At 46.3% G+C, this 72089-nt stretch overlaps 1 protein-coding gene across 1 annotated transcript; it reads right to left on the minus strand.

Moving 5' to 3' along the window:
• Nucleotides 1-34328: 34328 nt before the first annotated feature.
• On the minus strand, nt 34329-54005 carry LOC137375761 (E3 ubiquitin/ISG15 ligase TRIM25-like). The gene is made up of 6 exons (XM_068043150.1): nt 53364-54005; nt 52541-52636; nt 46106-46336; nt 44104-44126; nt 43186-43319; nt 34329-37534 (listed from the first exon to the last, which is right to left on the minus strand). Exons 1-6 carry the CDS (start codon nt 53955-53957, stop codon nt 37014-37016), a joined length of 1599 nt encoding a protein of 532 aa, XP_067899251.1. The 5' UTR covers nt 53958-54005; the 3' UTR covers nt 34329-37013.
• Nucleotides 54006-72089: the final 18084 nt, after the last annotated feature.

The following is a 72089-nucleotide window of genomic DNA, read 5'->3' on the forward strand; positions in this document are numbered from 1 at the left end:
TAATGCCGGCATGCCTGTCACTACTGAGATAAATGCAGGCATGCCCTTCACTACTGAGGTTATGCAGGCATGCCTGTCACTACTGAGCTTAATGCAGGCATGCCTCTCACTACGGAATTTAATGCAGGCATGCCTGTCACTACAGAGGCTAATGCAGGCATGCCTGTCACGACTGAGGTTAATGCAGGAATACCTGTCACGACTGAGGTTATGCAGGCATGCCTGTCACTATGGAGGTTAATGCAGGCATGCCCTTCACTACTGAGGTTAATGCAGGCATGCCTGCCACTACTGAGGTTATGCAGGCATGCCGGTCACTACGGAGGTTAATGCAGGCATGCCTGTCACTACTGAGATTAATGCAGGCATGCCTGTCACTACTGAGGTTATGCAGGCATGCCTGTCAGTACTGAGATAAATGCAGGCATGCCTGTCACGACTGAGGTTATGCAGGCATGCCTGTCACTACGGAGGTTAATGCATGCATGCCTGTCACTACTGAGGTTATGCAGGCATGCCTGTCACTACTGGAGTTAATGCAGGCATGCCCTTCACTACTGAGGTTAATGCATGCATGCCTGTCACTACTGAGGTTATGCAGGCATGCCTGTCACTACTGGAGTTAATGCAGGTATGCCTGTCACTACGGAAGTTTACGCAGGCATGCCTGTCACTACTGAGGTTATGCAGGCATGCCTGTCACTACTGAGGTTATGCTGCCATGCCTGTCACGACTGAGATTAATGCAGGCATGCCTGTCACTACTGAGCTTAATGCAGGCTTGCTTGTCACAACGGAGGTTAAGCAGGCATGCTCTTCACTACTGAGGTTAATGCAGGCATGCCTGTCACTACGGAGGTTAAGCAGGCATGCCTGTCACTACTGAGATTAATGCAGGCATGCCCTTCACTACTGAGGTTATGCAGGCATGCCTGTCACTACTGAGATTAATGCAGGCATGCCCTTCAGTACTGAGGTTACGCAGGCATGCCCTTCACTACTGAGCTTAATGCAGGCATGCCTGTCACTACGGAGGCTAACGCAGGCATGCCTGTCACTACTGAGGTTAATGCAGGCATGCCTGTCACTACGGAGGCTAACGCAGGCATGCCTGTCACTACTGAGGTTAATGCAGGAATACCTGTCACTACTGAGGTTAATTCAGGCATGCCCTTCATTACTGAGGTTATGCAGGCATGCCCTTCACTACTGAGGTTAATGCAGGCATGCCAGTCACTACTGAGGTTAATGCAGGCATGCCCTTCACTGCTGAGGTTAATGCCGGCATGCCTGTCACTACTGAGATAAATGCAGGCATGCCCTTCACTACTGAGGTTATGCAGGCATGCCTGTCACTACTGAGCTTAATGCAGGCATGCCTCTCACTACAGAATTTAATGCAGGCATGCCTGTCACTACAGAGGCTAATGCAGGCATGCCTGTCACGACTGAGGTTAATGCAGGAATACCTGTCACGACTGAGGTTATGCAGGCATGCCTGTCACTATGGAGGTTAATGCAGGCATGCCCTTCACTACTGAGGTTAATGCAGGCATGCCTGCCACTACTGAGATTAATGCAGGCATGCCTGTCACTACTGAGGTTATGCAGGCATGCCTGTCAGTACTGAGATAAATGCAGGCATGCCTGTCACGACTGAGGTTATGCAGGCATGCCTGTCACTACGGAGGTTAATGCATGCATGCCTGTCACTACTGAGGTTATGCAGGCATGCCTGTCACTACTGGAGTTAATGCAGGCATGCCTGTCACTACTGAGGTTAATGCAGGCATGCCTGGCACTGCTGAGATTAATGCAGGCATGCCTGTCACTACTGAGGTTCATGCAGGCATGCCTGTCACTGCGGAGGTTAAGCAGGGATGCCTGTCACTACTGAGATTAATGCAGGCATGCCCTTCACTACTGAGGTTATGCAGGCATGCCTGTCACTACTGAGAGTAATGCAGGCATGCCCTTCACTACTGAGGTTAATGCATGCATGCCTGTCACTACTGAGGTTATGCAGGCATGCCTGTCACTACTGGAGTTAATGCAGGTATGCCTGTCACTACGGAAGTTTACGCAGGCATGCCTGTCACTACTGAGGTTATGCAGGCATGCCTGTCACTACTGAGGTTATGCAGGCATGCCCTTCACTACTGAGGTTAATGCAGGCATGCCCTTCATTACTGAGGTTATGCAGGCATGCCCTTCACTGCTGAGGTTAATGCCGGCATGCCTGTCACTACTGAGATAAATGCAGGCATGCCCTTCACTACTGAGGTTATGCAGGCATGCCTGTCACTACTGAGCTTAATGCAGGCATGCCTCTCACTACGGAATTTAATGCAGGCATGCCTGTCACTACAGAGGCTAATGCAGGCATGCCTGTCACGACTGAGGTTAATGCAGGAATACCTGTCACGACTGAGGTTATGCAGGCATGCCTGTCACTACGGAGGTTAATGCATGCATGCCTGTCACTACTGAGGTTATGCAGGCATGCCTGTCACTACTGGAGTTAATGCAGGCATGCCTGTCACTACTGAGGTTAATGCAGGCATGCCTGGCACTACTGAGATTAATGCAGGCATGCCTGTCACTACTGAGGTTCATGCAGGCATGCCTGTCACTGCGGAGGTTAAGCAGTGATGCCTGTCACTACTGAGATTAATGCAGGCATGCCCTTCACGACTGAGGTTATGCAGGCATGCCTGTCACTACTGAGAGTAATGCAGGCATGCCCTTCACTACTGAGGTTAATGCATGCATGCCTGTCACTACTGAGGTTATGCAGGCATGCCTGTCACTACTGGAGTTAATGCAGGTATGCCTGTCACTACGGAAGTTTACGCAGGCATGCCTGTCACTACTGAGGTTATGCAGGCATGCCTGTCACTACTGAGGTTATGCAGGCATGCCCTTCACTACTGAGGTTAATGCAGGCATGCCCTTCATTACTGAGGTTATGCAGGCATGCCCTTCACTGCTGAGGTTAATGCCGGCATGCCTGTCACTACTGAGATAAATGCAGGCATGCCCTTCACTACTGAGGTTATGCAGGCATGCCTGTCACTACTGAGCTTAATGCAGGCATGCCTCTCACTACAGAATTTAATGCAGGCATGCCTGTCACTACAGAGACTAATGCAGGCATGCCTGTCACGACTGAGGTTAATGCAGGAATACCTGTCACGACTGAGGTTATGCAGGCATGCCTGTCACTATGGAGGTTAATGCAGGCATGCCCTTCACTACTGAGGTTAATGCAGGCATGCCTGCCACTACTGAGGTTATGCAGGCATGCCGGTCACTACGGAGGTTAATGCAGGCATGCCTGTCACGACTGAGGTTATGCAGGCATGCCTGTCACTACTGAGATTAATGCAGGCATGCCTGTCACTACTGAGGTTATGCATGCATGCCTGTCAGTACTGAGATAAATGCAGGCATGCCTGTCACGACTGAGGTTATGCAGGCATGCCTGTCACTACGGAGGTTAATGCATGCATGCCTGTCACTACTGAGGTTATGCAGGCATGCCTGTCACTACTGGAGTTAATGCAGGCATGCCTGTCACTACTGAGGTTAATGCAGGCATGCCTGGCACTACTGAGATTAATGCAAGCATGCCTGTCACTACTGAGGTTCATGCAGGCATGCCTGTCACTGCGGAGGTTAAGCAGGGATGCCTGTCACTACTGAGATTAATGCAGGCATGCCCTTCACTACTGAGGTTATGCAGGCATGCCTGTCACTACTGAGAGTAATGCAGGCATGCCCTTCACTACTGAGGTTAATGCATGCATGCCTGTCACTACTGAGGTTATGCAGGCATGCCTGTCACTACTGGAGTTAATGCAGGTATGCCTGTCACTACGGAAGTTTACGCAGGCATGCCTGTCACTACTGAGGTTATGCAGGCATGCCTGTCACTACTGAGGTTATGCTGCCATGCCTGTCACTACTGAGATTAATGCAGGCATGCCTGTCACTACTGAGCTTAATGCAGGCTTGCTTGTCACAACGGAGGTTAAGCAGGCATGCCTGTCACTACTGAGATTAATTCAGGCAGGCCCTTCACTACGGAGGTTAAGCAGGCATGCCTGTCACTACTGAGGTTAATGCAGGCATGCCTGTCACTACTGAGGTTATGCAGGCATGCCTGTCACTACTGAGGTTAATGCAGGCATGCTTGTCACAACAGAGGTTAAGCAGGCATGCCTGTCACTACTGAGATTAATGCAGGCATGCCCTTCACTACGGAGGTTAAGCAGGCATGCCTGTCACTACTGAGGTTAATGCAGGCATGCCTGTCACTACGGAGGCTTACGTAGGCATGCATGTCACTACTGAGGTTAATGCAGGAATACCTGTCACTACTGAGGTTAATGCTGGCATGCCTGTCACGACTGAGGTTATGCAGGCATGCCTGTCACTACTGAGATTAATGCAGGCATGCCTGTCACTACTGAAGTTAATGCAGGCATGCCTGGCACTACTGAGATTAATGCAGGCATGCCTGTCACTACTGTGGTTAATGCAGGCATGCCTGTCACTACGGAGGTTAAGCAGGCATGCCTGTCACTACTGAGATTAATGCAGGCATGCCCTTCACTACTGAGGTTATGCAGGCATGCCTGTCACTACTGAGATTAATGCAGGCATGCCCTTCAGTACTGAGGTTACGCAGGCATGCCCTTCACTACTGAGGTTAATGCAGGCATGCCTGTCACTACGGAGGCTAACGCAGGCATGCCTGTCACTACTGAGGTTAATGCAGGCATGCCTGTCACTACGGAGGCTAACGCAGGCATGCCTGTCACTACTGAGGTTAATGCAGGAATACCTGTCACTACTGAGGTTAATGCTGGCATGCCTGTCACGACTGAGGTTATGCAGGCATGCCTGTCACTACGGAGGTTAATGCAGTAATGCCCTTCACTACTGAGGTTAATGCAGACATGCCTGTCACTACTGAGGTTAATGCAGGCATGCCTGTCACTACGGAGATTAATGTCACAACAATTATACAACTAAAGCAGTAAAATTATACAACGGAATTAGACAATCAATTGTAAAACTATAAATTGCAGCAAATTCACCAAAAGCAACTGTTTTTAGCATTAGCATCAGGCCCTTACAAAGAAAAGCATAAAGATACCACGGATCCTAAAAAGTAGAAAGGCAGTGAGCTCCTGACATGAGAGGGGGAATGACATCAGAAGCTGAGTCCAGCCCATCCCAACCCATAAGTGACACCTTCAGAGCCATACATCCACCCCTGCCCCCCAACCCAATCAGGATGTGACACCATGAAAAAAACCTCAAGAAAGAAGTGACAGATTTCCAAGCACATCCACAACAGTAAATAATGTTACCAAATCAGAATCATTACTGCACAGAAGGGGGCCATTCAGCCCAATGAGGCCTTCTGGCCATCTGTGGAATAATCGTCAGTCCCATTCCACCGCTCTATCCCTGTAGCCCTGTAAGTTTATTTCCCTCAAGTGCCCATCCTTTTGAAATCATCAATCATCTCCACTTCCAACACCCTTGTAAACAGGAAGTTCCAGGTCACTGAAAAAGTCTTCCTCACATCCCTTCTGCATCTCTTGCCCAAAACCTTAAATCTGTGCCCCCTAATCATTGTACCATCAGCTATGGGAACAGATTTTCTTTGTCTACCTTATATAAACCTGCCATAATCTTGTACACCTACATAAGAACATAAGAAATAGGAGCAGGAGTAGGCCATTCGGCCCCTCAAGCCTGCCCCGCCATTCAATAAGATTAGATTAGATTTAGTTTAGAGATGCAGCACTGAAACAGGCCCTTCGGCCCACCGAGTCTGTGCCGAACATCAACGACCCACTTATACTAATCCTACATTCCTACCAAACATCCCCACCTGTCCCTATATTTCCCTACCACCTACCTATACTAGTGACAATTTATAATGGCCAATTTACCTATCAACCAGCAAGTCTTTTGGCTTGTGGGAGGAAACCGGAGCACCCGGAGAAAACCCACGCAGACACAGGGAGAACTTGCAAACTCCACACAGGCAGTACCCGGAATCGAACCCGGGTCCCTGGAGCTGTGAGGCTGCGGTGCTAACCACTGCGCCACTGTGCCGCTCATGGCTGATCTGCCCCAGACTTCAACTCCTGTTTCTTGCCAGCTCCTCATAGCCCTCAACTCCCCGATATTTAGAAAATCTATCTACTTCCTCTTTAAATACTTTCAGTGATCTAGCCTCCACAACTCTCTGGGGTAGAGAATTCCAGACATTCACTACCCTCTGAGAGAAGAAATTCCTTCGCATCTCAGTTTTAAATGTGTGACCCCTTATTCTGTAACTATGTCCCCTAGTTCGAGATTCCCCCACTAATGGAAACATCTACCCTATCAAGCCCCATCAGAATCTTGTATGTTTCAATAAGATCACCCCTCATTCTTCTAAACTCTAATGAACAAAGGCCTATCCTGTTTAGCCATTCTTGATAAGTCAACCCCTTCATCCCAGGAATCAGCCGAGTGAATCTCTTTTGAACTGCCTCCAATGCCAGTCTATCCTTTCTTAAATACAGGGACCAAAACTGTACACAGTACTCCAGGTGTGGCTTCACCAACGCCCTGTACAGTTGTAACAAGACTTCCCTATTTTTAAACTCCAACCCCCTAACGATAAAGGTCAAAATTCCATTTGTCTTCTTACTTATTTGCTGTACCTGGATGCTACCTTTTTGTGTTTCATGCACAAGAACACCCAGATCCCTCTGTGCTGCACTTTTTTGAAGTCCCTCTCCATTTAAATAATAGTCTGCCTTTTGATTCTTCCTACCAAAGTGCATGACCTCACACTTTCCTACATTAAACTCCATCTGCCAAGTTTTTGCCCACTCACACAACCTATCTATATCCCCTTGCAGACTCCTTATGTTGTCATCACAACATACCCTACCACCTATTTTTGTATCATCAGCAAATTTGGATACATTACACTCTGCCCCCTCCTCCAAGTCATTAATATGGATAGTAAATAATTGAGGCCCTAGGACTGATCCTTGTGGCACTCCAACGTCTTTCCAACCTGAAAAAGACCCATTAATCCCGACTCTCTGTCTTCAATGAGTTAACCAATCCTCAATCAGGGCGGCACAGTGGCGCAGTGGTTAGCACCGCAGCCTCACAGCTCCAGCGACCCGGGTTCAATTCTGGGTACTGCCTGTGTGGAGTTTGCAAGTTCTCCCTGTGTCTGCGTGGGTTTCCTCCGAGTGCTCCGGTTTCCTCCCACAAGCCAAAAGACTTGCAGGTTGGTAGGTAAATTGGCCATTATAAATTGCCCCTAGTATAGGTAGGTGGTCGGGAAATATAGGTACAGGTGGGGATGTGGTAGGAATATGGGATTAGTGTAGGATTAGTATAAATGGGTGGTTGATGGTCGGCACAGACTCGGTGGGCCGAAGGGCCTGTTTCAGTGCTGTATCTCTAAACTAAACAATCCATGCTAATACATTACCCCCAATACCCTGAGCACCTTATGTGGCACCTTATCGAATGCCTTCTGGAAATCTAAATACACTACATCTACCAGTTCCCCTTTATCAACTCGAGCAAATTTGTCAAACATGATATCCCCCTTCACAAAACCATGTTGACTCTGTTTGATTGTGTTAAGCTTTTCTAAATGTCCTGCTATTTCTTCCTTAATAATGGACTCTAGCATGTTCCCAACAACTGATGTTAGGCTGACTGGCCTATAGTTTCCTGCTTTTTGTTTCCCTCCCTTCTTGAACAGGGGCATCACATTAGCGGTTTTCCAATCCGCTGGGACCCTCCCGGAATCCAGTGAGTTCTGGGGTATTTCGACCAATGCCTCCACTATCTCTGCAGCCACTTCTTTTAAAACCCTTGGATGCAGGCCATCAGGTCCTGGCGACTTGTCTGCCTTTAGTCCCATTAGTTTGTCAAATACTTTGTCCCTCGTGATAGAGACTGTTACAAGATCTATCCTCCCATTAGCTCCTTGCTTATCTGATATCTGTGGGATGTTTATTGTGTCCTCCACCATGAAGACCGATACAAAATATTGGTTTAAATTATCTGCCATTTCCCTGTTCCCTGTTATTAATTCTCCAGTCACATCCTCCAAGGGTCCCACACTCATTTTAGCTACTCTCTTTCTATTTATATACCCGTAGATGCTCTTGCTGTTTGTTTTTATATTTCTTGCTAATTTACTTCCATAATCAATCTTCTCCCTTTTTACTAGCTTTTTAGTGATCCGCTGCTAATTCCTAAAAAATTCCCAATCCTCTGGCCTACCACTAGTTTTTGCTGCTTTGTATGCATTAGGTTTTGATTGGATACTCTCCTTGACTGCCTTTGTTAACCACAGTGGTTCATCCTTCTCATCGAGTCTTTCTTTCTGACCGGGATAGATTTTTGCTGAGCATTATGAAATATCTGTTTCAATGTCTGCCACTGCTCATCCACTGACCTTCCCCTTAGTCTATTTTCCCAGCCCGCTTTAGACAACTCTTTCTTCAGACCTCTGTAATTGCCCCTGCTTAAATTGCGGACACTGGTTTGAGACCTGAGTTGCTCACCTTCAAACGGAATTTGAAATTCTACCATGTTGTGATCGCTACCCCCTAGACGATATCTATTAAGAATCCTACCTCATTACACATTACTCGATCTAAAATAGCCTGTTCCTGGGTAGGTTCTGCAACATATTGCTCTAAGTAACAATCCTTGATGCACTCTACAAATTTGTCTTCCATGTTACCTCTGCCAATCTGATTTGTCCAGTCAATATGCAGATTAAAATCACCCATTGCAATTGTAGCGCCCTTCTTAAATGCCTCCGTTATTTCCCGATTTATACTTTGTCCTACAGTGAGGCAACTCTTCGGGGGCCTATAGGTGACTCCCACCCGTGACTTCTTCACCTTGCTATTCCTTATTTCCACCCAAACTGATTCCACATCACAATCTATTGCACCTCTATCACTACTCACCACCGCACTGATACCTTCCTATATTAACAAAGCTACCCCACCTCCTTATCCTTTTTGCCTATTTTTCCAGAACGTCGATTACCCTTGAATATTGAGTTCCCAGTCTTGGTCACCCAGCAACCACGTCTCTGTAATAGCTATCAAGATATACTCATTAATTTCTATTTGTGCCATCAACTCGTCTATCTCCAGAGAGCTACTTTTTAAGGTACATCTTGCCTCTGTGGTGACCAACAATGGCCAGGATGTGGTTACTTCTTTGTTTCAGAAGAACCTATTCGATTCAAAAATGTTTCTTGATGGGTTCAGTATGACTGTAATTGACACCTCTGAGCTTGGGATGTATCCTTCTGTCCTTACCAGACAGTATACAGGGCCAGGTCATTTTGCAGCACACTGTCCACTTTTTAAAGGAAAATTCAATTTTTTATAACTCTTCAGTTTGGGTTCTGTATTCCAGTCACTGCACATCATGCTAGTGTGATAACCCTCTGAAGGAGCTTCATATCCTTTCTAAAGTGTAACCTGAATTGGATGCAATACTCTAGTTGTGCTTAACCAGAGCTTTATAAAGGTTCAGCATAACATCCCTGCTTTTGTACATATTACCTCAACTTATGAAGCCCAAGATTCCATATGCTTTGCTAACTACTCTCAGTATGTCCTGTCACCTTCAAAGATCTATGCACATGAACACCCAGGTCCCCCTGTCAATGGCAAAATTCTTTAGAATTGCCATTAAGTATATATTGCTTCTCCCCATCCCTTCAGCCAAAATGCATGATCACACACATCTCTGTGCATCTGCCACTGGCTGTGCATTCTGCTCGCTTATGTCCTTTTGCAGTTGATTGGTATCTTCTCACTGCCACACCTCCAAGTTTGGTATCATTGATAAATTTTGAACTTTATTCTGTACTCCAATATCCAAGTCATATATATATTGTTATGACCAAGGTGGGAGTAATGCACTGTTAATTCAGTCCCACTATTCCACAGGTCATAGCATATCAAATAAAATTTCCCACCCACCGGAAATTAGCGAAATTAAACAATGTATTTATTCCCCAGAAGAAAGCACACCAAACCAGGTTTCTTTAAACAACAACAAAATCATTTATGAATAAACCAATTTTAAATGATAGAGATAAATTTATATGTATGAACAGATTTTATAACTTCTTATTCTTCCTAACCCTCATGCACACACATACATTCAAAACCCTATGGTTAGCCAGATGAAAAGATTGGTTTAAGTGAGAACTGTTTGTTAGGAATAATAAAATAGCTGATTGTAACTTTTGGTAGATTGTTTCCAGATCGGTGAGGTGTCCCAGAGTTGAATAGTCAGATGCCACTCGAAGTTGCCAGGTGAAATCAATGAAGAGTCTGTGGTGGGTATCGTTCAAGGCATTTCATCTCCAGCAGGCGTCACACAGATTTTTCAGCAATAGGTTGTAGCAACAGCTCTATTTAAATTTTAAAGTAGCAGTCCAACAGTAGAAACTTTGAGATCTTAGGAGCTTCCAAAAAGAAACAATGCAACACGACTTGAGGTAGAGATTTTTTCAGAGACTGGAGACTACCTTCAGCAATGCAGGCTTCCTATCAGCAAAGGACTCTTTCTCGAGAGCAATAATTCTCCACAGAGTGTTGCAACTCCTCTTCCTGGGTCTTTTCCCTCTCTTCAGGCATAAACAGCAACAAGGGTTTTAGCTCCAATACCTTTGATTTGCAATTTCTTCAGTGAGTTGTTGTCTCACTTCCTCCTGGTCACCTGAAGGATGTATTTTGCTTGGTAGAATTGTCATTTATTTTCTTCCATTTAACAGCTCTGCAGGTGATTTCATGTCAGCCTTGGGAGGTGTGGATCGGAGTGACAATAAGAACATAAGAACTAGGAGCAATACGAAGAAATTCAGACCCTCGAGCCTGCTCCGCCATTCAATACGAACATGGCTGATCTCATCTCTGCTTCAACGCCACTTTCCTGCCCATTCTCCATAACCCTTCAACCCATTGCGAATTAAAAATCTGTCTATCACTCCTTACATTTACTCAATGTCCCAGCATCCACCGCACTCTGGGGTAGTGAATTCCACAGACTCACGCCCCTTCGAGAGAAATAATTTCTCCTCATCTCTGTTTTAAATCTGCTACCCCTTATCTTAAAACTATGACCTCTCGTATTAGATTGCCCCACCAGAGGAAACATCCTCTCGATGTCTACTTTGTCAATCCCCTTAATCATCTTATATACCTCAATTAGATCTCCTCTCATTTTTCTAAACTCTAGAGAGTAAAGGCCTAAATTGCTCAATCTCTCTTCATAAGACAAACCCCTAATCTCTGGAATCAATCTAGTGAACCTCCACTGAACTGCCTCCAATGCAACTACATCCCTCCTCAAGTAAGGGGACCAAAACTGTACGCAATACTCCAGGTGCGGTCTCACTAATGCCTTTTACAGTTGCAGCAACACTTCCCTACTTTTATACTCTATTCCTTTAGCAATAAATGCCAAAATTCCATTTGCCTTCCTTATTACCTGCTGCACCTGCATCCTAGTTTTCTGCAATTCATGCACAAGGACACCCAGATCCCTCTGCACTGAAGCACGCTGAAGTTTGTCTTCATTTAGATAATAATTTGCCTTTCTATTCTTACAACCAAAATAGATAACTTCACACTTATCCACGTTAAACTCCATCTGCCAGATTTTGGCCCATTCACCTAACCTATCCATTTGTAAATTTCTTATTTCTTTATTGCAACTTACTATCCCACCTATTTTAGTGTCATCTGCAAATTTTGCTATAGTACCTTCTATCCCTGCATCCAAGTCATTAATATAGATTGTAAATAGTTGGGGCCCGAGGACCAAACCCTGTGGCACCCCACTAGTTACATCCTGCCAACCAGAAAAGGACCCATTTATCCCGACTCTCTGTTTTCTGTTGGTTAGCCAATCCTCTATCCAAGATAATGAATTGTCCCTAACCCTATGTGATCTTACCTTGTGTATTAACCTTTTGTGCGGCACCTTATCAAATGCCTTCTGGAAGTCCAGATATACTACATCTACAGGATCCCCATTATCCACTTTACTTGTTACATCTTCGAAGACCTCTAGCAAATTAGTCAAACACGATTTACACTTCATAAAACCATGCTGACTCTGATGGATTACATTTTGACTTTCGAAATGTCCTGTTTTTACTTCCTTAATAATGGATTCTAAAAATTTCCCAACAACAGATGTTAAACTAACCGGTCTATAGTTTCCTACTTTCTGCCTCCCTCCCTTTTTGAATAAGGGCGTTACATTAGCTTTTTTCCAATCCACTGGAACCTTTCCTGTATCCAGAGAATTTTGGAATATTATAACCAATGGATCCACTATCTCCGCTGCCACTTCCTTTAAGACTCTAGGATGTAGGCCATCAGGCCCTGGGGACTTGTCTGTCTTCAATCCCAATAGTTTGCTCAGTACTTTTTCCCTAGTGATGATGATTGTTCTAAGTTCCTCCCTTTCTATAACCTCTGCATTACTTGTTACTATTGGGATGGTACTAGTATCCTCCACCGTGAAAACTGAGGCAAAATACTGATTTAGTGTCTCCGCCATTTCTGTGTTTCCCACTATTAACTCCCCAGTTTCATCCTCCAAGAGACCAACATTCACTTTAGCTACTCTCTTCCTTTTTATATACTTATGGAAGCTTTTGCTATCCGTTTTTATATTTTGTGCTGGTATTCTTTCATAATTTACCTTTGGTCTTTTTATTACTTTTTAGTAACCCTTTGTTGATCTTTAACAGTTTCCCAATCTTCCAGCCTGCCACTGACCTTTGCAACATGGTATGCCTTAGTTTTTGTCTTTATGTTATCCCTAACTTCCTTGCTTAGCCATGGATGTTTTTCCCCCCTCTTACAATCTTTCTTCCTCTCTGGAATATATTTTAGTTGGGAGGAATTGAATATCTCCTAAGGCCAAGTTTAGGTCTGCCTTCGTCTTTTGGCATTTCACAAGTGTTCTTTTGACCGTCTGGACGTGTCTTTCTATAAATCCGTGTCCCCGTGGGTAGTGTGGTGATGAGGTGATGGTGTTGAACCCATACTGGTCAGTGAATTCCTTCAATTCTCTGGATGTAAATTGGGTGCCATTGTCACATATTAACCTTTCAGGAATCCCTTGCTCAGCGAACAGAACTGGTACTGCTGAGATTATTGTTGCAGCTCTCAAGTCCTTCATCTTCCAGATAAAAGGGAATTTTGAGTAGTAGTTTGTGACTATGAGATACAATTCTTGATTATGTGTGAATAAATCGACTCCTACAGTATGCCATGCTCTGGGTGGTATTTCGGTAGCTATCATCTCCTCTTTCTGTTGTGAGTTTCTGTACTTCTGGCATACATTGCATGTAGACATCATATTTTCAATATCTTTGTATATGTCTATCCAGTACACAGCTGATCTGGCTCTGAGCTTACACTTCTCTATTCCCATATGGCCTTCGTGTATCTTTTGGAGAAGTTCTTCCTGCATTGTTTTGGGTTTGATTATTCTGGATCCGGCCAGCAGAACACCATCTTCTAGTGAGATGTCATCTCTGATCGACCAGTACAGCTGTATTGCTGGCTGTGTGTGCTGTATCTTATCAGGCCATCCCTGGATCACTTGCTGAGAGAACATCTGTAACACCTTGTCTTTGCTGGTCTCATCTCTAATTTGACTCAGTTTCGGTGGTGTTACATTCACTAGGTGATGAATCTTTATGCCTAGATCTTTTATCTCATGTTTCTCCTATGTTGACAACTGAGATAGGGTATCTGCCAGCACCATTTCTCTTCCTGGTTTATATTTCAGAGTGAAATCATAACTCTGAAACCTCAAAAGTAACCTCTGCAGTCTTGCTGGTGCTTTACATAGATTTTTCTTGTAGATCTGCTCCAGTGGACAATGATCACTCTCCACCGTGAACTTTCTCCCAGAGAGATATGTGTGGAACTTCACACATCCATGCACGACTGCCAAAAGCTCTCTCTCTATGTTGGCATATCTTGTCTCAGCTGATGTTAGGGCTTTGGATGCAAATGCTATTGGTTTTCCCGCTTGTACCAGGGCTACTCCCAGTCCTTTTATGAAAACATATGACAGGTTTCTTTCTGTCATAGTACGACAGACTTGTCTCCTTGCATACTACCTCTTTGAGTTTGTTGAAACTCCTGTCATGTGACTCTGACCACTGGTACTCGACATCTTCTTTCATCAGCTTCCGCAGGTTTGTCGTGTGTTCCAACATGTGTGGAATAAAGCAGTTCATGTATTGTATCAAACCAAGGAAACTTCTCAACTCTCTTATCTCTTGGGGCTTCCATTCCCGTGATGACTGAGATTCTTTCAGGGCTCGGCTTGGCTCGCCAGATGTGTACACCATTCCGAAGAACTGGCATTCTGTCACTTTCACAATGCATTTGTCTGTGTTTAGCTTAATCCCAGCTTTCCTGGTTCTCTCCATGGCTTCATGTAGATGGTTGTCATGATCTTTTCCATCTACACCATATATCTGGCTATCATCTGCTATGCTGACTGCTCCTTTGCATCCCCTGTATATCTCATCTGCTTTCTGTTGGAACACATCCTGGCTCACTTTGAGGCCAAAGGGTAGACACAGGAATTTGTACCATCCAAAGGGTGTGTTGACTGTTGTCAACCGTGAAGATTCTGCGTCTAGCTTCACATTCACATAGCCATTTCTGGTATCAAGCTTGCTGAAAACATTTGCCCTGCCAGTGCTGGTGTGATTTCTTCCAATGTTGGAATAGGGTAGTGATCCCTTTTTATTGTTTGGTTAAGATCTTTGGGATCTAGGCAAATTCTTAGATGTCCATTTGGCTTCTCTCTCACCATGATGGAATTTACCCAATCTGTAGGCTCTGTGACTCTGGCGATCACCTTCTTTTCTTCCATTTTTCAGAGCTCTCTTTCAAGCTTTCTGTTTAGTTCTATTGATACTTTACGTGGGGGATGGTTTCATCGCTGGTTCAATAGTGATGTGATACTCAAAATCTTCAAAGCATCCAACCGTCTCATCAAAACACTCTGGGTACATTTGTACCAGATCTTCTTTGCTTCTTATCGGAGGGTGCTTTTCAACAGGTGTGCTATCTTCAACCCTCACATTTATCATTGTGGGCTTATTTCTCAGCCTCTTTCTGATCTGAATGGTTGTGTGAATTTCTTTTCTCTGGGAACTGTCAAATCCAGACAATTCATGCAATTCTATGGTTCCTATGTCTATCATGTGCTCAAACCCATCGCCATCTTCCAGGGTATGGATGTTTTGATTTCTTTCACTATCCTTCACCCTGTTAGTCTTTGCTTAGGTCCTAGCTGTTAAATAAATTTACTACTTTATCTTCAGCCCACAGAAGGATATAGCTGACCCTCTCCTCTTCACTAGTGCCTTTTAGGAAACTATTGAATACCAAATTGCACTTTTGTTGAAATTTCTCAAATGCCTCTATGACATCATCAGCTCCCCAATTCATTATGGGCTGTAGCAGGGCATTCATTCCATTCCCTGCTGACATTTCAATCTTTTTTTTTTCGGGTTTTCACACGAATCACTCAGCTTTTCCGTCTTTCTCTTCCTGGCATTAATTTGGTTCACTTTTCTCAATCTAATGCTTTTAAAAATGTTCTAGGTTTACTCACAGACAAGCGCTGCCACCATGTTTCATCTTTATGTTGTTTCTGGCTCCCAGATGTTGGAAAGAATCAGACTTTAAACTTGGAAACGGTTGGAGTCAGTCTGATTTATTACAGCACCATGCTTTGTACTGTAGAACCTGATCCTTGTGTGACATATAACATGACTCCCCAGTGCAGCCGTGAATGTGGCCCCCTACTGGAACACTTACACATAACAATTCCTAGCTAATTAGTTCCGAACACTTTACATATAGCATAACAATATATACATATATAACAGCCCCGCTCTCTGGGTCCTCATCATCATCCAAGAACATGGGAGAGAGACTTATGTTGATCAAACTCATGATTGTTCCCTGAGCCCTGGTTTGTTTCACTCTCCTCTCCTCAGGGTTATAGAGTTTGCACTGATTTATATGGAACCATTTAGTCCATTTTGGCAGCCGCACTGCATATATCATAGGGCTTACCAGGTCCACAATACTGTATGGCCTCATATATAGTAGTTCGAATGGCAAAATTTCTTATCATGACCTGGTCTCCTACCCTGCACTCCTGTACCTTCTGCGGCTCTAACAGCATCCTATTCTTCTGGTGCTGATTTCCCATGTTATTTGCTGCTCCCCAATGTACTTTCCACAGGGCCTCAAACAGATCCTTTACAAATCTGTCCCTGGTGACCTTGCTAGTTTGGGCTTCAGACAGGACCGGCACCAACACATGAGTCGGGGTCCGCATCGCCTTCCCGGTTATCAGCTCATGCAGGGAGTATCCTGTGCTTTTAGACAGGCTGACCCTGATGTTCAGAAGGACTACAGGCAAGACCACATCCCACTTCTTTTGATACTCCCCTACCTCCTTCCTTAGCCTCTCCTTTAAAGTCCGGTTCATCCTTTCCACTATACCTGATGATTGGGGATTGTGGGCCACATGCCATTTTCCCTGTATCTCCAAAAGTTTCAGGGTGGCCTGCATAACTTGTCCCGTGAAATGGGAGCTGATCTGATTCCACTACCTGGGGCAATCCCCATCAGTCCTTTACCATGATCCTAGCAGTAGTTAATGTGGTGGCTTTTCGACAAAGGAAGGCTTCCACCCACTTGGAGAAAACATCCACCAACTAGACAATATTTATTACTTGATTTTGTGGTGGCCCAAATGAAATCTATTTGTACAGATCTCCACAGTCCCTCAACTCTCCTAGTGTGTACCAGTGGCGCCTTTCTTCAGTGGGGGTCTGGATTATTTGCAGTGCACACTAGGCAGCTGTCACAATATTCCCTTACCTCTTCCCTGAGATGAGGCCAGCAACCCACCTCCTCTACCTTCCTCCAGGTCGTCAACGGCCCTGGATGCCCAGCTCCCAGACCCCCATGAGCTAGCTGCATGAATTCCTCTCGGTATTGTGCAGGCATGATCCACCGTTCCCCTGCTTAACCACAACATCCGCTGCTCCAAACGGACCCTCAATTGGCTTCCCTTCTCCCTTTTTCTTAATCACAGCTTTTAGAACCATGTCTTGCACTTGGACCTGGGTCAGATCCGGGGGGAAATTTACCCTCTGTGAATCCTCCTTTCCTTTTATGGTCACTACCTGTACAGATTGGTACAGATCACCAAATACTCCCTTACTGGCTCCCTTTCTCACCACCTCATTGGATTTCTGGTTACCTTCCCTTTTTGGTTCTGTTTTTGAGTGTGCCTTTACTTTCTGAATATAATATTCCTCTTTATTGCCTGTAATACCCAAGATTGTTTTCAGCAGCAGAGCTGTTACCAAGGGTTTGCCGTCTGCGGACTTGAATCCTCGCCTAGCGCATATTGCCTGATATTCAATGCAGGAACTGCAACTGAACATCAAGTCTGAGCATACAGTATAGGAGGTTGGAAATTCCTCGGGGTGTGTGACCACATAAACTACAGCTGCCAGCTCGGCTTGTAGTGTGCTCAGTGCGTTGGGGATCTTTATAGCTTTCTCTATTCTGGCCTCTGGGTCATAAATTCCACACCCCATCCTACGCACCCATTTTATTACTGAGCGAGACACATCTATACAAATATCTCTCCCTGTCAGATATTTCCCAGCCTGGAATCCTACATCTACGTCCCACACCCTTTCTACCGAGCATATGTGGTCTGTCCCCGGATAAATCATATTCTGGGCAGGCTTTGGCTCTGCCAATCTTTCTACCTTCAGGTTCAGATGAGAAAGCAGCAATGCCCAGCGGGCAATGTGGTTGCTACTCACTGTCCCATCTTTTATTCTACCATCTAGTAATATTTGCGTCAGGGTATGACAGGTCAGTAAGGTCACTAGGGATGACCCTGTAAACGACTGAAAGCGTTTAACGGCCCAGTAGGTCACTAAAAGGTGTCGCTTGCAATTTGAGTAACCCCTCTCTACATCTGTCAGGATGCCTTAACTTGTCATGTCACTCCTGGAGCAACACTGCACTCAGACTATCCCTAGTGGCTGCCGCCTCCAGATAAAAATCCTTATTCATATTTATTGCTCCCAGTGCAGGTGCAGTTTGTAGATTTCCTTTAGGCGAGTAAACGCCTCCCTGACAACTCTCGCCCCATTCCCATCCTACTCAATTCCTGAGGAGTCACGACAAGGGGGCTGCCATGGCTGCATAGCCTTCGATAAACTCCCTGCAATACCCCGTTACTCCCAGAAAGGATCTTATCCCAGATACATCCTTTGGGGTGGGTAGCTCCTGTACTGCCCTCCTTTTTGCCTCATCTGTTGCCCTTTCTCCTGCTCTGATTGTCAGCCCAAAGAATTGCACCTCCTCCTGTCCAACTGGAGCCTTTTTGAGGTTCACCTTAAACCCTGCCTCTTTAACAGCTTCAACAGCTCATCCAATGGCAGCCCGTGATCTTCTGAAAACAGTAACAAGTCATCTACATACTGTATCAACTGGCTGGGCTGACTAAACCTTTCAAAGCATCGGCCATGCACTGGTGGAAAATAGAGGGGCTGTCATGAAACCCTTGCGGGAGGCACATCCACGTATACTGTTGTCCCCCTGAATGTGAAGGCAAATGTATACTGATCCTCCCATCTCAATGGGACAGACCAGAATCCGTTGGCGACGTCCAGTACAGAGAACGTTGTTGCCTCTGCGGGAATACTCCCTATTAAATCTGCTACCGCTGCTACAGTGGGCACACAAGCTGGAATATTCCTATTGGGAACCTGGTAATCCACCGTGGCTCTCTATGACTGATCGAGCTTCTTAACTGGCCAAAGGGGTGAATTTACATGGGTCGCTAATAGTCTCAGTACACTTTGGTCCACCAGGAAGTTTAATGCAGTTTCCAAGTCCTTCTCTACCTCCTTGGAAAAATTGTATTGTTTCTGAGGTTGCGACATTGGGTCCCCCTGTACCTTCACCTCTACCCCAGTTACCCTACCACAGTCATGTCAGTGGGTGGCAAATGCAGCAAGATTATCCTGCACATATCACTGATACCTTGCCGGGGTGCTGTAGACCAATTGTTCTAAATCATAGCTTCCCTTAGGTTTCATGGTGCAGGCACTACCTTTCACCTTTTCATACTTGGGAATAACAAAGACCTCCTCTGGCTTGTCTGTGTCAACTGCCCCCAAAGGCATTGATTTTCATATCTACTGTCACCTAGAGGGCCAACATGAAGTCAACTCCGAGGACTCCCGTGCTGGGCTGGTCCCATTGCATGAGGATACATTCCCACTTAGTGACAAGGGGCCCTAACTCTATTCGATACTGCCCCAGCCTGCTCGTTCCCTGTAAAACCTATTAACATAAACGGACACCCTACTTGACCAAGGAGATGGGGTCAGATTTGGTGAGTGAACCACTGTACTCGAAGCCCCGGTGTCCACTAGATACTCCCCCAAAATGCCCAAAATACAAACTGGGTGGTTTTATTTGAATAAAAAAAAGTCACAACAGATGAAACTCTCCGCCGAACAAAGACAGTGGAGGGGTGCCGCCACCGCCCAGTAAACGGGACCTGGAACAAGCAGAGATCAGCAGCTACCAGCCTCTCAATCCAAAACTCCCTGGTGGACCAAAGTGTATCTTAATCTTTACTCAGGGTCTGCCCCATTCATCGTAGGTGAGTGGGCACAGGTACTCAGGCTGGGCACAGCTTAGTCATTGGGGAAGCGCGGGCGCGATGGGCCCCTCGCTGCACATGGCAGCGTCCACCTTTCCCTGTCCCTTGCCCATAACCTGCTGTAATGCAGCCACCAGAAGTTTCATTGGGTCTTCTACTTGCTCTTTCTCTGTCTCTACTGCTTGTGGTTTCGACCCTGAGGGACTCCCTCTTCCTGGCTTACCCTCTTTTGGAGACTTACATTCCCTGCTCCAGTGTCCCATTTTCCCACAATTGAAACATGCCTGGGATCTGTCCACATTACATCGCCTCTTTCTTCCACTCCTTTCTACCACTCACGCTTCCCTTTATTTCGAGTACCTTTCCCTTTTGTTTATTCTCCTCCCCCGGTCAGATTTAAAAGCCAGAGTCAGTTTCCTCAACACATCTGCCTCTGTATTTGTCTCATCCTCAGGGTCAAACTATGATTCTGCCCTTGCCCTGATCTGTGGCAAGCTGTTAGCTACTAGCACCCTCAACCAATGATTCCTGGGAGCCCCTATCAGCTGTGCTCAGGCTAGATTTCCCCCAGTAGCTTTCATATATTTGGGCCATAACTTATCTGCTAACGCCCCCGGTGCCTTGCCTGCAAGCTGTCTGGTCTGCTCAACCTGCAAGAACAGACTGCCCTGATTATGTCCCAGCGCCACTAAGATTTCATCCTTCAAACTGTCTGTGGTTATCCCTCCCAACGTAGTAGCTGTTGACAGACTCTGATACAGCTTCCCATCTAGGGAGAACAGGATCAGTATCTTCATTTCCTCCTCATCACAGTTATTCACTCCCCCTATCTGCTCTATGCCAGTGAAATGGACAGAGCCATTCCCTCCACACTTCAGCTTCCGCACACTGGCCAGCATTTCCTACAACTGAAGGGTCATCTAGCAGACTACATAGTCACTCTACAATGGCGCTAGACCACCGCCTGTCGAGGGTGGACAAAATTTTTGCTGTTGCAGGGGGCACATCAGTCTCGGAGGTCCTCGTGCCTCGGGAACCAGCTGACACTCACTATACTGGGTCCCATCATCGGACACCCTTCTCTCCACATCTACCCCAACTTTCCCTGGTGCCATAAGACAAGCTATGCCCCTGGAGCCAGATAATGCTAGATTAACTTGCGAATTTTCTCATTACATGGCCCGTGATCAGCCTCTTCTGAGCTATCCTGTATGCCACCTTGATATTCTTGAATTGCCCCCCGGCCTTGTCAGCTCTCTCCAGGGTCCTTGCATTTTCCTCATGCTGAGCCTGACATCCCCTTTCACTCTCTGTGACCTGGCATTGTAGGTACTCTATCGTATTCCTGGACGTCTCTTCCTGCGCCTTCCTCTTCTGCCTTTCCTTTTGATTTCTTATACTTGATACTACCCATCCACTCTGCTGCCCTCTCCTCTGGATTGTCAGAATGCAGCATTTCCAGCACCCATGGCTGAGAATGGTTTAACTTACCACACACATACTGAGGTACCCTATCCTCCATTGAGGATTTCTTGCCTATGACCCTGTCCATCATTTTAATTTTTGTTTTTAACCTAAAGTCCTGCTGCAGTCGCCAATTCTGTAAGAGGTTCCGTTCCCGTACCCCCTTACTACATTTCTTGGACTTTCGGAATTACAAAAACAAAATTTCACATGACACGGGGTTTGGTTTAACCATGAATTGTTGTTTCATTGAACTCAATAATATCCCTAAAACAGATACCTCTGTGGTTAGTTGAAACAGAAAGATAACAAAACTGTCCTCAGTACAAAGCCTCCTGCAGTGACTTAAAAATTGATACTCCAATTCCCAAGCTGAACCCTTCAGCGATTTGACCACTGTTCCCAGTTACCCAAAACAAAGTCACTACCACTTGGCTCAAACTTACAAATTTCAGGCAAAAACACTCAGCTTTTGTCCCAAACCCTCAGACCAAGATCACTATGAATTAGCTGAAAACACTTACAATCACTCACATAGCCGGTTGGTCCCGGTGTTGATTGTAGGTCCTGAGACAAGATGACCAGTCTTGACCCTTCTTCCTGACTGCAGCCTGATGTAGCTGCTTTTCATAATAAACTGACTCTGGACTTCTAAGGTATATGTTCTATTGTTCATGCTGTGCTGTGTCTAGCAGGTAAACATCCTTAGTTTATTTCTCGCATAGCCCAGGCAAATTATGACAGCTCATACCAGTTGCAACAATACAGTCCTTCCATGGAAGAGATAACCCAAACAAATCTTCATACGAATATGATAACTCATACTGAGTGCAATAGTACAGTCCTTCCTTGGAAGAAATGACCCAGACAAAATCTTCAAACTCTCATGTTGTTTAAAACAAAACCTCCTGTTGTTTGAGACAATGGAGTAAACACCTGGCTCTGAAGTTGCTGGAAGATGTTGGAACGTCTTCATCTCCTCGAGATGGATCAATCACAGTTACACTGGCCAGACTCCAGTACCATTGTCTATGATGCTGGCCTTAATTCTCATATCGAAGGCTGTCCCTTGTACCACTGTGCAGGATGATCAGTCTTTTAATTGCATTAGCCGATGGTAGGTGATGGCTTTTCCTTTGGTACCATTGTTTCATTGAAAGCACTCAGTCAATGTTTGAATTCCTTTCGATGACCCACTGTCTTTTCTGTCTGTCGAAATTGTTACGACTGGGTCTAGGGTTCCCTTTCAGCCTTCACCTGGTCTTACTGTAACAGGATTTAATTTTAAACTCACCGGATCTTTAGTTCCCTCTTGGTGAATCCTTGTTCACCGCTTTCCAATTAGAAGGCAAAGAAACCAGCACAACAGGTTTTCTCAGGTTTAAAGAAGAAAAGTGAAATTTTATTAAACTTAAACTCTAATTTGGTTAATGACTATGGATACATGATGCGCCCACACTAACGGGCACACACGATACACAGATGCAGATAGGGACAGAAAGTGTAGAAGAAAAATAAAGTGGAAAGGTTTGAGGCAATATCTGAAGAGTTGTTGTTACTGTGCTTCGATCTCGCTGTAGAGTCCTTGATTAGGACTTGCTTTTCATTGGGGCCCAGTGTTCTTCTTAAACCTTGTTCATTGTAGGAAACTTTTCTGTCTTGGGGTTCATGTGTCTTCAGTGGGTTTTGGAGTTTCGTGAAAAAGTGATGGGAGCAGACAGGTAGACAGGATGTCTTCTTCAGTCCAGGAGCATTCTGATTTATGCCAGTTCAAACACTGTCTCTACAATTTAAAACTCCCCAAGTTGGCCAGCAGGGTAGTCACGTGAATGATTGGTATAACCACTTCTGGCTTTGTTGATTGTCTTGTCCTTTCAAGCACAGTCTCTTAATATGCAAATATCTTTTTTCCAGCCAAGGTCTGGCAGTCATAGAGTCATAGAGTCGTACAGCATAGAAACAGGCCCTTCGGCCCACCACGTCCATGCCGACCATAATGCCTATCTATACTAATCCCACCTGACTGCATTAATTCCATATCCCTCTATGCCTTGCTCATTCAAGTACCTGTCCAGATGCCTCTGTTGCGACTATTCCTGCCTCCACCACCTCCTCAGGCAGCTCATTCCAGATACCCACTATTCTTTGTGTGAAAAATTTACCCCTTTGATCCCCTTTAAACCTCCTCCCTCTCACCTTAAATCTATGCCCTCTAGTTTTAGTCACCCCTACCATGGGAAACAGACTCTGGCTATCTACCCTATCTATGTCTCTCATAATTTTATATACCTCTATCATGTCCCCTCTCAGCCTCCTTCGCTCCAGGGAAAATAGACCCAGCCTATCCAATCTCTCTTTATAACTCAAGCCCTCGAAACCAGGCAACATCCTTGTGAATCTTTTCTGCACCCTCTCTAGCTTAAACACATCTTTCCTGTAGTGCGGCGACCAGAACTGCACACAGTACTCCAAATGCGGCCTAACCAACGTTATGTACAACTGTAACATGATGTCCCAACTCTTGCCGATGAAGGCAAGCATGCCATACGCCTTCTTCACCACCCTGTCTACCTGTGTTGCCACTTTCAGGGAACTATGTACTTGCATCCCATGGTCTCTCTGCTCAACAACACTCCCCAACGCCCGGCCATTCACTGTATCTGTCCTGCCCTGGTTTAACTTCCCAAAATGCATCACTTTGCACTTGTCTGCATTAAATTCCATTTGCCACTCCCTTGCCCACTTTCCCAGTTTATCTATATCCTGTTGTAACCTTAGACAACCTTCTTCACTGTCCACTATACCACCAATTTTGGTGTCATCTGCAAACATATTAATCATGCCCCTTACATTCACAGCCAAGTCATTAATATATATGACAAACAACAGAGGGCCCAGCACCGATCCCACAGCAGCACACCACTGGTCACCGGCCTCCAATCTGAAAAATAACCCTCCACTACCACCCTCTGCCTCCTATCACCAAGCCAATTTTGTATCCAATTGGCTAGCTCACCCTGGATCCCATATGTTCAAACCTTCTGGACTAGCCTACCATGTGGGACCTTGTCAAAGACCTTGCTAAGGTCCATGTAGACAACATCCATCACCCTGCCCTCGTCAATCCTCTTGGTCACCTCCTCGAAAAACTCAATCAAATTCCTGAGACATGATTTCCCACGCACAAAGCCATGCTGACTGTCCCTAATCAGACCATGCCTTTCCAGATGTATGTAAATCCTATCTCTCAGAATCCCTTCCAATAACTTTCCCACCACTGATGTAAGGCTCACCGGCCTGTAGTTCCCTGGCTTATCCCTGCTGCCCTTCTTAAATAAAGGCACAACATTTGCTATCCTCCAGTCTTCCGGTACCTCACCCATGGCTAACGATGATACAAAAATCTCTGCCAGGGCCCCAGCAATCTCCTCCCTTGCTTCTCATAGTATCCTAGGATACACCTGGTCAGGCCTGGGGATTTATCCACCTTAATGCGCTTCAAAACCTCCAACACCTCCTCCTTTGTAATGTTGATATGCTCCAGAATATCGCTGTTCCCTCCCTTGAACTCACTAGCTTCCATGACCTTCTCCACGGTAAATACAGACGAGAAGTATTCATTTAAGACCTCGCCCATTTCCCGTGGCTCCACACATAGATTACCACACTGATCCTTAAGGGGACCTACTCTCTCCCTAGCTTCCCTAGCTACCCTTTTACTCTTAATATACTTATAGAATCTTTTAGGATTCTCCTTTATCTTATCTGCCAGGGAAATCTCATGCCCCTTTTTACCCTCCTAATTTCCTTCTTAAGTGTACTCCTACATCCTCTATACTCCTCGAGGGACTCGCTTGATCCCAGCTGCCTATACCTTCCCTACGCCTCCTTCTTTGTCCTGACCAGACCAAACCCTCAATATCCCTCGTCAACCAAGGTTCCCTAAACTTGCCAGCCTTGCCCTTCCATCTAACAGGAACATGCCGGCCCTGTACTCTTCCTATCTCACTTTTAAAAGCCTCTCACTTGCCAGACGTCCCTTTACCTGTAAACAGCCTCTACCATTCAACTTTTGAGAGTTCCTGTCTGATGCCATCGAAATTAGACTCCCCCAATTTAGGACTTCAACCTGAAGACCAGTCCTATCCTTTTCCATAACTATCTTGAAGCTCATAGAGTTATGGTCACTGGTCCCAAAGTGCTCCCCCACTGACACATTAACCACCTACCCATCCTCATTTCCAAAGAGGAGGTCAAGTGTAGCCCCTTCTCTAGTAGGGCCATCCACATACTGCTTCAGAAAACTATCCTGGACACACTTAACAAATTCTTCCCCATCTGATCCCTTTGCACTAAGGCAGTCCCAGTCAATATTAGGGAAGTTAAAATCACCTACTATTACAACCCTATAATTCCTACACCTCACTGTGATTTCCCTACATATATGCTCCTCCAATTCCCTCTGACTATTGGGGTATAATCCCATCCCATATGGCCTTGCTGGACATTCCCCCCTGGATATCCTCTCTAAGTACTGCCGTGATGTCCTCCCTAATCAATAGTGCAACTCCCCCTCCTCTCTTACCTCCACCTCTGTCACGCCGGAAGGATCGGTACCCCAGAACATTGAGCTGCCATTCCTGCCCATCCCTCAACCATGTTTCCGTAATAGCTATAATATCACAATCCCATGTACCGATCCATGCTCTGAGTTCATCTGCCTTACCTGTAAGGCTTCTTGCATTAAAGTAAATGCAGTTTAGCCTACCAGACCTTCCACGCTCCCTGTCCTGCCCCTGCCCGGCCTGCCTACTGGACTTGCTTGCTTTAACCTCAACATTTGCCTCAACTATCTCATCTGAGAGACTACTACTTTGGGTCCCACCCCCCTGCAAGACTAGTTTAAACCCTCCCGAGTAGTACTAGCAAATCTCCACGCAAGGATATTGGTCCCCTTCCAGTTCAGATGCAACCCATCCCTTTTGTACAGGTCACCTCTGCACCAGAAGAGATCCCAATGATCCAAGAAGCTGAATCCCTCCCGCCTCCACCAGCTCTTCAGCCACGCATTCATTTGCCTAATCCTCCTATTCCTACCCTCACTAGCATGTGGCACAGGGAGTAATCCTGAGATTACAATCCCAGAGGTCCTGCTTTTTAACCTTCTGCCTAACTCCTTATATTCACTTTGCAGGACCTCATCTCTCTTCCTGCCTATGTCGTTAGTACCAATGTGGACCATGACCTCTGGCTGCTCACCCTCCCCTTTCAGAATGTCCTGCAGCCGCTCCGAGATATCCTTGACCCAAGCACCAGGGAGGCAACATATCATCCTGGAGTCTTGTTTGCAGCCACAGAAACACCTGTCTGCACCCCTTACGATAGAATCCCCTACCACTATAGCTCTTCCACCCCTTTTCCTTCCCTGCTGTGCAGCAGAGCCCTCCGTGGTGCCACGGACCTGGCTGTTGCTGCTTTCCCCTGGGCCCTAGGAGGTCATCCCCCCCACAACAGTATCCAAAGCGGTATATCTGTTTGAGAGGGGGATGACCACAGGGGACTCCTGCACTACCTGCCTGCGCCTACTACTCTGTCTGGTGGTCACCCATCCCTTTTCTGCCTGTGCAGCCATTACTTGCGGTGTGACCACCTCACTAAACGTGCTATCCACGACGTCCTCAGCATAGCGGATGCTCCACAGTGAATCCACCCGCAGCTCCAGCTTCATAATACGGGTAGCCAGTAGCTGCAGATGGATACACTTCCTGCACACATGGTCATCGGGGACCCTGGAAGTGTCCCTGATTTCCCACAGAGCACAGGAGGAGCATATCACTGAGGCTGAGCTCTCCTGTCATGACTTACCCTTAGATTAATTAGTTACTACCTTAATTAAAAATTACTAATTACACGAGGGACCTTGTTCTCCCCACTCCAATCTAAAGTCCTTAATAAGCTACACTGAATTTAAAAAAAACACTTTAGTAGTACTCACCTTATCGCCAGAGGTTTTTTTCAACAAAAAAAATTTCCCCTTATTATTTTTAAGATATTTAAATGCACTAACAGCAGTGACTCACCAACCAATCACATTGCAGCTCCCCTCTGACATCACTGTTTTCTTTTTTTTCCAAAACTGTGGCGCGCTGGAAGAGCTCCTCTCTGTTCCGCTCCTGGAAGGTCCTTGTAATAGGCCTTCTTTTTTTCCCAGCAACAATTTGAAATTTAATGTCACAGAATCACAGAATAATACAGTGCAGAAGAGGCCCTTCGGCCCATCGGGTCTGCACCGATGCATTAAAGACACCTGACCTGTCTACCTAATCCCATTTGCCAGCACTTGGCCCATAGCCTTGAATGTTATGACATGCCAAATGCTCATCCAGGTACCTTTTAAAGGATGTGAGGCAACCAGCCTCTACCACCCTCCCAGGCAGGGCATTCCAGACCGTCACCACCCTCTGGGTAAAAAAGTTCTTCCTCAAATCCCCCTTAAACCTCCCGCCCCTCACCTTAAACTTGTGACCCCTCGTAACTGACCCTTCAACTAAGGGGAACAGCTGCTCCCTATCCACACTGTCCATGCCCCTCATAATCTTGTACACCTCGATCAGGTCACCCCTCAGTCTTCTCTGCTCCAGCGAAAACGAGCCAAGCCTATCCAACCTCTCTTCATAGCTTAAATGTTCCATCCCAGGCAACATCCTGGTGAATCGCCTCTGCACCCCCTCCAATGCAATCACATCCTTCCTATAATGTGGCAACCAGAATTGCACACAGTACTCCAGCTGTGGCCTTACCAAAGTTCTGTACAACTCCAACATGACCGCCCTGCTTTTGTAATCTATGCCTCGATTGATAAAGGCAAGTGTCCCATATGCCTTTTTCACCACCCTATTAACCTGCCCTTCTGCCTTCAGAGATCTATGGACAAACACACCAAGTTCCTCGGAACTTCCCAGTGTCAGGCCATTCATTGAATACTTCCATGTCACATTACTCCTTCCAAAGTGCATCACCTCACACTTTTCAGCGTTAAATTCCATCTGCCACATTTCTGCTCATTTGACCATCCCGTCTATATCTTCTTGTAACCTAAGACACTCCACCTCACTGTTAACCACTCGGCCAATCTTTGTGTCATCCGCAAACTTACTGATCCTACCCCCCACATAGTCATCTATGTCGTTTATATAAATGACAAACAATAGGGGACCCAGCACAGATCCCTGTGGTACGCCACTGGACACTATCTTCCAGTCAATAAAACAGCCATCTGTCATCACTCTCTGTCTCCTACAGCGAAGCCAATTTTGAATCCACCTTATCAAGTTACCTTGTATCCCATGTGCATTTTCTTTCTTGATAAGTCTCCCATGTGGGACCTTGTCAAAGGCTTTGCTGAAATCCATGTAAACTACATCAACTGCACTACCCTCATCGACACACCTGGTCACATGCTCAAAAAATTCAATCAAATTTGTTTGGCATGACCTCCCTCTGACAAAGCCATGCTGACTATTCCTAATCAAATTTTGCCTCTCCAAGTGGTGATAGATTCTCTCATTCAGAATTTTCTCCAATAGTTTCCCTACCACTGACGTGAGACTCACTGGTCTGTAGTTCCCTGGCTTATCGCTACAACCTTTCTTAAATAGTGGGACCGCATTAGCTGTTCTCCAGTCCTCTGGCACCTCCCCGGTGGCCAGAGAGGAATTAAAAATTAGGGTCAGAGCCCCTGTAATCTCCACCCTCGCCTCCCACAGCATCCTGGGACACAAATCGTCCGGACCTGGAGATTTGTCCACTTTTAAGCCTTCCAAAACCTCCAATACCTTGTCACTCCCTATGACAATTTGCTCAAGAATCTCACAGGCTCTCTCTCGAGGTTCCAAATCAACATCCTCATTCTCTTGGGTGAAGACAGATGTGACAGATGTCCTCTGGCTCCACACACAAATTTCCTCCTTGGTCCCTAATGGGTCCGACTCTTCAATAAAAGCAAAATACTGCGGATGCTGGAAATCTGAAATAAAAACAAGAAATGCTGGAACCACACAGCAGGTCTGGCAGCATCTGTGGAAAGAGAAGCAGAGTTAACGTTTCGGGTCAGTGACCCTTCTTCGGAACACTACTCTTTCCCTGGTTATCCTCTTCCCATTGATCTACTTATAGAATATCTTGGGATTTTCCCTACTTTTACCAGCCAGAGCTTTCTCATATCCCCTCTTTGCTCTCCTAATTGCTTTCTTAAGCTCCATCCTACACTTTCTGTACTCCACTAATGCTTCCGTTGATTTGCTCTCCTTGTATTTGCTAAAAGCCGCTCTTTTCCTTCTCATCGCACCCTGAATGTTTCTGGTCATCCATGGTTCTCTGGGCTTCTTGCTCCGACCTATTACCCTGGAGGGAACATGTTGGGCCTGTACCCTCCCCATTTCCTTTTTGAATGCCCCCCACTGCTCTTCTGTAGATTTCTCGACAAGTAACTCTTTCCAGTCTGCCTTGGCCAGATCCTGCCTTATTTTACTAAAATTCGCTCTCCCCCAATCCAAAACCCTTTGTTGCAACTTGTCTATTTCTTTCTCCATAACAGGCTTCCATTGTACCATGTTGTGGTCGCTATCACCAAAATGCGCCCCCACCAACACATCAACCACCTGTCCGGCTTCATTCCCCAGAATTAGGTCCAGCACTGCACCCTCCCTTGTTGGTCCTCTACATATTGAGCTAAAAAGTTCTCCTGTATACATTTTAATAACTCCACTCCATCTAAGCCCTTAACACGATGACTATCCCAATTAATGTTGGGAAAGTTGAAATCACAGTGGCGCAGTGGTTAGCACCACAGCCTCACAGCTCCAGCGACCTGGGTTCAATTCCGGGTACTGCCTGTGTGGAGTTTGCAAGTTCTCCCTGTGTCTGCGTGGGTTTTCTCCGGGTGCTCTGGTTTCCTCCCACATGCCAAAGACTTGCAGGTTGATAGGTAAATTGGCCATTATAAAAATTGCCCCTAGTATAGGTAGGTGGTAGGGAAAATATAGGGACAGGTGGGGATGTGGGAGGAATATGGAATTAGTGTTGGATTAGTATAAATGGGTGGTTGATGGTCGGCACAGACTCGGTGGGCCGAAGGGCCTGTTTCAATGCTGTATCTCTAAAACTAAAACTATTATTTTTACACACCTCTGCAAATTGCGTGCATATTTGCTCCTCAATTTCCCGCTGACTATCTGGGGGTCTATAATAAACACCGAGCAATGTGGCTGTCCCTTTTTTATTCCTAAACTCTACTTCATTTGATGCCCCCTCCAAGAAATCATCTCTCCTTACTGCAGTAACTGACTCCTTAACTAATATTGCAATGCCCCCTCCTCTTTTACTCCCTCCTCTGTCTCGCCTGAAGATTCTATATCCCAGGATATTGAGCTGCCAATCCTGCCCCTCCCTCAACCATGTCTCCGTGATGGCTACTATATCACAATTCCACATGTCAATCATTGCCCTTAACTCATCCGTTTTACCTGCAATACTCCTGGCATTAAAGTAGAGGCCTTCCATCCTGGTCTTACTCCCTTGAAACTTACTTCCACTGTATTCCCTCTGACTTGTTCGCTTTCCTGTGTTTAGCTGTGTCCCTATTCTGCTAGGAGTTTGCATCTAATCCTACATTAATCCCATATTCCCTACCACATCCCCACCATTCTCCTACCACTTAGACTAGGGGCAATTTACAATGACCAATTTACCTTTGGCTGTGGGAGGAAACCAGAGCACCCAGAGGAAACCCACGCGGTCACAGGGAGAACTCGCAAACTCCGCACAGGCAGTACCCAGAACTGAACCCGGGTCGCTGGAGCTGTGAGGCTGTGGTGTTAACCACTGCACCACTGTGCCGCCCTTAGGTTTTGGTTAGGTTGCCTTCGTGTTATTATTTGAGCAGCGCCATCTTTAGTCCTGGCAGCTGCCTGAATTCACAGACTGTGACTGTGACCACTGCAGCGCCAGCTAGTGGTAGCATTGTCAGCAAACGCAGCCTGAAATAGTAGCAATCATGGACTGCCTCTGCTTCACTGTCAAACTGGGCAGCCTGTGGTAACTCTCGCAATACTGGGTCAGCTCAAACAAGAAATGCTGGAAATACTCAGCAGGTCTGGCAGCATATGTGGAGAGAGAAGTAAAGTTAACGTTTCAGGTCAGTGACCCTTCTTCAGAACTAACAAATATTAGAAATGTAAAAGGTTATAAGAAGTAAAGCGGGGGTGGGGCAAGAGATAACAAAAGAGAAGGTGTTGATAGGACAAGGTCACAGAGAATAACTGACCAGAAGGTCATGGAGCAAAGGCAAACAGTATGTTAATGGTGTGGTGAAAGACAAAGCATTGTCAATGCTTGTTAATGGACAGAAAACTGAGCAGCCTGGCCCCAAGCACAAACATGAAAAAAACAGTGGGTAGGCACAGTAGAAACAAACTAAAATAAACACATAAAAAAGAAAAATATAATTAAAAATAAAAATAAAAAGGGGGGCCCATCATGCTCTGAAATGATTGAACTCAATGTTCAGTCCGGCAGGCTGTAGTGTGCCTAGTCGGTAAATGAGATGCTGTTCCTCGAGCTTGCGTTGATGTTCACTGGAACACTGCAGCAAGCCCAGGACAGAGATATGAGCATGACAGCAGGGGAGTATGCTGAAATGGCAAGCAATCAGAAGCTCGGGGTCATGCTTTTGGACTGAGCGGAGGTGTTCCGCAAAGCGGTCACCCAGTCTGTGTTTGGTCTCCCCAATGTAGAGGAGACCACATTGTGAGCAGTGAATACAGTATACTAAATTGAAAGAAATACAAGTAAATCGTTGCTTCACCTGAAAGGAGTATTTGGGGCCTTATATCGTGAGGAGAGAGGAGGTAAATGGGCAGGTATTACACCTCCTGCAATTGCAGGGGAAGGTGGTGTGGGACGGGGACGACTGGGTCCTCACCTAGGGAAAATTCATTAAGGAAGAAATAACAGGACATTTCGAAAAACATAATGCAATCAAACAGAGTCAACATGGTTTTATGAAAGGGAAATCATGTTTGCCAAATTTGTTAGACTTCTTTGAGGATATAACAAGCAGAGTGGATAAAGGGGAACCGGCAGATGTAGTGTATTTAGATTTCCAGAAGACGTTCGATGAGACGCCACATGAAAGGTTGTTGCACAAAATTAGAGCTCAGCATATTGGGGGTAATGTGTTGACATGGATTGAGGATTGGCTAACACACAGAAGGCAGAGAGTCGGGATCAATGGGTCTTTTTCAGATTGGAAAGCCGTAACTAGTGGGGTGTCACAAGGATTGGTCCTAGGGCCTCACCTATTTACTATCTATATCAATGACCTGGAGGAAGGGACAAAGTGTAGTGTATCCAAATTTGCTGATGATACAAAAATAGGTTACGATGAGGACAGGAAGAATCTGCATTGGTTAACTGAGAGGGCAAAAACTTGGCAGATGGTGTTCAATGTGGGAAAGTGTGAGGTCATCCACTTTGGTAGGAAGAATAAAAAGGCAGATTATTATTTAGATGGAGAAAGACTACAAAATACTGCAGTGCAGAGGGATCTGGGTGTTCTTGTACATGAAACAAGACTGGTCATCTTGACTCAGAACCTACAATTAACACCGGGACCAACCGGCTATGTGGGTGATTGTAAGTGTTTTCAGCCAATTCATAGTGATCTTGGTCTGAGGGTTTGGGACAAAAGCTTCGTGTTTTTGCCTGAAATTTGTAAGTTTGAGCCAAGTGGTAGTGACTTTGTTTTGGGTAAACTGGGAACAGCGGTCAAATCACTGAAGCGTTCAGCTGGGAATTGGAGTATCAATTTTTAAGTCACTGCAGGAGGTTTGGTACTGAGGACAGTTTTGTTATCTTTCTGTTTCAACTAACCATAGAGGTGTCTGTTTTAGGGATATTATTGCGTTCGATGAAACAACAATTCATGGTTAAACCAAACCCTGTGTCATGTGAAATTTTGTTTTTGTAATTCCGAAAGTCCAAGAAATGTAGTAAGGGGGTACGGGAACGGAACCTCTTACAGAATTGGCGACTGCAGCAGGACTTTAGGTTAAGAACAAAAATTAAAATTATGGACAGGGTCATAGGCAAGAAATCTTCAATGGAGGATAGGGTACCTCAGTATGTGTGTGGTAAGTTAAACCTTTCTGAGCCATGGGTGCTGGAAATGCTGCATTCTGACAATCCAGAGGAGAGGGCAGCAGAGTGGATGGGTAGTATCAAGTATAAGAAATCAAAAGGAAAGACAATTTGGTTACTGGGTTTGCAGAAGCAAAACCATATTCTCACAAAGGGTCAAACAGTTAGAACAGGAGAAAAGGGAATCAGAGAACAAATAATTAGGAAGGCAAATGGAATTTTGTCCTTTATTGAGAGGGGGTTAGAGTTTAAAAATAAGGAAGTCTTGTTGCAACTGTACAGGGTGTTGATGAGGCCACAGCTGGAGTACTGCGTACAGTTTTGATCCCCATATTTAAGGAAGGCTATACTAGCATTGGAGGCAGTTCAGAAAAGATTCACTAGGCTGATTCCTGGGATGAAGGGGTTGTTTTATCAAGAATAGCTAAATAAGTTAGTCCTTTATTCGTTGGCGTTGTCATGGTCCTGTAGTTTTTTTCAGAATATGCGGTGTGCCTTTAAAGCTTGCAAGGGATCAGTATTGCTTTAAGAGCCGGCAAGCCTCAGGAGTTATAGGAAGGTGCATTTTCGTTGCCTTAGAAACAGCCATTTGGAGACTGCGATTCAAAGGGCGCATTCTCGTTACCATAGATATAACCACTGGGAGTGAGCCTGATGTGATACATTTGTTACAATTCAGTTTTGAACTGGCTGTTAGTAAGACAGTTTGTTCTAACACAGAGAGACACAGAGGACACAGCTGTAATGAGCACACCTGAAAAAGAGTTCTCAACCATTTCAACTGAAGGAATAGGAATTTAGTCTGTTTAATTATTATCTCTCAAAATTCTAAAAAGTCAAGCCAAGACAGAGATCTCTGAATTTAAACTGAAGAAAAGGAAGTTAGACTGTGTCAATCTTTTATCCCTCAAAAACTCTAAAGTCACCTTGATTCCATTGAAAGTATTTGCAAGTTGTTAATTATTGAAATTTGCTGGAGAAGGAAAGCAACATTCCGGAGGATTTCAGGCAACATCCTGTGAGGAGTTCGAGCAACATCCTGTGAGGGCTTCAAGCGACATTCGACTGTAAATTTGCAAGGACACTATTTATTTCTATTTTAAATGTTGTTTATATCTTCATAGTGTTTAAGAATTTATTTCTTCTAATTAAAGAGTTAATTTGTTGATTTAAAGACCTGGTTTTGTTAGCCTCATAGATGGTACAAATTGGCTGAGTCTTTCTTTAATTTGGAAAGTTTTCAATGATATGTTAGCCGATCTATGGTATGACAGGATTGAATTAACAGTGCATTGGTCCCACCACAATCAGAATCGTATATTTTGATTGGGGGATTTGACTGGAGCAGCCGGTCGTAACAGAGTTTAAGAATGAGAGGTGATCTTTTTGAAACATATATGATTTTAAGGGGGCTTGACAGGGTAGATGTTGAGAATATGTTTCGACTGGTGGGGGAATCTCGAACTGGGGGACATAGTTACAGAATAAGGAGGCACATATTTAAAACTGAATGCGAAGGAATTTCTTCTCTCTGAGAGTGGTGAATCTCTGGAATTCTCCACCTCAGAGAGTTGTGGAGGCTAGGATACTAAATTATTTAAGGAGGAGGTAGATAGATTTTTGAAATCTTGGGGAGTTGAGGGGTATGCGGAGCAGGCCTGAAAGAGAAGTTTAGGCCTGGGACAGATCAGCCATGATCTTATTGAATGGCGGGGCAGGCTTAAAGGGCTGAATGGCCTACTCCTGCTCCTATTTCTTCTGTTCATTCCCTGGGTCGCCTAACTTTCCAAAGAAAGACTCGGCCAGGCAGGCCTCATGGTCATCTGCCTGCAGTGCCAATGCAGTCTCCTCTTGGGGAACTGGTTTGATCATGGCCTGATCCACTACACATTCAGGGACTCTGCAGGAGACCACCTCCTGCCACCGCTTTGTCTCTCTGACCTCCTGCCGTCTTTCTTTCACTACTGGGGGGTTACCACCTTCACCCCTGCCAGATCATTGTCGAGGAGCAGGTCAAACCCGTACACAGGCAATCTAGGGACAATCCCTATGATCACCAGTCCTGAAACTCGAGGTGCACAGGTACAGGCATACACTGCCCTCCAATACCATTCGCCACCATTTTGATGTTCACTGCACTCTCTGGGGGAAAGGTCAGGCCTTTCACAGTAAAAGGGATCTAGTGGCCCCTGTGTCCCTGAGAATCACTATGGGCTTGCTTGCCCCACTCGAGGGGTATGGGGCTACTCTCCCTTCAGACACAAAACCCTGATAACCTTCAGGAATCCTATTAACTTTTCCTGCATTGGCTGCAGTAAGCTTTCTGGGTTGCACTCTTACTGCAGTCAAAGCCACAGCCCGCTCCATGTTTTTCATCAAGCCCTCATCTTCACTGAGCAGGTGTGCCCTGATCAACCCTACTGGTATCCCTTTTAATTTCCAGCAGTCTGCTTTTAAATGCCCTGCCTTATTACAATGGAAGCACACAGTCTCCGGGTCTCACTCTTGCTCACAGCACCTTCCTTTTTGGCTGGAGGAGGGCCCCCTGTGTCTCCTGCTTTCCTTTCTTTTCCAAGACTACCTGGGCTCCATTCACCTTCCTTTGTCCTTTTTGGATTTGTGGGGTGATCAGGAAATGTTCTCCCCTGGGAAACCATCTTATAAACTAAAGAATACTCATCGGCCAGAACGGCTGCTTGCCGGCTCCCTGAACCCGCTGCTTTTCGACATGAATTTTTATTGAAAATGAGAAAGAGTTTTTAAATTCCTCTAACAGGATTACTTCTCTGAGTGTCTCATAGCTAAGCTGTATTTTTAAAGCCCTCAGCCACTGGTCAAAAGCCAACTGCTTACTTCTTTCAAACTCCAGATAAGTTTGATTAGATTGCTTTTTGAAGGTTCTAAACTTTTACCATAGGCTTCGGGTACGAATTCATGTGCCCCGAGGATAGCATTTCTGGTCCGTTCATAGTTTGATGAACTCTCATCTGGCAGCGAGGAATAGACCTCATGGGCTTTTCCAGTTAGTTTGCTTTGCAGTAAAAGAGACCAGGTCTCAGCTGGTCATTTTAGCTGCCTCGCCAGCAGATGTTCTCAATTCCAGGAGAGGTCTTTACTCCATGAGCACCCGGCTATGTCTGCCCTCACATCCCTTTGTTGGGAATTCAAATTTAAAAAAAACTCCCAAGTTGCCCAGCAGGTTAGTCATGTGACTAGCTCCTTACATGGAACAGTCTCTTCACATCCTTTGTTTGGAGTTCAAACTTCTCTGCAACAGCGGTTAGTCAGGTGTCTAAAACTGGTCTGACCACTTCTGTGTATTGGAGAAGCAACTGCTGAGTGCCCATTGTTTCAACATTGTCCGGTAGTATGTAAATGTCCTTCCAGTCAAGGGTTTGCAATTTAAGTTTTAATGTTCATATGGCGAAACAATGTGTACCTCAGTCTTGGCAGGTGAGGTTTGCCTGACACATAAATTATTCACTGAGCCATCAAGATTAATTCAACAGTTTTATTGTTGTATCCCAACAATAAAATGCTGGAAACACGGGTTCAGTGAATGTGATTTGAAATGTGTGTAAATGTCTCCCTGAGTATGTAACCTGGTGAAATGACACAGTCCCGGCCTCATAGTCCAAGTGGACTCGGATCCTGCTCTTACACTGGATCGGCGGAAGCAGATAGGACTGGGAATTGTGCCGGGCGGTGAGATAACCATCATCGAAATCCAGACTCCAAGATTTACAGCTGTTCCCCAAATAAGATTTTCCCCCCTCCCGCTCCACACTCCCACACACAATTCCTATTCCCCAGTCATTTCCATCCATTTCCACATCCCAGGAATGGGATCCTGAAGAGAAGCTCTGGGAGCAGAGGACTTGACAATGGTGTTGAAACCTGTCCGGGTGAGGTGGGTAGGGCTGTTTCTCTTCATTCCATGTCACTGATCTCAGATCATCAGACAGAACCAAGTTCCAGTTTGCTGTCTTTGGATCCAGGCTCATCGGTGACCTTTTCCCTAGAGAGGAGAGAAGAGATTGGTCAGACAGGGATATTCCACTCAGATCAATGATTGACAGCTGCAGGGTCGGAGTGTCAGTATTTCCCAGACAGTGTCAGTCCCATATTACCAGTTAGACTGTATTCTTCCCATGTTAAGTAAATGGCCTTCAATCAGAATCCTTGTTAAATAGCAGTGTGTGGGTCCCGGTGCTGTACACAGTGCAAACACTGCAGTGAGACACACCGTAGTAATCAGTTTAATTACACAAGCCCCTGACACTGTGCACACCTTGTCCCAGACACAATGGAGGGGATCCGGAACACAACATATCCCACAGCCTCACCCCCACAATCTTAGCTGTGGCTCTATTGGGAACACAGCTCCTAAGTGTTTCCTGGGTTCTCTCCCTCCTGTTCATAAGAACATAAAATATAGGAGCTGGAGTAGATCATACAGTCCCTTGAGCCTGCTCCGCCATTCATTACAATCATGGCTGATCTTCTGCCTCAACTCCACTTTCCTTCCCACTCGCCATATCCCTTGATTCCCTGAAATCTAAAACCCGTCTATCCCAGCCTTAAATGTATTCAGCGATGGAGCATTCATAACCCAAAGATTCACAACCCTTTGAAGACGTTTCTCCTCATCTTAAGTGCTAAATGATCAGCCCCTTTCCCCAAGACTGTGTCCCCATGTTCCAGATTCTGCAACTAAGGGAAACAACCTCAGGGTGTCGAGCCTATCAAGGCCATTCAGAATCTTCTATATTTCAAAAAGATCATCTCTCATTCTTCTAAACGTCAGAGAGTGTATAGGCCCAATTTACTCAGCCTCTCATCATAGGACAACCCTCTCATTCCAGGATCCAATCCAGTGAAACTTGGCTGTACCAAAGAACAAAGAACAGTACAGCACAGGAACAGGCCATTCGGCCCTCCAAGCCTGCGCCGATCTTGATGCCTGCTGAAACTAAAACCTTCTGCACTTCCGGGGCCCATATCCCTCTATTCCCTTCCGATTGATATATTTGTCAAGATGTCTCTTAAACGTCGCTATCGTATCTGCTTCCACCACCTCCCCTGGCAGCAAGTTCCAGGCACTCACCACCCTCTGTGTAAAAAACTTGCCTCGCACATCCCCTCGAAACATTGTCCCTCGCACCTTAAACCTATGTCCCCTAGTAACTGACTCTTCCACTCTGGGAAAAAGCTTCTGACTATCCACTCTGTCCATGCCGCTCATAACTTTGTAAACCTCTATCATGTCGCCCCTCCACCTCCGTCGATCTAGTGAAAACAGTCCGAGTTTTTCCAACCTCTCCTCATAGCTAATGCCCTCCAGACCAGGCAACATCCTGGTAAACCTCCTCTGTGCCCTCTCCAAAGCCTCCACGTCCTTCTGGTAGTGTGGCGACCAGAATTGCATGCAATATTCTAAGTGTGGCCTAACTAAGGTTCTGTACAGCTGCAACATGACTTGCCAATTTTTATACTCTATGCCCCGACCGATGAAGGCAAGCATGCTGAATGCCTTCTTGACTACCTTATCCACCTGCGTTGCCACTTTCAGTGACCTGTGGACCTGTACGCCCAGATCCCTCTGCCTGTCAATACTCATAAGGGTTCTGCCATTTACTGTATACCTCCCACCTGCATTATACCTTCCAAAATGCATTACCTCACATTTGTCTGGATTAAACTCCATCTGCCATTTCTCCGCCCAAGTCTCCAACCGATTTATATCCTGCTGTATCCTCTGACAATCCTCATCATTATCCGCAACTCCACCAACCTTTGTGTCGTCCGCAAACTTACTAATCAGACCAGCTACATTTTCCTCCAAATCATTTATATATACTACAAAGAGCAAAGGTCCCAGCACTGATCCCTGCGGAACACCACTGGTCACATCCCTCCATTCAGAAAAACACCCATCCACTGTTACCTTCTGTCTTCTGTGACCGAGCCAGTTCTGTATCCATCTTGCCAGCTCACCTCTGATCCCGTGTGACTTCACCTTTTGTACCAGTCTGCCATGCGGGACCTTGTCAAAGGCTTTACTAAAGTTCATATAGACAACATCCATCGCCCTTCCCTCATCAATCATCTTCGTCACTTCCTCAAAAAACTCAATCAAATTAGTAAGACACGACCTCCCCTTCACAAAACCATGCTGTCTCTCGCTAATAAGTTCGTTTATTTCCAAATGGGAGTAAATCCTGTCCTGAAGAATCCTCTCCAATAGTTTCTCTACCACTGACGTAAGGCTCACTGGCCTATAATTTCCTGGATTATCCTTGCCACCCTTCTTAAACAAAGGAACAACATTGGCTATTCTCCAGTCCTCTGGGACCTCACCTGTAGCCAATGAGGATGCAAAGATTTCTGTCAAGGCCCCAGCAATTTCTTCCCTTGCCTCCCTCAGTATTCCAGGGTAGATCCCATCAGGCCCTGGGGATTTATCTACCGTTTCCAATACAAAAATACCCTTCCCTAAATTTGGAGAACAAACCTGCACACAGTGCTCCAGGTGTGGTTTCACTACATCCCTGTATAATTGTCACAAGACTTACTCCAAACCCCTTGCAATAAAGGTGAACATGAAATTCGACTTCTTAATTGCTTGCTGCACCTGCAGTGCTAACCTGTGTTCCTTCTACAAGTACAGGCAAGTGCCTCTGAACATCAACATTTATTCTGCTTTTCTATTCTTAATACTAAAGTGAAAAACTTCACACTTCCCCACATTATACTCCATCTGCCACCTTGTTTTCCATTCACTTAACCCGTCCATATCCTTTTGCAGCCTCTTTGACCTCCTCACAGCTTATATTCCCACCTAGCTTTGTACCATCAGTAAACTTAGATAAATTACCCTCTGTCTCTTCATCTAAGTCATCAATATAGATTGTAAATAGCTGATGCCCCAGCACTGATCTTTCCAACATTCCACTTCTTACAGCCTGCCAACTTGAAAATGGCCTGTTTATCCTTGCTGTCCATTTCCTGTCTGTTAACTGATCCTCTAACCATGCTAATATATTACCCCATCCCTGACTCCATGCACACTTATGTGTATGGCACTGTATCAAATCATATGGCCTTTTGTATGGCACTGTATCGAATGCCTTTTGGAACTCCAAGTGTACTACATCTACCCTACCAGTTACATCCTCAAAACTAACATTTGTCAAACTTGATTTCCCATTTGTAAAACCATGTTGACTCTGTCCGATCATATGATTTTCTGAGACATACTCAATAATAGCTTCCAGCAAGTACCCAATGAACATCAGGCTAATTGGCCTGTAGTTCCTGGTTTTCTCTCTGCCTCTTTTCTTGAACAACCATTACTTGAATACTCACTTGAATAATTTATTACCTCTAGACTTGACTATTCCAATGCCCTTCTGGCTGGTCTCCCACATTCTACTCTCTGTATAATTGGTCATCCAAAACTCTGCTGCCCATGTCTTAACTGGCATCAATTCCTGTTATCCCATCACCCCTGTGCTCGCTGACCTATAGTGGCTCCCAGTCAAACAACATCTTGATTTTAAAATTCTCATCTTGTTTTCAAATCCCTCCAAGGCCTCACCCCTCCCTATTTCTAATCTCCACCAGCTCCACAAACTGCAAGATATTTGCACTCCTCTAATTCTGGCCTCTTGTACATCCCTGATTTTAACCGCCTCCACCATTGGTGGCTGTGCCTTCAGTTACCTAGACCCTAAGTTCTGGAATACCCTCCCTACCAGCTTTCCACCTCTCTTTCCTCCACTGAGAAACTCCTTAAAATTTACCTCTTTGACCAACTTTTGGTCATCTGACCCAAAATCTGCTTTTGTGGTTTGGTATCATATTTTGTTTTATAATGCTCCTATGAAGTGCCTTGGGTCATTTTATTACATTAGATACAAGTTGTTGTTGTAACATTACATTTGCTAACTTGCAATACCCTAGGACTGTTCCAGAATCTAGGGAATTTTGGAAAAGCATAACCAGCGTATCCATCATCTCTGCAGCTACCTCATTTAGAACCCTGGGACGTAAGCCATCAGGTCCTGGGAATTTGTAAGCTTTAGGCCCTTAAATTTCTCCAATATTTTTTCCTTTGCAATTATTAATTACTTTAAGTTCCTCACTCTTACTAGCCCCTTGGTAAGCCTCTATTTCTGCTACATAATTTGTGTGTTTTTGATTTAATTGATTTTATTTTTAGATTTAGAGATACAGCACTGAAACAGGCCCTTCGGCCCACCGAGTCTGTGCCGACCATTAACCCATTTATACTAATCCTACACTAATCCCATATTCCTACCACATCCTCACCTGTCCCTATATTCCCCTACCACCTACCTATACTAGGGGCAATTTATAATGGCCAATTTATCTATCAACCTGCAGGTCTTTTGTCATGTGGGAGGAAACCGGAGCACCCAGAGGAAACCCACGCAGACACAGGAAGAACTTGCAAACTCCACACAGGCAGTACCCAGAATTGAACCCGGGTCGCTGGAGCTGTGAGGCTGCGGTGCTAACCACTGCGCCATAGTTTTCTACTATGACGACAGACACAAAGTATTTGTTCAACATCTCTGCCATTTCCTGTCCATGATGATTTCTCCTGTCTCTGCCTCTAAGGAGCCAACATTTATTTTAACTACTCTTCTTAAATACTCAAAATCTCTGAATCTTTTTCTATCCCTGGCTAGTTTACTGTCATTCTATTTTGCTCTTTTTTAAAAATCAACTTTTTGGTTGTTCTTTGCTGGTTTCTACAGCCCTCCCAATCCTCAGGATTACCACTATTCATTGAAACATAATAAGCCTCTTCTTTTAATCTATTACTATCCTTAACTTGTGCTCCAGAACTAGTTGCGCCCCTAGCCATGTTGTTCCAGTCCAGCTACAATGCTGGCATCTCCCAGAAATGCAGAAGGTTGCCCAGGTATGTCCTGTGCAGAAAAAGCAGGGCAAATCCAACCCAGCCAATTACCACCCTATCAGTCTACTCTTAATCATCAGCAAAGTCATGGAATGTGTCGTCGACAGTGCCATCAAGCAGCACTTACTCAGCAATAACTTGCTCAGTGACGCCCAGTTTGGGTTCTGCCAGGGCAACTCTGAACCAAAGTTGCTCGAGTTCCTCACCTTGTTACAGCCTTGGTCCGAACATGGACAAAAGAGCTGAACGCCAGAGGTGAGGAGTGATTGGCTTGACATCAAAGCAGCATTTGACAGAGTATGGCATCAAGGAGCCTGAAAATCAGGGGGAAAACTCGACACTGGTTGGAGTCATACCTAGCACAAAAGGAAGATGGTTGAGATTGTTGGAGGTCAATCATCTCAGTCCCAGGACATCACTGGAGGAGTTATATACGAACATACAAATGCCCTGTGAAGGACCATGTCCCTTTAAGAGACACTGTGATTGGCAGTGTGTAACTCCTCCCCTCCCTGACCCATGGTGGGTGAAGCTCTGGCCCATTCCAGTGAGGAATGTTTAAAGCAGGTCTCACTGGAGACTGAGGATTAATCTCAGGCTCCTGATCCACAGACACAGGGAGCTGATATTAATGTTCAGGGATATTCCCAGCTGTCTGAACACAACTAACCCGACCTGCTCTCAGTCCCTTATCATGGAGAAAAGCTGCATGTTCTTACTGATGATTCCCAATATGTCGGAGTGATACTTTTCCCATCCATTCAGCCTCTTCTGGATAAGTTGGGATATATTGGACAGGTTCAGGGTGAGTGCTGGAACATCTGGGTCTGTCACTCTCTGAGTCTCAGTCACTCTGTAATGAAAGAGGAGAGAATGTTTTTATCAGTGGGGACATTTCAGATCAGAAACCCAAAGGGGAACGAGTGATCAGTGCAACAACCTGCACCCCTTCTAATACTCGTACTGACACCCTGCAGCAACCCATCCTGAAAATGGCAGAATCCCAGGATTTTACAGTCTCCCTGTATTCACACTGATGTCCACACGTAGAGTGGGATCCTGGTTTGTTGCCACTTCACCTCCCTACACCCTCCCCACCTCCCCGTTAGTATCGGGGTCAGAGTGTCCAGTGACACTGACATTACTGGGAAATCTCAGCACCCACTCATTTCTCTGTTAGTGGATAGAATGAGCCAATCACAACACATTTTACTGTCACTCTGACACTGGGAGCTGCCCCTCTCCTCATTTCTCCATAGGCTGGTTGATAGAACCAGCCAATCACACAGCACTTACTGAGCCAATGGAATAAAGCTCTCACTGACACACATGGAGCCTTTAGGAAGCCTCGGTTAGATACAGCTCACTGCAGCTTTCTCTCTCTCTCACTTCCTGTCTAACAGCTTCCTGAGAAACTCTACACACCGATGGAACAGCCCATGTCACTGCCATTTCCCACAGGCTGCCTGAGTCAATAACCCCTCAAACCACAGTTAAACATCACTCAATATTCCCACCATTTCAAAGCACCTTATCTGGGAAGGTTTCCAAGCCGTGATTCTACTTTCACTCTTCTCCCAGATACAGGTGAAGGTTCCCTATCAGCAGCAGGTTCTGTATGACTGAGACGAACTTACCTGGAAAGGAGCTGCTTCCAGTTCTGTGAATAAAGAGAGGAGATCAAATCAGTCAACGAACAAACCAACACCCAATGGAAGCAAACAGTGAATTTGGGATTGAGAGTAAAGAGTTCAGTGTGTAACAGTAGGTGGGACCCCAGTCACAGGAATGGGGAATAATCCCACATTTCACTGCACTCCATCCTGGGGCAGCACCAACACTCCGAGGGCAGGGCTGAGGGGGCAGCACCAACATACCGAGGGCAGGAATGAGGGGGCAGCATCAACACTCTGAGGGCAGGGCTGAGGGGGCAGCACCAACACTCCGAGGGCAGGGCTGAGGGGGCAACACCAACACTCCGAGGGCAGGACTGAGGGGGCAACACCAACACTCCGAGGGCAGGGCTGAGGGGGCAACACCAACACTCCGAGGGCAGGGCTGAGGGAGCAACACCAACACTCCAAGGGTAGGACTGAGGAGGCAGCACCAACACTCCGAGGGTAGGACTGAGGGGGCAGCACCGACACTCCGAGGGCAGGGCTGAGGGGGCAGCACCAACACTCCAAGGGTAGGACTGAGAAGGCAGCACCAACACTCCGAGGGCAGGGCTGAGGGGGCAGCAACAACACTCCGAGGGCAGGGCTGAGGGGGCAACACCAACACTCCGAGGGCAGGACTGAGGGGGCAACACCAACACTCCGAGGGCAGGACTGAGGGGGCAACACCAACACTCCGAGGGCAGGACTGAGGGGCCAGCACCAACACTCCGAGGGCAGGACTGAGGGGGCAGCACCAACACTCCGAGGGTAGGACTGAGGAGGCAGCACCAACACTCCGAGGGCAGGATTGAGGCGGCAGCACCGACACTCCGAGGGCAGGACTGAGGCGGCAGCACCGACACTCCGAGGGCAGGACTGAGGGGGCAGCACCAACACTCCGAGGGCAGGGCTGAGGCGGCAGCACCAACACTCCGAGGGCAGGACTGAGGGGGCAGCACCAACACTCCGAGGGTAGGACTGAGGAGGCAGCACCAACACTCCGAGGGTAGGACTGAGGGGGCAGCACCAACACTCCGAGGGTAGGACTGAGGAGGCAGCACCAACACTCCGAGGGTAGGACTGAGGAAGCAGCACCAACACTCCGAGGGTAGGACTGAGGGGGCAGCACCAACACTCCGAGGGCACGGCTGAGGCGGCAGCACCAACACTCCGAGGTCAGGGCTGAGGAGGCAGCACCAACACTCCGAGGGTTGGACTGAGAAGGCAGCACCAACACTCCGAGGGCAGGGCTGAGGGGGCAACACCAACACTCCGAGGGCAGGACTGAGGGGGCAACACCAACACTCCGAGGGCAGGGCTGAGGGGGCAACACCAACACTCCGAGGGCAGGGCTGAGGGGGCAACACCAACACTCCAAGGGTAGGACTGAGGAGGCAGCACCAACACTCCGAGGGTAGGACTGAGGGGGCAGCACCGACACTCCGAGGGCAGGGCTGAGGGGGCAGCACCAACACTCCAAGGGTAGGACTGAGAAGGCAGCACCAACACTCCGAGGGCAGGGCTGAGGGGGCAGCAACAACACTCCGAGGGCAGGGCTGAGGGGGCAACACCAACACTCCGAGGGCAGGACTGAGGGGGCAACACCAACACTCCGAGGGCAGGACAGAGGGGGCAACACCAACACTCTGAGGGCAGGACTGAGGGGCCAGCACCAACACTCCGAGGGCAGGACTGAGGGGGCAGCACCAACACTCCGAGGGCAGGGCTGAGGCGGCAGCACCAACACTCCGAGGGCAGGACTGAGGGGGCAGCACCAACACTCCGAGGGTAGGACTGAGGAGGCAGCACCAACACTCCGAGGGTAGGACTGAGGGGGCAGCACCAACACTCCGAGGGCAGGACTGAGGCGGCAGCTCCAATGCTAGGCCCCACCAACAATCTTCAAAGAATTCAGCCTCACACCAGCCTCACTGAAACATCCCATTCCCCAGCCATGGCCCTGTTTATATTGAAGATGTACCTGAATAAAGGAGAGAGAGTCCCTCTGTACCAGACTCTGGATTTCTCCATCTATTAATGTAATCTGTTCCATCCTCTTGTTTAATGCTTCAGAACAGTTTCTAATCTGTGAGAGAGTTCGGAGACCCTCCTCATCGATCAGTTTCAGTGTGTATTCTTCATCTTCTTCCAGCTGTCTCCTCCATTCATAGAAGCTGTTCGATAACTTTCCTTTCAGCTCATTTATTTGTGTCTGAAACCCAAACCAACTCTCATTACAAACGGCCCTTCCACACAGCTGTTACCCTGAGCACACGGCACTTTCCAGGGATGGGACAGTTTGTTTAGATCACTACTCCATCACCCATTAAAGATAGACAAGCTGTGGAGGGTGTCTACTGGGAGAGAAAACACACTTTAACCAGTGTTGTCTTCAGCATTGAAACTATCAGGCTTGATCAGACATTGATGAGGCTGTTAAACAGCAGACGAATCTTTGGCTTTATAAATAGACACACAGAGTATAAAGACAGGAAGTGATGCTAAACTTTTGGGGGGCATTTTAACCCCCAAAACTGGTGGGTTTGAGTTGGGAGGGAAGTAAAAATGTAAAAAGTCTCAAACCCATACCCGCCCACTTCTGGTTTTAATAGAGGTGGGACAGGGGATCAGGTGACCAATCAGCTCTGAGGAGGCAGATCATTCATTTAAATATTTTAATGAGGCTGCATGCTTCAGTATTTTTTCTCGTTCCAGCTTTAACTTTGTCCCACTGGTTTTCCTGGGTCTCCCGTCTAACAGCTTCCTGAGAAACTCTACACACCGATGGAACAGTCCATGTCACTGCCATTTCCCAAAGGCTGCCTGAGTCAATAACCCCTCAAACCACAGTTAAACATCACTCAATATTCCCACTGTACTGGGAGGATTGCTGCATGGAACAGGGAAGTAATTTTCCAGCATGGCTCAGGAGTGGGAGAGTGTTTCCTCACAGCCCCCCCCAAAGCCAACGTGTTATCCTCCCCAGCAATATCCCCCCCCATCAGTGTCCATTCCCCAAATCCCAATTTCTCTGGCTCGCACCATCAATTCCCCACCTCCCCCCGGGCACCGATCTCTCTCAGCCCGTCAAGAATGTCCATTCCCCGACTGACCCCAGACCTCTCTGGGCCACCCATCAATGTGCACCTACCACCAGCCCTCGTTCTGCCCCTCCCTCCCCTCCCTCCACAGCTGCAGCCTGGTGTCACAGGACTACCATCCGACAGCCGTCAACCTCAACCTGCTGGCTGCGGCTGGGATATGGAGTCCATTAATAGTAATCAGGTCCCGCTGTTAAGGAGAGGCAGAGCAAGAGAGAGGGACAAAGGGCACGAAGAGAGCTCGAGAGCTGAGAGGAGCTGAGGAAAGGCGGAGCTTCGGGACCTTCAGGTGGTGGAGTTCCAAGTGACGTCAGGATTCAAAATGTGACGTGGGTGCAAGGAAGCAGCTGATTGGTAAGTAGGTTCAGGTGAGTTTTTCTACTTTTTCTACTATTTATACTACTGCAGTCCATTAGCTTCAAAAGTAAAGGTAAGGACTTTAGATTGTAGTGGGTAGTGTTTGGAGTAGAACAAGACCCCGAGTGTAATTAGGTTTTTTTAATTAAAGGGAGTAACTACGTAATCTAAAGGTAAGTCATGGCAGGAGAGCTCAGCCCCCTGATATGCTCCTCCTGTGCTATGTGGGAAATCAGGGATGCTTCCAGTGTCCCTGACGACCATGTGTGCAGGAAGTGTATCCATCTGCAGCTACTGGCTACCCACATTATGGAGCTGGAGCTGCGGGTGGATTCACTGTGGAGCATCCGTGATGCTGAGATCATCATGGATAGAACGTTTAGCGAGGTGGTCACACCGCAGGCAAATGCTGCAAAGGCAGGAAGGGAATGGGTGACCACCAAGCTGAGTAGAGGAAGGCAGGTAGTGCAGGACCCAGAAACAAGAAATGCTGGAATCACTCAGCAGGTCTGGCAGCATCTGTGGAAAGAGAAGCAGAGTTAACGTTTCGGGTCAGTGACCCTTCTAGTGCAGGACCCCCCTGTGGCCGTCCCCCTCTCTAACAGATATACCGCTTTGGATATTGTTGGGGGAGATGACTCAGGGGAAAGCAGCAAGAGTCAAGTTCAGGGCCCCATAGGTGGCTCTGCTACACAGGAGGGAGGAAGGAGAGTGGCAGGGTTATAGTGATAGAGGATTAAATCGTAAGGGGAACAGACAGGTGTTTCTGCGACCGCAAAAGAGACTCCAGGATGGTATGTTGCCTCCCTGGTGCGAAGGTCAAGGATGAGTGGCTGCAGGGCATTCTGAGGGGGGAGGGTGAGCAGCCAATTGTCGTGGTACATATCAGTACCAATGACATAGCTAAAAAAAGCTGAATAGAGGGAGTTAGGACATAAATTAAAAAGTAGGACCTCAAAGGTAGTAATCTCAGGATTACTACCAGTGCCATGTGCTAGTGAGAGCAGAAATGGCACGATATATCAGAGGCTGGAGAAATGGTGTAGGGGGGAGGGATTCAGATTCCTGGGACATTGCGACCAGTTCTGGGGAAGGTGGGACCAGTACAAGCTGGACGGGTTGCATTTGGGCAGGACTGGGACCAATTTCCTTCGGGGGGGGGTGTTTGCTAGTGCCTTCGGAGAGGGTTTAAACTAGAATGGCAGGGGGATTGGAATCTGAGCAGGGAGACAGAGGAGGGGGAAACAAGGATAGAAATGAAAGACAGGAAGGTAAGAAGCAAAAGTGGAAGGCAGAGAAAACAAGGGCGAGAAACAAATGGGGCCATAGTGCAAAATAAAGCTAAGATGACTAACAATGTTAAAAAGACAAGTCTAAAAGCATTGTGTCTTAATGTGCAGAGCATTTGCAATAAGGTAAATGAATTAACAGCGCAAATAGATATAAACGGTTATGATATAGTCGCAATTATGGAGACATGGCTGCAGGGTGACCGTGGATGGGAACTGAACATCCAGGAGTATTCAAGATTTAGGAAGGATGGGCAAAAAGGGAAAGAAGGAGGGGTAGCGTTGTTAGTAAAGGAGGAAATCAATGCAATAGTGAGGAAGGATATTGGCTCGTAAATCATGATGTGGAATTTGTACGGGTGGAGCTAAGAAACACCAAGGGGCAGAAAATGTTGGTGGGGGTTGTCTATAGACCCCCAAACAGCAGTGGTGATGTAGAGGATGGCATTAATCAGGAAATTAGAGATGCATGCAATAAGAGTACAACTTTAATCATGGGTGACTTTCATCAACATATAGATTGGTCAAACCAAGTTAGCAATAATACTGTGGGGGAGGATTTCCTGGATTGTGTACATGACAGTTTTTTAGACCAATACGTTGAGAATCCAACTAAGGAACAGGCTATCCTAGACTGGGTATTGTGCAATGAGAAAGGATTAATTAACAGTCTTGTTGTGCTGGGTCCCTTGGGGAGGAGCGACCATAACATGATAGAATTCTTCATTAAGATGGAGAGTAAAGTATGTTGAATCCAAAACTAGGATCCTGAATCTAATTAAACGAAACTATGAAGGTATGAGGCACGTGTTGGCTCTGGTAGATCGGGGAACTTTACTAAAAGGGTTGACCGTGGATAGGCAATGGATAATATTTAAAGAACATGTGCATGAATTACAACAATTATTCATTCCTGTCTGGCGCAAAAATACAACTGGAAAGTTGGCTCAACCATGGCTTACAAATGAAATTAGGGATAATATTAAATCCAAAGAGGAGGCATATAAAATTGCCAGAAAAAGCAGCAAGTCTGAGGATTGGGAGCAGTTTAGAATTCAGCAAAGGAGGACAAAGAGGTTGATTAAGCGGGGTAAATAGAGTACGAGAGTAAACTTGCTGGGAACATAAAAACTGACTGTAAAAGCTTCTATAAATATGTGAAGAGTAAAAGATTAGTGAAGACAAATGTAGGTCCCTTACAGTCAGAAACGATGAAAATTATAATGGGGAACAAAGAAATGGCAGAACAATTAAACATATACTTTGGTTCTGTCTTCACAAAGGAGGACACAAATAACCTCCCAGAAATGTTAGGGAACCAAGCGTCTAATGAGAGGGAGGAACTGAAGGAAATATGTATTCGTAACAAAATAGTGCTGTGGCCCTGGAAATAGTGGATGCATTGGTGGTCATCTTCCAAAATTCTACAGACTCTGGAGCAGTTCCTACAGATTGGAGGGTGGTAAATGTAACCCCACTATTTTAAAAGAGAAGGGAGAGAAAAAACAGGGAATTACAGACCAGTTAGCATGACACCAGTAGTGGGGAAAATGTTAGAGTCGATTATAAAGGATGTGAGAGCTTAACACCTGGAAAGCATAAATGAAATTGGACAAAGTCAGCATAGGTTTACGAATGGGAAATCATGCTTAACAAATCTGCTGGAGCTTTTTGAGGATGTAACGAGTAGAATAGATAAGGGAGAACCAGTGGATGTGGTGCATTTGGATTTTCAGAGGGCTTTTGATAAGGTCCCACATAAGAGGTTAGTGTGCAAAATTAAAGCACATGGGATTGGGGGTAAGGTACTGACATGGATAGAGAACTGGTTGGCAGACAGGAAACAGAGACTAGGAGTAAACGGATCTTTTTCCGAGTGGTGGGGAGTGACTAATGGGGTACGGCAGGGATATTGCTTGGGCCCTAGCTATTCATAATATATATTAATGACTTGGGTGAGGGAACTAAATGTAACATTTCCAAGTTTGCAGACCACGCAAAGCTGGGGGTGGGGGGTGGAGAATGTGAGCTGTGAGGAGGATGCAAAGAGGCTCCAATGTGATTTGGACAAGTTGGGTGAGTGGGCAAATGCATGGCAGATGCAGTCTAACGTGGATAAATGTGAGGTTATCCACTTTGGTTGTAAAAACAGAAAGGCAGATTATTATCTGAATGGTGATAGATTGGGAAAGGGGAGGTGCAGTGAGACCTGGGTGTCCTCGCACACCAGTCGCTGAAAGTATTCATGTACAGCAAGCATTTCGGAAGGCGAATGGTATGTTGGCCTTCAGTGCAAGAAGATTTGAATACAGGAGCAAGGATATCTTACTGCAGTTATACAGGGCGTAGGGGAGACCACATGTGGAGTATTGTTTGCAGTTTTGGTCTCCTTATCTGAGGAAGGATGTTCTTGCCTTGGAGGGAGTGCAAAGAAGATTTACTTGGCTGATTCCTGGGATGGCAGGATTGATGTATGAGGAGAGATTGGGTCGACTAGGCCTATATTCACCAGAGTTTAGAAGAATGAGAGGGGATCTCATAGAAACCTATAAAATTCTAACAGGACTAGACAGGCTAGATGCAGGGAGGATGTTCTCAATGGCTGGGGAGACCAGAACCAGGAGTCACAGTCTCAGGATACGGGGTATGCCATTTAGAACCAAGATGAGGAGAAATTTCTTCATTCAGAGGGTGGTGACCCTGTGGAATTCTCTACCACAGAAGGTAGTGGAGGCCAAGTCATTAAATATATTCAAGAAGGAGATAGATATATTTCTTAATGCCAAAGGGATCAAGGGATATGGGGAGAAAGCAGGAACAGGTAACTGAATTAGACGATCAGCCATGATCTTTTTTGAATGGTGGAGCAGGCCTGAAGGGCTGAATGGCCTACTCCTGCTCCTATTATCTATGTTTACCAACAGCAAAACCATACCTCCACAAACCTGCTCCATCCCTGCCTCCCCATCAATATCGGGCCTTTATAAATCATTGGTTAGGCCTCAGCCGCAGTATTGAGTCCAATTCTGGACACTGCACTTTAGGAAGGATGTCAAGGCCTTGGAGACAGTGCAGAGCAGATTAACTAGAATGTTCCCACTGGATACATCTTTCAAAGTACCAGCACAGGCTGAAGGGCCAAATGGCCACCTTTTGTGCTCCACAGAATGATAGAAATTTACAGCACAGAATGAGGCCATTCAGCTCATCATGTCTGTGCTGGCTGAAAGGTTTTCCCACCTAATCCTACTTTCCAGCTCTTGTTCCATAGCCTTGTGCGTTACAACACATCAACTGCATATCCAATGTGATGATTCTTATATTCTAGGATTGTCTCCAAGAGGGAGGGTGATTTCGAGAAAGACCGGCTGACAGGGACATGATGGAGGTTTTTACAATGATCGAGGGATTATTGGATTCACTTGTTGGTTGAGGTACTTGAGATGGATTGGGATGGGATGACCCGAGAGCCTGTGTATAAAATCCACAAACACAGAGTTAGATTAGACACCAGAGTCCTCAATCTCTGCAACAGATTCCCTGAACACGTGGTGGGTATGAAGTCACTACCGCCCTTTAAAAGGGAGCTGGAGAGGAATTTCCCAGAGTTTGTCCTGAATTGGCTGCAGGTTCCAGAATAAATCCAATTCCCGTTCCACTTTTCCCTACCTTGATTTCAGATTCTGATCTCCCCAAGTCTCGCTGTTTGCTGGAACAATTCTGTTGGACTCCCCGAAGCTTCTCGACTTCTCTCTCCAATTCTTCCTGTAAAGGCAATTGGAAAGAGCTTAAAATGTATTCAAACTGGAATTTAAAAGGGAAATGATTCTGTTCCAGGAGGGACCTCACTGGGTGTGGATAGAAAGTGGTTTGGGGGGAATCTCAGTGTCTGGGTCCTGAGCAGAAATATTCCCGTTTGTGACTCTCAGTAAAGAGGTGCTCCCTGTCCTGTATAAACTGAGTAACCAGACATACATTGGCTTCTTTTCACAGTGACACACCGTGTGCTGCATTTTCACACAGTCTCAGCTACTCCAAGTCTCTCCCCGTGGGTGTCCCTCACTCCCCCACTGGTGATGATCCTCTCCCTGCTGCTCAGAGGGCAGAATCCCCCAGTTTTACACAGCGTACAACATGCTCTGCTCGACAGCCCTATGCCATGGAGTGCCAGTTCTCACAGGTGCCCAGACAGTGAATTACTGAGCTCTACAGTGCCCTCCCCAGGAGGTGCTGAGTGTGGGTGAGGGGCAGTCACCCTGGGCCACTCTCACACCCCTCCCAGTGCCCACCCTGTTATCTCAGACACACTGTAAGAGAAAGGGGAGGGAGCAAATCTGTCTGACAAAAAACAAACAGCTGTAAACCCAGACCCAGGACAGCAAGAAAACACAGGATTAAATCAGCACTGTCTGTAATCAGTTCCAATTAATGTTGGTCATTAACAGGAAAACTCTCCCTCACTGTATTTAATATCAGGAACTGTGTCACTCACCTTAATTGCAGCTTGTGCCTGATCCAGGCTCAGCAGAGTGTGGGAGTGATGTTTCCCTGCTATTATACATGAAATACAAGCACATTCTGCATCATCTTTGCAGTAAAATTCTAGGTTCTTTTTATGATCAATGCACTGTCTGTCTGTAAGATTAGTCACAGGCTCAATTAGGATGTGATCTTTGTAGGCCTCTTTCAGTAAATGTGGTTGTAAATGACGGGAGCAAAAGGATGTTTCACATTTCAGACACGTCTTCACAGCTGGGGTTGGATTCTCGATGCAGTATTCACACACAGCATGGGCTGAATCAGCAGGAGGCTGTGAGCGGTTGTATTTTTCCACTATATTACACAGAGTGAAGTTTCTCTCCAGACTGGGCCTGGGGTTAAATTTCCGGCGACACTGAAGACACTCAAACCCACCTGGGCCTCCTGTCTCAGCCCAAACTCCTTCAATACATTTCAAACAGAAACTGTGCTGACAGGGTAATGTCACAGGATCCTGGTACACGTGGAGACACACAACACAGGTTAATTCATCCTCTAAATCTCCGGGATCCATTGTTACAGCACTTGAAGAGGTTTCACACAGCATCGGAGAGACTGAGGCACGAGAGCAGGAAGTGAATTTTATAAAAGTACTTTCCAGGAAGTGATAATGTTCGTTGAACATTCATGAGTCTCTCTGGCTGAAGATTAACCTTTTCAGACCTACAGTCGCAGTTCAGAACCAAAATCCGAAAAACAAGATTGCAATGTTACAATATGGAGCCAGAATACAGCAAGCTGGGCTCAGTAAACACAAACCCAAAAATAATCAGCTCAGACCAGATCAAAAATAGTTTAACAAACAAATAAAAACTGGAATAAAGAGGAAAAATAATCTTTACAAACCCTGCAGAGAGTTATTAAAACTTATTGAAATGTGTCTGTTATAGTACAGGAGTCAAGGAATAAAATATCAAATGGTTTAGGAAAGGTTATTTTTTATTCATTATTTTTGAATAATTAAATTAATGTTTGGGATGCAATGAACAGATGCAGCAATTTAGCAACAACCCAAAGTGCTTACCTCCTGGAATTTCCTTATCAAAGGGACAGAACAACCATCAGACTTTCCAGGTAAATGCAATGACTTTTTATCCACCTGGATTTGGATGTGTTGACAGTGTAACTGAGTGACCGCTTCACAATAGTTTTCCTGTTTTCCACTGGACATCAGAATGCGAACATACAAACATATGAATTAGGAACAGGAATAGGCCATTCGGCCCCTCGATCCTGCTCCGCCATTCAATGAGATCATCACTGATCTGTCTGTCTCTCGAATTCCACACTCCCATCGACCCCTGATAATCTTTGATTCACTTGCCGAACAAGAATCGATCTACCTCTACCTTAAAAATATTCAATGATTCCTCCTTCACCACCTTCTGAGGCAGAGAGTTCCAAAGTCGCACAACCGTCTGAGAAAAAAAAATTCTCCTCATCTCTGTCCTAAAAGGGCGACACTTAATTTTAAAACAGTGCCCACTAGTTCTGGACTCACCCACCAGAGGAAACATCCTTTCCACATCCACCTTGTCAAGACCATTCAGGATCTTATAAACTTCAAACAGGTCTCCCCTCAGTCTTCTAAACTCCAGTGAAAACAAGCCCAGTCTGTCCAACCTTTCCTCATAAACAACGTCACATTTTCCCCTATTATACTCCATCTGCCAGATTTTTGCCCACTCACTCAACCTATCTATACTGGTCTGCAAGTTCCTTATGTCCACTTCACAACATACTTTCCTACCTATCTTTGTGCCAGCTGCAAATGTAGCTGCCATGCCATTGCTCCCCTCATCTAAGGCATTGATATAAATTGTAAAAAGTTGAGGCCCCAGCACAGACCCCTGCGGGTCTCCACTCGTCACATCCTGCCAATTATAGAAACATAGAAAATAGGAGCAGGAGTAGGCCATTCGGCCCTAGAATGGCCCTGCTCCGCCATTCATGGCTGATCATCCAACTCAGTAACCTGTTCCCGCTTTCATCCCATATCCATTGATCCCTTTAAACCCATGAGCTATGTCTAACTCCTTCTTGAAAACATACAATGTTTTGGACTCAACTGCTTTCTGTGATAACGAATTCCAAAGGCTCACCACTCTCTGGGTGAAGAAATTTCTCCTCATCTCAGACCTGAATGGCTTCAAGGTGACCAGGGATGGGAAATGAACATCCAGGGGTATTCAGTATTTAGGAAGGACAGACAAAAAGCAAAAGGCAGTGGAGTTGTATTGCAGGCGAAAGAGGAAATTAATACAATAGTGAGGAAAGATATTAGCTCTGACGATGTGGAATCTGTATGGGTAGAGCTGAGAAACACGAAGGGGCAAAAAACGTTAGTGGGAGTTGTATATAGACACACAAACTGTAGTGGTGATGTTGGGAATGGTATTAAACAGGAAATTAGAGATGCATGCGATAAAGGAACATCTGTAATTATGGGTGACTTTAATCTGCATATAGATTGCGCAAATCAAATTAGTCACAATACAGTACAGGAGGAATTTTTGGAGTGTAAACAGGATGGTTTTCTGGATCAATACGTTGAGGAACCAACCAGAGAACAGGCCATCCAAGACTGGGTATTGTGTAATGACAGAGGAATAATTGACAATCTTGTGCTGCAAGACCCCTTGGGCATGAGCGACCATAATATGATAGAATTCTTCATCAAGATGGAGAGTGACACAGTTGATTCTGAGAGTCCTGAATCTTTTTTTAAGAGATACAGCACTGAAACAGGCCCTTCGGCCCACCGAGTCTGTGCCGACCATCAACCACCCATTTATACTAATCCTACACTAATTCCATATTCCTACCACATCCCCACCTGTCCCTATATTTCCCTACCACCTACCTATACTAGGGGCAATTGCTAATGGCCAATTTACCTATCAACCTGCAAGTCTTTGGCATGTGGGAGGAAACCGGAGCACCCAGAGGAAACCCACGCGGTCACAGGGAGAACTTGCAAACTCCACACAGGCAGTACCCAGAACAGAACCCAGGTTGCTGGAGCTGTGAGGCTGCGGTGCTAACCACTGTGCCACTGTGCCGCCCTTAATAAAAGAAACTATGAAGGTATGAAGCGCGAGTTGGCTATGATGGATTGCGAAACGTTACTTAAAGGGATGACGGTGGATAGGCAATGGCAAACATTTAAAGAGTGCATGGATGAACTGCAACAATTGTTTACCCCTGTCTGGTGCAAAAGTAAAACGGGAAAGGTAGCCAAACCATGGCTTACAAGGGAAATTAGAGATAGCGTTAGATCCAAGGAAGAGGCATATAAATTTCCCAGAAAAAACAACAGATCTGAGGATTGGGAGCAGTTTAGAATTCAGCAAAGGAGGACCAAGGGATTGATTAAGAAGGGGAAAATAGAGTACGAGAGTAAGCTTGCGGGGAACATAAAAACTGACTGTAAAAGTTTCTATAGGTATGTGAAGAGAAAAAGATTGGTGAAGACAAATGTAGGTCCCTTACAGTCAGAAACAGGGGAATTTATATGGGGAACAAAGAAATGGCTGACCAACTAAATGCATACTTTGGTTCTATCTTCACAAAGGAGGACACAAATAACACACCAGAAATGTTGGGGAACACAGGGCTTAGTGAGAGAGAGGAATTGAAAGAAATCAGTATTAGTGGAGAAATGGTGTTGGGGAAATTGTTGGGAGTGAAGGCCGATAAATCGCCAGGGCCAGATGGTTTGCATTCCAGAGTACTTAAGGAAGTGGCCCTAGAAATAGTGGATGCATTGGCGGTCATCTTCCAAGATTCTATAGACTCTGGAACTGTTCCTACAGATTGGAGGATATCTAATGAAGTGGGCCCACATCAGAGACGCCATCTATGACTCAGCAATGACCACCTTTGGCAAACGTGAGAAGCAGAATGCAGACTGGTTTCAATCTCACTTTGAAGAGCTGGAACCTGTCATAGTCGATAAGCGCACTGCACTGTTGAACTACAAGAAAGCCCCCAGCGAGTTAACATCATAGCACATAAAGTAGCCAGAAGCGCTGCACAAAGAACAGCCAGTCACTGTGAAAATGACGACAAAGAACAAAGAACAAAGAAAATTACAGCACAGGAACAGGCCCTTCGGCCCTCCAAGCCTACGCCGATCCAAATCCTCTATGTAAACTTGTCGCCTATTTTCTAAGCGTCTGTATCTCTTTGCTTCCTGCCCATTCATGTATCTGTCTAGATACATCTTAAAAGACGCTATCGTGCCCGCGTTTCCCACCTCCGCTGGCAACGCGTTCCAGGCACCCACCACCCTCTGCGTAAAGAACTTTCCATGCATATCCCCCCTAAACTTTTCCCCTCTCACTTTGAACTCGTGACCCCTAGTAATTGAATCCCCCACTCTGGGAAAACGCTTCTTGCTATCCACCCTGTCTATACCTCTCATGATTTTGTACACCTCAATCAGGTCCCCCCTCAACCTCCATCTTTCTAATGAAAATAATCCTAATCTGCTCAACCTCTCTTCATAGCTAGCGCCCTCCATACCAGGCTACATCCTGGTGAACCTCCTCTGCACCCTCTCCAAAGCATCTACATCCTTTTGGTAATGTGGCGACCAGAACTGCACGCAGTATTCCAAATGTGGCCGAACCAAAGTCTTATACAACTGTAACATGACCTGCCAACCCTTGTACTCAATACCCCGTCCGATGAAGGAAAGCATGCCGTATGCCTTCTTGACCACTCTATTGATCTGCGTTGCCACCTTCAGGGAACAATGGCCCTGAGCACCCAAATCTCTCTGTACATCAATTTTCCCCAGGACTTTTCCATTTACTGTATAGTTCACTCTTGAATTGGATCTTCCAAAATGCATCACCTCGCATTTGCCCTGATTGAACTCCATCTGCCATTTCTCTGCCCAATTCTCCAATCTATTTATATTCTGCTGTATTCTCTGACAGTCCCCTTCACTATCTGCTACTCCACCAATCTTAGTGTTGTCTGCAAACTTGCTAATCAGACTACTGGCAACACCTATGCAGTCGTATTCAGCTGGCCTCCGACGCTGGAAACATCAGAGGAATGTATGATGACATTAAGAGAGCTTTTGGGCCAACCATCAAGAAGATCGCCCCCCTCAAATCTAAATCAGGGGACACAATCACTGACCAACGCAAGCAAATGGACTGCTGGGTGGAGCACTACCTAGAACTGTACTCCAGGGAAAATGTTGTCACTGAGACCGCCCTCAATGCAGCCCAGTCTCTGCCAGTCATGGATGAGCTGGACGTACAGCCAACAAAATCGGAACTCAGTGATGCCATTGATTCTCTAGCCAGTGGAAAAGCCCTTGGAAAGGACGGCATTACCCCTGAAATAATCAAGAGTGCCAAGCCTGCTATACTCTCAGCACTCTATGAACTGCTTTGCCTGTGCTGGGACGAGGAAGCAGTACCACAGGACATGCACGATGCCAATATCATCACCCTTTATAAGAACAAGGGTGACCGCAGTGACTGTGACAACTACCGTGGAATCTCCCTGCTCAGCATAGTGGGGAAAGCCTTTGCGCGAGTCGTTCTAAACAGGCTCCAGAAGCTGGCTGAGCGTATCTACCCTGAGGCACAGTGTGGCTTTCGTGCAGAGAGATCCACCATTGACATGCTGTTCTCCCTTCGCCAGCTACAAGAGAAATGCCGCGAACAACAGCTGCCCCTCTACATTGCTTTCACTGATCTCACCAAAGCCTTTGACCTCGTCAGCAGAAGTGGTCTCTTCAGACTACTAGAAAAGATTGGATGTCCAAAACTACTAAGTATCATCACCTCATTCCATAACAATATGAAAGGCACAATTCAGCATAGCGGCGCCTCATCAGAGCCCTTTCCTATCCTGAGTGGCGTGAAACAGGGCTGTGTTCTCGCATCTACACTGTTTGGGATCTTCTTCTCACTGCTGCTCTCACACGCGTTCAAATCTTCAGAAGAAGGAATTTTCCTCCACATGAGATCAGGTGGCAGGTTGTTCAACCTTGCCCATCTTAGAGTGAAGACCAAAGTGCGGAAAGTCCTCATCAAGGAACTCCTCTTTGCTGATGATGCTGCATTAACATCCCACAAGGAAGAATGTCTGCAGAGACTCATCGACAGGATTGCAGCTGCCTGCAACTAATTTGGCCTAACCATCAGCCTCAAGAAAATGAACATCATGGGACAGGACATCAGAAATGCTCCATCCATCAATATTGGTGACCACGCTCTGGAAGTGGTTCAAGAGTTCACCTACCTAGGATCAACTATCACCAGTAACCTGTCTCTCGATGCAGAAATCAACAAGCGCATGGGAAAGGCGTCCGCTGCTATGTCCAGACTGGCTAAGAGAGTGTGGGAAAATGGCGCACTGACTCAGAAATCAAAAGTCCGAGTGTTTCAAGCCTGTGTCCTCAGTACCTTGCTCTACGGCAGTGAGGCCTAGACAACGTATGTCAGCTAAGAGTGATGTCTCAATTCATTCCATCTTCTCTGTCTCCGGAGAATCCTTGGCATCAGGTGGCAGGACCGTATCTCCAATGCAGAAGTCCTCGAGGCGACCAACTTCCCAGCATTTACACCCTACTGAGCCAGCGGCGCTCGAGATGGCTTGGCCATGTGAGCCACATGGAAGACGGCAGGATCCCCAAGACCACATTGTACAGCGAGCTCGTCACTGGTATCAGACCCACCGGCCGTCCATGTCTCCACTTTAAAGACATCTGCAAACGCGACATGAAGTCCTGTGACTTTGACCACAAGTTGTGGGAGTCAGTTGCCAGTGATCGCCAGAGCTGGCGGACAGCCATAAAGGCAGGGCTAAAGAGTGGCGAATCGAAGAGACTTAGCTGTTGGCAGGAAAAAAGACAGAAGCGCAAGGAGAGAGCCAAGTTTGTAATAGCCCCAGCAACCAACTTTATCTGCAGCACCTGTGGAAGAGTCTGTCACTCAAGAATTAGCCTTTCTAGCCACTCCAGGCGCTGCTCCACAAACCACTGACCACCTCTAGGTGTTTACCTATTGTCTCTCAAGACAAGGAGGCCAAAGAAGAATGTAACCCCACTATTTATAAAGGGAGGTACAGAGAAAGCAGGGAATTATAGACCAGTCAGCCTGATGTCAGTAGTGGGGAAAACTCTAGAGTCCATTGTCAAAGATTTTATAGCAGAGCACTTAGAGAACAGTGGTAGAAACAGGCAGTGTCAGCATGGATTTACGAAAGGGAAATCATGCTTGACAAATCTACTAGAATTCTTCGAGGATGTAACTCGTAGAGTTGATGAGGGGGAGCCAGTGGATGTGGTTTATTTGGACTTTCAGAAGGCTTTCGACAAAGTCCCACATATGAAATTAGCGTGTAAAATTAAAGCACATGGGATTGGGGGTAGTGAATTGCGATGGATAGAAAATTGGTTGGCAGACAGGATACAAAGAGCAGGGATAAATGAGTCTTTTTCCGAATGGCAGGATACAGGGTAAACCATTCAGGAATGAGATGAGGAGAAATTTCTTCACCCAGAGAGTGGTGAGCCTGTGGAATTTGCTACCACAGAAAGCAGTTGACGCCAAATCATTGCATGTTTTCAAGAAAGAGTTAGATATAGCTCTTGGGTCCAAAGGGATCAAAGGTATGGGGCGAAAGCGGGAACAGGCTACTGAGAATGGATGATCAGCCATGATCATAATGAATGGCAGAGCAGGCTCGAAAGGCCGAATGGCCGACTCCTGCTCCTATTGTCTATGTTTCTATGTTTACCCCATATCCTTAGACTATGACCCCGGTTCTGGACTCCCCCACCATCGGGAACATCCTTCCTGCATCTACCCTGTCATGTCCTGTTAGAATTTTATAGGTTTCTATGAGATCCCCCCTCACTCTTTGGAACTCCAGTGAATAAAATCCTAACCGACTCAATCTCTCTTCATACATCAGTCCCACCATCCCAGGAATCAGTCTGGTAAACCTTTGCTGCACTCCCTCTATAGCAAGAACATTCTTCCTCAGATAAGGAGACCAAAACTGCACACAATATTCCAGGTGTGGCCTCACCAAGGCCCTGTATAATTGCAGCAAGACATCCCTGCTCCTGTACTCGAATCCTCTCGCTATGAAGGCCAACATACCATTTGCCTTTTTTACCACCTGTTGCAACTGCATGCTTACCTTCAGCGACTGGTGTACGAGAACACCCAGGTCCCGTTGCATATTCCCCTCTCTCAGTTTATAGCTGTTCAGAAAATAATCTGCCTTCCTGTTTTTGCTACCAAAGTGGATAACCTCACACTTATCCACATTATACTGCATCTGCCATGCATTAGGCCACTCACTCAACTTGTCCAAATCACCCTGAAGCCTCTCTGCATCCTCCTCACAACTCACCCTCCCATCCAGTTTTGTGTCATCTGCAAATTTGGAGATATTACATTTAGTTTCCTCATCTAAATCATTAATATATATTGTGAATAGCTGGGGTCCTAGCACTGATCCCTGTGGTACCCCACTAGTCACTGCCTGCCATTTGGAAAAAGACCCATTTATCCCTACTGTTTGTTTCCTGACTGCCAACCAATTTTCTATCCAATCAGAAAAGGACCCATTTATGCATACTCTCTGTTTTCTGCCAGCCTGCCAATTTTCTATCCATGCTAGTCTGTACCCCCTACACCATGAGCTCCTACTTTGCGCAATAACACAATAACCTTTTATGTGGCACCTTGTCAAATAGTTTCTGGAAATCCAAGTGCAGTACATCAACAGGCTCCTCTTTAGCCGCAGCACGTGTCACTCCTTCAAAGAACTCCAGTAAGTTGGTTAAGCATGATCTCCCTTTCACAAAGGCATGCTGACTATTCCTGATTACCTTGAGTTTTTCTAAGTGCCGAGCTGCAGCTTCCTTAATGATTGATTCTCACACCGTCCCCACAACAGACGTCAAGCTAACTGGCCTATAGTTAATGTGTTGACATTGCTGGAAACTGACAAAGAACAAAGAACAGTACAGCACAGGAACAGGCCATTCGGCCCTCCAAGCCTGCGCCGATCTTGATGCCTGCCTAAACTACAACCTTCTGCACTTCCGGGGCCCATATATAGAAAATGCTGGTTGGAGTATACTGTGCAGCTGGAACCGTGAATGATGCAACACTTTTTTAACCACAGGTCTTGCTGCTTTTGCAGTTTTGCAGAATATTCTTGTGGTTGAAATGTTGATGGTTTTCTGCAAAGCCACACACCTGCAACTGGTGCTCCAGTAATGTCTCAGACATCAACATATTGGCCAGGATTTTACAGGGCTCCCGTCGTCAGGCTCCGTGGTGGTGGGGTGGCCGGAAGATCGTTCCAGCAGCTGCCCGTCACGGAGCCCAGTGCCAGGGGGGCTGGGCCCAATCTTCCTGGCAGTGGCCCGGGTCCATGGCGGCCCCCCTTGTAGCTGGGCAACGGGACCTGGAGTTAAATATGTTAATTAAATGAATATATTTAAATGAACTTACCTGTGACCTAATGGTTGGGCCACGATCTTCAGAGCTGCAGCCAGCACTCCAGTGTCTTCACTTTCCCATCAGGAGAAAGCAGGCACCGCAGTGGTGGGGAAGGGGGGAACGTGAGATTTTTAGTGTGGGGGGTGGGGGGGGGAGCGGGGTCAAACTTTCATCATTAGTGTAGGGGATGCTGGGAAGGGGTGAACTGTGAACTTTGTTAAGTTCGGGGGTGGAAGGTCATATTTGAAAGGTAAATATTTTGGGAGGAGGAAGGGAGGATACTTAATTTTCATTGTTATTGGGGGGCTGGGAAAGGGGCAATAGAATTTTGGATTGAATAGTGCGCACAGGCAGCTGACACCATTACTGGCGTCGGAAAGCCCCCCCCCTGTCCCCCCTCCACGTGATTGGGGGGAGCAGACTGACCGGAGCATTTAAATGAGCTGCCACGCGATAGATCACAGCGGCATGGTGGCACACGGCCCACACTTACAAGTCGCCATTTTTTTCGCCCGCAAATCCGATCCATTGAATCAGATTCAGCCCTGCTTTACCGCATCTTCAAGTAACCATATATTTGTAAACCAACTACTGGGATAAATTGTTACAGGAGAACATGACCAGTCAAAAAGTTTCATGGGTGAAAGGCAGTCAAGCAGCAAAAGAGTTATTTTTATAGGGGTACAGTCATATATTCTCTTGGCTAATTCACAAGACAAGATGCAATAATAATCAAAGAAAAGATGATCAAATTACTAAAGAAAACCATGGTTTGAAATGATGCTGGGTTATTTTACAATGAATCATAGAATCGTTACAGCACAGTTAGGCCATTCAGTCCATTGAGTCCATGCCAGCTCTCTACGAGAGAAACTCACCTAGTCCCACTCCACTGCCTTTTCCCGGTAGCCCTGTAAATCTGATCTGTTGAGATAATTATCTAATTGCTTTTTGAAGGCCTAGATTGAATCTGCTTCCACCACACTCTCAGGCAGAGAATTCCAGATCCGAACCACTCATTAAAAGGTTTTTCCTCATGTCACCTCTGTTGCCAATCACCTTAAGTTTGTGTCCTCTTGTTCTTGACCCTCCCACCAATGGGAACAGTTTCTCCCTATCTACTCAGATTTTGAACACCTCTATCACATCTCCTCTTAATCTTCTTTTCTCAAAGGATAACAACCCCAGCTTCTCAAATCTATCTTTGTAACTGAAGTCTCTCATCCCTGGAATCGCTCTTGTAAATCTTTTCTGCACCCTCTCTAATGCCTGCATGGCCTTCCTGAAGTGTGGCACCCAGTTGAGGCCAAACCAGTATTTTATAAAGTTTCACCATAACTTCCTTACGTTTGTATTCTATGCCTCTATTTATAAAGCCCACGATCCCATATCCCTGATTAACCACTTTCTCAATCTGCTCTGCCACCTTCAATGATTTGTGCACATATACTACAGGTATACTGCTTCTACACCCACTTTAGAATTGGATCCTTTATTTTATAATGCCTCTCCTTGTTCTTCCTTCCAAAATGTATCACTTCACAATTTGGCCAAAGGAAAACGCTGGTATTAAATAAGTGCAGCGTTAATAAGAAATGTTGGTTTGAAAATGTGGGTTTAGCACACATTTCCATGCTAATTGATGATTTTCATGTGCCTGGAGGTGCTGAAACTGACACCTGCAGGTTTAACACTCGGGCGCTGCTTAGACACAATTTTCCTGAAACTGTATATGGACATAGAGAGAGAGGGCGCTAACCTTCTCGGCCACAACACTGGACATCCTGGTGGAGGAGGTCCAGAGGAGGAGGGATATCCTCTACCCACGATGGAGGGGAAGGAAGCCACAGAGGCAGCTAATGTGGTGGATGTGGGAGGAGATCGCTTGGGAACTGACAACCAGGAGCCCTGACTGCAGAATCTGGATCTACTGCTGCAAGAAATTTAATGACTTGACATGGATGGTCAAGGTAAGATCCCATCCCACAAACACACTGCTCAGTAACTGCACCACCACCAGTGTCACAACCTCCATGCACTGCTTCCACCATCTAACTATATACTGACATTCACACATCACATACAATTGTATACTTCACAGACACTACTCACACTTCAGTCACAAGTCACAGCTCTTCAACCACATGAGGCATCACACACCGGTCAATACACTCATTCACAATCACCACTCTTTCTTTTCCAGGACAAGGTAACACATAATAGGCACCAGTAGAAGCTGCATAGGGGAGAGGGAGCACACCTGCATGATATCTCTCTCCTTGAGAAGGCAGTACTCGCTGTAATTGGAGGAGAGTGGGAGATGCTGTGGCCACAGGCAGAGCAGAGAACACATTGCCTAGAGGTATGTGGCCACTCCAACTTCCTCACAGATCTCCAACTATTCCTGATCCCTAATCCCCCAAAACTATCCTCACTCCCAAGCTCCATATGGTCTGATCACATACATCGTCCTATAGTGGGCACATGCACGACAGCATAACCCTTCTAGTTTTATCATTACGGGGCCCAGGAGCAAGATTCAGCTCACACTGGAAACAAACAAACTTATTAGCGAGAGACAGCATGGTTTTGTGAAGGGGAGGTCGTGTCTTACTAATTTGATTGAGTTTTTTGAGGAAGTGACAAAGATGATTGATGAGGGAAGGGCAGTCTATATGGACTTTAGTAAAGCCTTTGACAAGGTCCCGCATGGCAGACTGGTGCAAAAGGTGAAGTCACACGGGATCAGAGGTGAGCTGGCAAGATGGATATAGAACTGGTTCAGTCACAGAAGACAGAGGGTAGCAGTGGATGGGTGTTTTTCTGAATGGAGGGATGTGACCAGTGGTGTTCCGCAGGGATCAGTGCTGGGACTTTTGCTGTTTGTAGTATATATAAATGATTTGGAGGAAAATGTAGCTGGTCTGATTAGTAAGTTTGCGGACGACACAAAGGTTGGTGGAGTTGCGGATAATGATGAGGATTGTCAGAGGATACAGCAGGATATAGATCGGTTGGAGACTTGGGCGGAGAAATGGCAGATGGAGTTTAATCCGGACAAATGTGAGGTAATGCATTTTGGAAGGTCTAATGCAGGTGGGAGGAATACTGTAAATGGCAGAACCCTTATGAGTATTGACAGGCAGAGAGATCTGGGCGTACAGGTCCACAGGTCACTGAAAGTGGCAATGCAGGTGGATAAGGTAGTTAAGAAGGCATACGGCATGCTTGCCTTCATCGGTCGGGGCATAGAGTATAAAAATTGGCAAGTCATGTTGCAGCTGTACAGAACTTTGGTTAGGCCACACTTAGAATATTGCATGCAATTCTGGTTGCCACACTACCAGAAGGACGTGGAGGCTTTGGAGAGGGTACAGGGGAGGTTTACCAGGATGTTGCCTGGTCTGGAGGGTATTAGCTATGAGGAGAGGTTGGAAAAACTCGGATTGTTTTCACTGGAACGACAGAGGTGGAGGGGCGACATGATAGAGGTTTACTAAGTTATGAGCGGCATGGACAGAGTGGATAGTCAGAAGCTTTTTCCCAGGGTGGAAGAGTCAGTTACTAGGGGACATAGGTTTAAGGTGCGAGGGGCAAAGTTTAGAGGGGATGTGCGAGGCAAATTCTTTACACAGAGGGTGGTGAGTGCCTGGAACTTGCTGCTGGGGGAGGTGGTGGAAGCAGATACGATAGCGACGTTTAAGAGACATCTTGACAAATACATGAACAGGATGGGAATAGAGGGATATGGGCCCCGGAAGTGCAGAAGGTGTTAGTTTAGACAGGGATCAAGATTGGCACAGGCTTGGAGGGTCGAATGGCCTGTTCCTGTGCTGTACTGTTCTTTGTTCTTTGTTCTTTGACAACAGGGAGGTTATGGCTGAGGGTGAAATTGTCGAAGAATCTGACAAGGTTGGTGACCAAGAGACCCAATCTCAATGGCAGGGCCACATTTGCATCATTTAGGACTGTCTCCTGCATGTTCAGTGGTCAAATGGACAGAATGTCCGGCACGTGACAGGAGGAGATGTACCATCGGGGGTGCTGGGAGAGGGTGGCTGGAGATCGGGGCTGGAGATCAGCTGGAAATTGGGGCTGGAGATCAGGGCTGGAGATAAGGGCTGGAGATTCGGGCTGGAGATCGGGGCTGGTGATCAGGCCTGAAGATCGGGGCTGGAGATCAGCTGGAAATTGGGGCTGGAGATCAGGGCTGGAGATCAGGCCTGGAGATCGGGGCTGGAGATCAGGCCTGGAGATCAGCTGGAAATTGGGGCTGGAGATCAGGGCTGGAGATCAGGCCTGGAGATCGGGGCTGAAGATCGGGGCTGGAGATCGGGGCTGGAGATTGGAGCTGGAGATCAGCTGGAAATTGGGGCTGGAGATCAGGGCTGGAGATAAGGGCTGGAGATCAGGGCTGGAGATCAGCACTGGAAATTGGAGCTGGTGATCGGGGCTGGAGATCGAGGCTGGCGACCAGGGCTGCAATCGGGCTGGAGATCGGGGCTGGAGATCGAGGCTGGCGACCAGGGCTGCAATCGGGCTGGAGATCGGGGCTGGAGATCGAGGCTGGAGATCAGGGCTGTTGATCAGGGCTTGTGATCAGGGCTGTTGATCAGGGCTTGTGATCAGGGCTTGTGATCAGGGCTGTTGATCAGGGCTGGTGATCGGGGTGGGGAAGGTGCAGATCAGGGTTGGGGGAGGCTAGAGATCGGGGCTGGAAGTGGGGCTGAAGGCATCCTTGATGTTTCTGGGTGGGGCATTCCTATGTTCCTGGCCCACAAGAAGTGCTAAAAAAGAGCCACTTTACCTTGGGGAGACCCGGCTCCTGGCTCGGATTAGCAGGCTTATCTTCTCTTTATCTTGCACGAGAAATGCTTGTGCAAGGCAACACATGACAGTAAAGATGTCAGCATCAGTGGATTAAAGTATTACTTTACTGGCTGGTGTAAAGAACATAGGCAGAGGAATCTATTCACTTCAGCATAGAAAAGTAATGGTTCATAAAACTACTGCTCAAAGGATTCGAGAACAGCACAGTCAGCAATTTGTTTGAGAGAAGTATCTTTGAAGCAAACAACTACAGTTGTCTATATCAATAGACTGTTTTCAAAGGATTCAGGAACAGATGAGGTCTTATCGGTGACAAGCAACTTCGATCTAATCAAAATAAGATGTGTAAAGGAGCGTGGTTTCCATCAGTTCAGCAGAGGGTTTGAAAGATAGAAGCAGAAACAGGAGTCAATCTCTGTGTATAGTTAGTCCAAACACCTGTACTGTACTGAGAGATTATAACCATCAGGAAAGATTGAACAGATGGAAGGTCTTTTCTCTAGAAGAGACAAGGCTGAGGGCTGACCTAATCTAGACCCTTAAAATAATGAAGGGGTTTGATAGGGTAGATATAAACAAGATACTTCCACTTGTGGAGAGCCCAAACTAGTCCGTTGAGGAATTTAGGAGAAATGTCTTTTCCCAGAGGGTGATGAGAATGTAGAACTTGCTGCCACATGGAGTAGTTGAGGGAAGCAGCGTAGATGTGTTTCAGGGGAAGCTGGATAAGAACATAAGGGAGAAAGCAATAGGTTGAGATAAGGAGTCTCGTGTCGAGCTTATACATCAGCATAGAGCAGTATGGCTGTAAATTATATGTAATTTTGTGGAACTTAAATTTATTATGTTATTTCAACATGAAGTTGTAAATAATATGAAGAATGTATTAATAACCATTTACAGCTACAAGGGGATAAAAATTGGTTTTGGCCTGTTTTCGGCCATGGGATTTGTGTTTCTTGAACTGTCCACAGGTGGTGCTGTGGAGGTAGCCAGCACTCAGATTTGCTGCTGCCTCCATTACCTGACTGCAGCATTGGGCAGAATGGGGCCTGAGTGCTCAGCAGGGGGCCAAGCAGCGTTCACTCATATCACACAGTGCAGCCAGACTGCCCCTCTTAAAGGCAGTCTGCCACTCTTAAAAGGGTGCTGCATTCATTGGAAGGGAGCTGTTGCTAGCCGCCTGTACTGACACTGGCTGCATGTAGTACCTGCACAAATGGAGCACCAGGGGTAAGAGAGGTCTCCTAGGGTGACAGATGCAGCAGGATGGGAAATGCACATTTCTGCGGGGGCCAGAAGGTCCTCAAGGACCACTCTCTCAGAAAGGGTTTGGAGCAGGTGGCCAGGGAGTCACAGAGTCTGGACCTGGGGACCTGGCAGCAGTACTGTAAGCAGTCTAATGACCTCATGTTCAAGGTCAGAGAATGCATCTTCACATGACACCACAATACCAATCTCACAAGCACACTGTTCAATGCACCACACTCCCATCACTCACCGATTAACACTCCCTGGCACTCAGGATTCATGTCTAAAGTCCAGATACTCCACATCACCCTCACACACATTCCAATTGCTGCCAACCTCACACCCACCTCCCACTGTCTCCATATACCTCCAGATATTCAGCTGTGGTGGCACATTACCTAAACACAGTGCTCTATAATCACTCTGTCCTCCCTCTCGCAGGACAAGGAGACACACAATAGAAGGGAGCAGAGCAGAATCAACGGGGGAAAAGGACGTCTGCATCTCATAAGTCCAATGGGACAGACTGCGACAGAGCCTGTGGCATCTGCCATCATTGAGATTATTGAGGATGACGATATCTTCCTACCTTATGCCTCTTCTCAACTCCCAGCTCTCCCTCATCCTGCTATTTGGCATGATGAGAAAGCTGCAGGTGGTGTGACCATGGACCTCTTGCTTATTGCTCCCAACACCACTTCCCTTACTCCAACCCTCCTCTTCTGAATTTCTGCTTTCAGACACCCAAGAACTGCTGTTTGCCCAGCCCCAGCAGCCGTAGGAGGAGGAGGAGGAGGAGAGAACAACAGCACAGCACTAATGAAGAGAACTCGTCACTTGATCTGACACCCGCAGCCACCAGCTCAGATACTGGCACTGCACAAACCTTAGAGACTAGTAGAGAGTTGGAACCAGCAGATAGTGAGTTACTGAGCATGAGTGGGCTTCATCAAGACAGGGGAAAAGGATACTTTCTGTGCCAGTTCACCAGAGGGCCAGATGGCAGAAGAGTTCTGCTGCAGGCGACTCAGTTGAGGATCTCAATGGAGTGGCATACAGGACAATACTCATGGGCATATCCATCAAGATGCTGGATGCATTGGCTGGCCTGCCACACTGCCTCCTGTCACTGTCATGGAGCAAGAAGGAGTCCAGCTTCAATTTGGCAGAGGGTATCAGAGCTTGCCCTCTCCGCAGCCTCTGTTCCATCTCCCTGTTGCCCTGCAGAGCTAGAGGCACTGCAACTGCAGCCCCCATACCTGTTGCAGCCTTCGTGTGGATAGGTCACCAAATCCTCTTCCATCCCTGTGAAGATAGAGTCATAGAGTTATTTATGGCACAAAGAAGGCCATTTAGCCCATCTAGTCCATGCCAGCTCTCCACAGAGCTATCCAGTCAATTCCACTCCTCTGCTCAATCCCCATAGGCCTGTAATTCTATTTCCTTCAAGTGGCCATCCAATTTTCATTTATAACAACACTCTTCGCCAAATCCAGGAACTCATCATAACACATCAAAAACATTTATAGTACTTCCAGAGGCTTTGCAATAGCAGACGTTATTCCAAATTACCTTACCTGCAAGTTGGGTGTTTGGCCTTTTCAATAATGTTAGCCCTGGGTGCCTCTTGCAGCTGTATGAACATTCTTTGCTGAGTGATAGTGAATATGCTGAATGGATGTGCGTGGTCTACATTAGTAAATTTTGCGTCAAGTCAGCTGATACGGCTGTTTGACCTCATGATCTGGTCAGTTGGGAAGCTTCCAGCACACAGACGGCATGCCAGCACGAGTGCTCTTCCCAGCATGAGGTAATGTTGGGCCACTTTCGAAGTGTGTGGAATTACTACATGCACATTCAGAGGGCCTCTGGCTCCAGCAGCACTAAAGATCCAAACTGCATGCCCAAAATCTCTCCCATAGTAAACTGGGATTGCTGCACAGATTGTCACTGTTGGAGGCGAATCATCTCAGTCCCAGGACATCACTGCAGGAGTTCCTCAGGGTAGTGTTCTAGGCCCAACCATCTTCAGCTGCTTCATCAATGACCTTCCCTCCATTATAAGGACAGAAGTCGAGATGTTCGCTGATGATTTCACAATGTTCAGCACCATTCACGACTCCTCAGATACTGAAGCAGTCCAAGTCCATAAGCAGCGAGACCTGGACAGAATCCAGGCTTGGGCTGATAAGTGACAAGTAACATTCACACCACACAGGTGTTAGGCAAGACCTTCTCCAACAAGAGAGAATCTAACCATCTCCCCTTAACATTCAACGGCATTACCATTGCTTAATTTCCCACCATCAAAATCCTAGGGGTTACCATTGACCAGAAACTGAACTGGAGTAGCCATATAAATACCGTGGCTACAGGAGCAGGTCAGAGACTGGGAATTCTGTGGTGAGTAACTCACTTCCTGACTCTCCAATGCCTGTCAGGGGCACAAGTCAGGAGTGTGATGGAATACTCTCCACTTGCCTGGATGAATGTAGTTCCAACAACACTCAAGAAGCTCAACACCATCCAGGACAAAGCAGTCCACTTGATTGGCACCCCATCCACAAACAGTCGCTCCCTCCACCACGACGCACAGTGGCAGCAGTGTGTACCATCTACAAGATGCACTGCAGCAATGCGCCAAGCCTCTTTTGACAGGGCCTTCCAAACCTAGAAGAACAAGGGCAGCAGATGCATGGGAACACCACCACCTGCAAATTCTCATGCAAGTCACACACCATCCTGACTCAGAACTATATCACCATTCCTTCACCGTGGCTGGGTCAATTCCTGGAACTCCTTCCCTAACAGCACTGTGGGTGTACCCACAGCACATGGACTACAGCGATTCAAGAAGGCCTTCTCAAGGGAAATTAGGGATGGTCAATAAATGCTGGCCTTGCCAGTGAAGCTCACATCCCATGAATAAATAAAACATTTTTATTGCAAAACACAGAGTATGATCAGACACATGCAATAAATCATAGTGTTAACTATCACAGGATAAGGAGAGAAAAGTCCAATCAAATTCTTCACTGACCATCCTGCCCCCCAGATATTTGATTGACTTTGTCCTTCTTCAGGTCCTGCTCTATTGGCAAATG

This window comes from Heterodontus francisci, chromosome 12 (genome assembly GCF_036365525.1).
Source record: "Heterodontus francisci isolate sHetFra1 chromosome 12, sHetFra1.hap1, whole genome shotgun sequence".
NCBI classification, from domain to species: domain Eukaryota; kingdom Metazoa; phylum Chordata; class Chondrichthyes; order Heterodontiformes; family Heterodontidae; genus Heterodontus; species Heterodontus francisci.

Excerpts from the sequence above, each read along its gene's own strand:
- LOC137375761 (XM_068043150.1), bottom strand. The coding sequence starts at position 53,957 with ATGCTGTGTGAAACCTCTTCAAGTGCTGTAACAATGGATCCCGGAGAT. Across the intron at positions 46,337-52,540 it reads GATCAGAATCTGAAATCAAG|ACACAAATAAATGAGCTGAA; the intron begins GTAGGGAAAAGT and ends TTTGGGTTTCAG. Across the intron at positions 37,535-43,185 it reads CGACATATTGGGAATCATCA|GGAAAAGGTCACCGATGAGC; the intron begins GTAAGAACATGC and ends TCTCCTCTCTAG.